Below are 63,415 nucleotides of genomic sequence, written 5' to 3'. Positions count from 1 at the left end.
TATTCAGTCCAGCACTGCCACAAGCCCCAAAGCATAAAGGTGAACAAAGCACTAACCTCTCTCAGTCTCTATTTTTTCAACTGTAAAACTGGAAATATAACCCTTTCCATCTGTGTGTTGCTGGGAATGGTAAGACACTATATTCCAAGCTCCAGTCTTAGTAGATGTTTAACAAGTAAAAACCATGATATTTCCAGGCATTGTTATCATTTATGACAAAAAGGAGAGATTATCTCAGGTTAAAGGCATCAGGCATCCTGCAGGAAGCAGAGATCTGACAAGCTGAGTGAGGTCTGCAGAGTGGAAAATACTACTGGTATGTCTTATAATTTCCTGGTTTTGATCATTGTGTTGTGGTTATGTAAGAGAATTCTTGGTTGCAGCAATAGGATGTGTATATGATGTATATGAAGGGTAACGCACAAATGGTAAATTGAAGGAGTCCGGATGGAGGTATCCAGGAATGCCTTGTAGTGTTCTGTAAGTCTAAAACGATGGGGACAGGGAAGATTGCAGGGAAGAGGCACAGATGTCACGCGTGCAGCATCCCATGCTGCCCACGACCTGCGGCCCAGGCCTGTGAGTTCACCCCTGCTGGGCAGGCAGGTGCCCACCCACCTTCAAGGCTTGCTCAGCTCACGAAGGGGCCCATTTTTAGCTGCACAGCAGAAGCCCCACGGAGCTGGATCAAAGCCAGCTGAGGGGCATGCCGGGGGCTTGCAGGGGGAACCTGGCCATGCCGTGGCCTCCCTACCCCCTTGTCCGGTCAGCCAAGGCCAGGGCTGTTTTCCCTGTAATTGTAACGTGAACCTCTGCAGCTTACCCAGGACGGGAGCCCTTTGAAAGGGACCACAGACGTGATCAGGCCTCCTAAGGACGTTCAGGGCCTGTCACTCCTAAATGTGCCAATCTGACATATCGACTGCTTTGAGTTAGTGGCACCCAACACACAGCAGAGGCAAGAAGCCCACTCTGCCCCTCCTTTTTATTCTTCAAAGCGGGATATTAAACCCCCACATGAAAGGTGCCCTCTGGGTAGCAGGAGGAAGACATTCTTCCCACCAGAGATGAATGAGGCGGAGAGAAATCTGTGCAAACAAGCCTCACCTTGCAGTGACTCCCAGCAACGTCCTCTCCCTGCCCCAACCCCTCTGTCACTTCGGTTCTTCACTAAGTGTTTGTCACCCGAGTGTTTGCTATTGATCGTTCCTGCTCTGGTCACTTCTCTGGGTCTTCATTCTCTTGTGAAGGCTCCCGTGCCCCTGTAAAGATTTTAGTAGGACATGTATGCTTCTCTCCTGTTGATGGCAGCTTAGTTCTTAGGCGCAGCTGGAGACCCAAAGAGGGCAGAGAATGTGTCCTGTTCACCAGCCTAAGGAGCACAGACTTGATGCCATCAGCCCGCCCCGGCCCCCAGGAGCACTGCTCGCTACCACAACCCTCCCAGCGGGTTCCGCAGGCCACCAGCCCGGAGGGAACAGGAGATGTAGGAGCAGGAGAGGATGGGGGTACACTTCGAGAAGGTTTGCCTGGAGGCAGGCAGTGGCCAGGAAGGGACCACAGCTGGGGAAGACCAGAGGCATGTGAGTCAGCTGGGAAATAGAGAGACAGGCCCCTCAGAACTGCCTCGCTTGTACGGGCTTCTCAGAAGCTCTATTTGTACCCTGAGACCCCTCCCCAGCTCAGGGGCTAGGGATGGGTGTGTAGCCCAGGCTGGACACACAGTCATTTAGGCTGGGGGCTTGATCTTCTGAGGAGCTGCCCTGCACAGGACCTAGGAGACAGTCTGCAGAGGAGGAAGGGGGCCAGGGGGTAGGTAGAGCCCTGCAGGAGGAGAATCTGGGCCCCACAGCAGCTGGTCTCCAGGACTCCCAGGAACAAAAAGCAGGATGGGAGTCATCACAAAGGAAAAGTGGTCAGGAAGGATCTGAAAAGCAGGGGCGTGGTGGAGAAGATGCTGAGCGCCCCCCTCCTTGGGCTCCCTAAGCTCCCCCACATGCCCCGCCAGAGGGCCCCCCGAGGCCCTCTCCCCATGCCCCCTCACTAAATCTGCCCCAGCGAAGCCCCCTTCCATTTAGCCCTCCAAAGACCCCATGTGAGTCCCTTGGTGAGAGCACAGCACTGCCTTCTGGGTTTCCCTCCAAGCCCGCCCCCTGACCCCCCAGTCCCCCTCAGTCTCACTCTGAATACCACACCTAGCCCTCCTCCCCAGCTGGGGCTTAAGTGCCCTCACCACTGAAGGCTCCCTGGCCTCCCCAGTCCCCCTGAGCACACCTCTGAGTGCCCTCAGCAATCCCCCCACGCTGAGTGCCCCCTCCCCCTAAGCCCCCCTCTGAGCGCCCCAGCCTCCCACTGCTGACCACCCCCCTCCCCGAGTCCCCCTCTGAGTGCCCCCAGCCTCCCACTGCTGACCACCCCCCTCCCTGAGTCCCCCTCCGAGCACCCCCAGCCTCCCACTGCTGAGCACCCCCCTCCTCCTGAGCCCTCCTGAGTGCCCCCAGCCTCCCCCACTGCTGACCACCCCCCCTCCCCGAGTCCCCCTCTGAGTGCCCCCAGCCTCCCACTGCTGAGCACCCCCCTCCCTGAGTCCCCCTCTGAGTGCCCCCAGCCTCCCACTGCTGAGCACCCCCCTCCTCCTGAGCCCTCCTGAGTGCCCCCAGCCTCCCCCACTGCTGACCACCCCCCTCCCCGAGTCCCCCTCTGAGTGCCCCCAGCCTCCCACTGCTGAGCACCCCCCTCCTCCTGAGCCCTCCTGAGTGCCCCCAGCCTCCCCCACTGCTGACCACCCCCCTCCCCGAGTCCCCCTCTGAGTGCCCCCAGCCTCCCACTGCTGAACACCCCCCTCCCTGAGTCCCCCTCTGAGTGCCCCCAGCCTCCCACTGCTGAGCACCCCCCTCCCCGAGTCCCCCTCTGAGTGCCCCCAGCCTCCCACTGCTGAGCACCCCCCTCCTCCTGAGCCCTCCTGAGTGCCCCCAGCCTCCCCCACTGCTGACCACCCCCCTCCCCGAGTCCCCCTCTGAGTGCCCCCAGCCTCCCACTGCTGAGCACCCCCCTCCCTGAGTCCCCCTCTGAGTGCCCCCAGCCTCCCACTGCTGAGCACCCCCCTCCTCCTGAGCCCTCCTGAGTGCCCCCAGCCTCCCCCACTGCTGAGCACCCCCCTCCGAGTCCCCCTCCGAGCACCCCCAGCCCCCCAACTGCTGAGCACCCCCCTCCTCCTGAGTGCCCCCAGCCCTCCCCCACTGCTGACCACCCGCCTCCCCCCCGAGCCCCCCTCTAGTGCCCCCAGCCTCCCCCACTGCTGACCATCCCCTCCCCCTGAGTCCCCCTCCGAGCACCCCCAGCCCCCGACTGCTGAGCACCCCCTCCTCCTGAGCCCTCCTGAGTACCCCCAGCCTCCCCCACTGCTGACCACCCCTCTCCCGAGTCCCCCTCCGAGCACCCCCAGCCCCCCAACTGCTGAGCACCCCCCTCCTGAGTGCCCCCAGCCCTCCCCCACTGCTGACCACCCACCTCCCCCCGAGCCCCCCTCTAGTGCCCCCAGCCTCCCCCACTGCTGACCACCCCCCTCCCCCTGAGTCCCCCTCCGAGCACCCCCAGCCCCCCGACTGCTGAGCACCCCCCTCCTCCTGAGCCCTCCTCTGAGTGCCCCCAGCCCTCCCCCACTGCTAGCACGTGGGCACCCAGAGATCTCAGCCAATCAACAAAAGCCCATCCCTATTGCCGCAGCAATTGGGCACGTGATCCGAGCCTCAGCCAATCAACGCACCCCTCCGGGGTAGGCCGTCCAATCAGAGCAAGGCCCAGGACTCGGTGTTTGGGCCTCCAGAGAGGCGACCGGGTTTGCGGAAAGTCCGAGAACCACGAGCGGTATCGAGGCGCACTTCCGGTTAAACGTGGAGCGTTCCGTGCGTGTGCTCGTGTGAGCGCGCCGGGCAAGCCGTCCGCTGGCAAAGAACAGCAGGAGCGCACGCGCGAGTGTGCCTCCCAGGCCGGGCGGGGGGCGAGCCGGGAGGAGGCGCGGGGAGTCCCGGAGAGCCGCGCAGCCCCCGGGGGAGGGGGCGCAGGATTTGCCCCGGGGGTGGGGGTGGGGAGTTGATTGCGCAGAGGTTCTGCCGCTTCCAGAGCCCCGGAGGGCACGTGTCTCCTGGGAGGCCACCCCAGGGCTCTGGCGGGGCCGGATCGGGTGACGTGCCAGGCCCCTGCCGCAGAAGCTGCGTGAGGGACCGCCTCCCCTGTCCGTAGCAGGAGGCTCCGCCGGGAATGGTTGGGGGACCGCCAGCAGGCCGGCCTTTGCAGCCCAATCCCTCAACCCGCCCAGCCTCAGTGACCTCGTGAGAAAGGGGTGCTCCTAATGCCGTCCCTGAGTGCTGCCCCCGGATCTCTCACCAAATGACGGCTGAATACGACAGGACTCTGTGCATCTCACGTTTTAGCCAGCCTGGGTTGTAATGATAACTACCCTTCTAATAAATACGTGGCTTTTCTTTAGGAATAAATCTAACACGAAGGGTGGAAGATCTGTGTGAGAAAAATAACTCACCCGAAGGACGTAAAGGTAGACCTGAACAAACGGAAGGGGCCACATTTCTGAGCGAGGAGACTGGACACACACAGGTCTGCTCCCTCAAATGCCTAAGTCCATGAACTGTGTGCATTCCAACAAATAACGGACAGCATTATTTTGTGAGGGAGGATGAGTAGATTCGAAGATTTATATGAAAGAGGAAAGGCTTATGGTAAAGAAAATGTAGGGGGAAAGGGGGTACTTGTCCTACTGGTTGTGGGACAGTTACAAAGTTACACCAACTGGAAGAGTGAATTGGCTGCCAGTGAGCTGGGAAAGGAAAGAAGGTTCTTTTCTCCCCAGGGAAGAATGACAGGACAGTGAAAGGAGAGGGTAGGAAAGCAGAGCAAAGTTTTATTAAAGTACGCTCCAAGGGAGGCGGGGCAGGTCGAGAGAGACAAAGGCCCGAAATGTCTAGGGTGTGGGCTTATGTCAATGTTTTCTGTTGCGTGGGTCCTAGGGTTGCAACATTTGAGTGACAGGCCTGGGTTATGTAATCGTTAGCCAACTAAGCACTGTCCTTTCTCTAGAAGTATTCAAAATGCCTGCAAGGGGTAGGAAACCACAACAGTATTTCTGTTCTGGAGACACAGGTCGGATAAGGACAAACGGCTGCTTTCTGCACAAGTGCACCAAGGCAACAGACTTAACTCTTCCTCCGCCACCGGGAGGTTGTAACCACAAACTGACTGCTAGATGGGTGGACTGGGGTGGTCCCTGGGCAGTCCTCGGTTGGGGCACTCCGGCAGGACCCCAGGACATCTGAGGTCCATCCACCTGTCACTCGGTCTAGCTTCCTGCCTAACCAGTGGACAGACAGACGTCCTGCACTCAGGCCGAGTTTGAAGAGCCACGTTTACGTTCAATTTGTTACTAACAGCAAAGAGCATCCAAAGAGGCCACTCTTCGTCCTGTGCCCCGCCAAGGACAACATCCAAACTAAAGGGGACAGTTGGCTGCCCCCCAAATCACAGCATCTCCCCTGGCTGGGAGCCCGTTCTAGATAGCAGCCACACCCCACAGGGCACGGGCAGAAAGCCTCACATCTCAGGCCCAGAGACTAGAGGAAAGGCTCGTGACCGCCTCCCGGGCAGATGGGGAAGAGAGTGGGAAGTGGTCTCTGAGCCGGTTGCTAGTCTGTCCTCAGTTCCCGGAGGAGCGCAGAGTTACGTGACAGGCTCAGCTTAGCTGCAGTTCCAGACCTGACTTCATAGCCTGGGGCTACTCCTGCAAGGTGACCAGAGCCAAGCTGTTCCCTTACAAAAGAGAAATCAGACAGTGCAGGGTGAACCCTGGGCCGCCAACATTCCACATCAGTGGGGAAACGATCACCTACCCAACAGACATTAGACAACTACCTCATGCCACACATAAAAACAAGTCCGGGAAGGACCAAAGTGCTGGACAGTAAAAAAAAAAAAAGGAAAAATATTAGAAGGAAATGTGGGAAGACATATTTCTAATTTTGGATGGGAAACATTTTTCTTAACAAGACGTGAACCTCAGAACAAGAAAGAAAGCGAAGACTGAAATGCATAAGAAGGAAATGCTCTGCGTGAGGAAGACACCAGTGATCAAGTCTGAGCTTAGGATAGACTGCCGGAGACATCACGGGGGATTCCACAAAAGATTAGTAGGTATTAGAAATGGAACATGAAAAACCTGGGGTCCTGCCGGAGAGCCCCAACCGAGGACTGCCCAGGGACCTCCCCAGTCCACCCATCTAGCACCTGTTATGCAAATTGAAACGTAAAAGACCATTCAATAACAAAATAGTTAAAAAGTATAAACAAATCATCCTTAGAGAAAAATGTAAATAACCAGTGACCCCACGAAGAGGACCCAGCGCTTTGCATTTTAAATGAGACTGCTGATCTGTTGATCAGCAAAAAATTATCAAGATTTATAATCCCAAGCGTGGAGCCAAACCCCTCATATTGGTGGAAGGATTAATAAATTGGCGGAGCCATTGAGGGAGGACTCTAAGCTCATCTACCCGAAGGTAAGATGTGCAGAGCATTTGATCTAGCAGGTCAGGCTCTAGGAATCATCCGGAAGAAACATGTGCATCTGAAGAAGGGGAGCTGTCTGGATGACCATCAGTAGGAAGTTGGCTTGAAATGTGACCGCACACCCATCTGGAGAGTCTCACTGGCCATTCCTCACTCCCTCTGCTGGACCCCGGGTTTGGTCCTGACCCCGCTTTGCTCTGTTCCCACCACACTCTCCCCTACGGCAGCCACTGGCCACTCGCGGTCCCCCAGCGTGCTAGCACTGAGACATGCTGTGAGGGCGAAGCACACCAGGCTTCAGAGGCTGAGGCCAGAAACTCCAGTTGAGATGGTCCTTGGTCTCCCACCGTTTGCTCCCGATGGCTGAGCTTCAGCACCTGGCCTCCCGCTGGGTTCCCGGGGTCCCGTCGCTGCGGGTGCGAGTGGGTGTGCAAGCATCCTGAGCTGAGGACCCAGGGACCGGGGGCCTCTGTTCTGTGCGGGCCCACGGTTCTGGCTTAGGTTGGCAGGGAGGGCAGCCCCAGAGCTTACAGGTGGCTAAGCTGCCTGCTCCGTCTCCTCTGGATTCCACACTGGCAGGGGCCTCTGCTCCTTAGGACATGAGTTTGGAAGACGCTGTGACCCTGCCCTGGGAACTGGACAGGTGGCGAAGTCCGCGGTGACAGGGCGATTGGGCCGTCACTATGGTGATGGGGATGGAGGCCTTTGCCATCAGCCTCAGTTTTCTGCATGGCAGCTCTAATGACAGGATGGTCAGCCCTGCCGAGGCCGGAGGCCGCCAGCGCAGGGGCCCTGCTCCGGGTTGCCATGGCAGCACGGGCCCTCTCGGGGAGCACAGAAGGCCCCGTGGGGGGACTCCCCACTCCACACCTGGTCAGAGCAGGAAGTGCTGGGCGGCCCGGAGCCTGGGGAAAGCAGGTTGGGGTGTGAGAGGGACACAGTCACAACCTAATTACTCAAGAGTTGTCCCCGGCCACAGGAGGGGAGCAGACCCTTTCTGCTGAGTCTGTCCAGAGGACACCACGCCGCCACAGCTTGGCACAGCCTGGAGAGAAGGCTGACTAGCGCTGGCCAGCCCCGGCCTCCAGCGCTGGCCGGACGGGCCTTGGTGGGGAAGGGTCCCAGCTGCATCTCCGAAGAGAAGGCTCGCCGGCTTGCTGGTCAACAATGAAAAGGAGGAAACTCTGTGCCTGAACCTCAAGCCAGAAGGCAGCTGTAAGGTGGACCATAGCCTCCCTTTGGATCCTTCCTCAGCGGGCAGACGTCTTGGGGTCTTTCTGCTTCGGAAGCTGTCAGGGAACGCTGAGGGGTCCCAGCTCACGCGAGCGGGCCGCCGCACAAATGCTGGATGACAGAGCCAGGATGGAGGTCACCAAGAAGGAAAAGGTAACGCACCAGCTCGTGGGCTTCCCCAGAAGTGTGGGTTGTGGTTTGTTCAGCACGGACCAGCCTTGGCTCCCCAGAATCGGACTCCGTGCATAAGCCCCTTAGGGAAGGCCTGCTGGGGAGGGAGCCCAGGGCACTGAGTGTGTCCGGCAGGAAGGCTCCTTCTTCCCAGCAGACCAGGCCTTCTTCCTGCTGCTTCGGGGTCCAGCCCTGTGACTTGGAAAGTAGGCTGCCAGAGGCCTGGCAGCCAACTGCTGGCTGGGGGCCTGGAGAATTTTGAGCCCCAGCTGGGGGGTTGGGGGCCTGGGGTCTCAGTGGGCAGAACCAGCTGCCAGGCCATGAGGCAGCCCTCAACGGGCACCGTGACAGGCCCCAGACCCCACACTTCTTCACAGGAATCCCTCCAGAAGGAGGCCCATGGCTCCTGGCAAGGAGTAGAGCACAGTTACTTTTTCCACAACAAAGAGAAATCCAGACGTCCTTGCAGCCAGCCACGTGCCCAGGCATTGAGCAAGGAGACAGAGCTGGTGCCAGGCCTGGCGGGGAGGAAGGGGGGTCGTGCTTGCAGCCCCAGGCCAGGGATCAGGGCAGACCAGGGGAGGTCAGGGAGAGGGCCAGGATCCAGTCCCTTTGGCATGGTCTCCTCCTCACATGTCTTCACTTCTCCTTCTGTGACTTGACGAGGTCAGCACAAACACTGAGCTGGTTCGGCTCCTGGCAGAGCTGATGATGTTAGAGGAAAAACAGCCAGCCCGAGCCAGGGCGCCTGCAGCTGGGGCCGGCGAGACGGGCCGAGGCCCGAACCAAGTCCTGTATCTGCTGGTGCAGTGGCTGGAGTTCGGATGAGAAATCCTGCCCGAAGGGGCCCCCCGGGAGGCTACCTGGGGAGAAGGGAGGTGGCGTCTTGGGCCTAAGCAGAGAGGTGGTTTGGTCACTGTGAGCGTTGGGGCCTGGGGCCTGCTGTTCTCTCGGGTCAGTGAGCCAGGCGCCGGTGCAGGGAGGCGGGGGGCTGGGCAGAAGACCCACGTCTTGTGTGGAGCGGTGGGGAGGCCAACTTGGTGTCAGGGTCATCGAAGGAGTGCAGCTTCAGCTGCCAGCCCGTTGGCTCCAGCCCTGCGTCATTTGCCCCGGGGCGTGAGCGGTGCCCTGTTCACGCCTTCAACAGTGTCCCTAACCGTTGAGCTGCGCTGTGTCCACCTCAGGCTCCCATGAGCAGAGTGTCCTGGTGGCTTTGGAGGGAGCCCAGGCGCCGATTCTCTGCTTGCACACAGCTCTGTTCCTGTGTTGACCTTTCACCCCTCACCGGCGGTCACCCCTCCGCTGTCACCCCTCTCCGTACCGGGCGGCTGTGTCAGTCCCTACATGGCTTCTGGAGCCGCGTGGGGGCAGGACTGTGTCTGCTGGTGCCCCCTCCCCAGCCTGCGGCCACCTGCAACCCCATCATGGCAGGTGCATTCCCTTGGCATGGAGCTCCGCCTCCGGATGGCCACCCCTCCTGCGTGGCCGGGAAGTGGGCCCTGGGAGTCCCCTCGGAAGCCTCTGTGTGTGGGTCCCTCCCTCCTCTGTGGTGCGCCAACCCTCTCCAGGAGCAGCCAGGGGACAGGAAGGGGGGCTCCACAATGCGTACAGTCAGCTTCCTGGGGTGGCTTTGGGGAGCACTTTCCAGGAAGAAAGCTGGTAGGGGGCGTCCCCCCATCTTAGCTAGGGGAGCCATAACCAAATGCCATACATTGAGGGGTTTCAGCAACAGCTGTGTGCTTCCTACAGTCCTGGAGGCTTGAGCCCCGGGTCGGGGCATCAGCGGGGTCAGGCTTCGGTGGGGGCCGCCTTCCCACTGCATCCTCACCTGGCGGACAGACAGAGGGCTCTGGTGTCCTCTGCTCATGCCCCCACCCCCTGGTGACCCCATCCAGCCCCAGTCACCTCTGAAAGGCTGACGTCCTCATACCGTCACACTGGGGGTTAGGGCTTCTGACATATGAATTCGGGGAAACAAAATTCAGTTCTGTAGTATGTAGAACGGAGCCCCCTGAAGTCGGGCCCTCCGGCTGCCAGGGCACAATGCCCCGCAGAACGAGAAGCTCAGAAAGAGGATGAGGCTGCCTGGGGGCCCCCTCAGCCAGGAGCCGCTGGCTTTGCGCACACAGCCCCAGCTGTCCCCACGAGGTGGCCTGCAGGGCGCCGTGCGGGGCTGGCTGGAAAGGCCCTGAGGGCAGAGGAGAGTGAGCACGCTGCCTGTGTCCCTGCCCTCTGGTCCAGCGTGTCCCCGGGGGGTGGAGCTGTGGCGTCTGGGGCACCTGGGGGTAGGAGCAGGCCAAGGGGACCAGCAGTGAGCCCCGGCCAGGCCCACGTCTGTTCCTATGGCAGCTGGATGGAGATAGAGAGGTACGGCGGCCTTCCCTGTGGTTCTGCAGAACTGGCCAGAAGCTGGACAGAGCGGGACAGAGCGGGACAGAGCGGGGCAGAGCGGGGCAGAGCCTGGCAGGGCGCGGCAGGGCGGGGCAGGGCGGGGAAGGGCGGGGCAGGGCGGGGCAGAGCGGGGCAGAGCGGGACAGAGCCGGGCAGAGCGGGGCAGAGCGGGGCAGAGCCGGGCAGAGCCGGGCAGAGCGGGGCAGAGCGGGGCAGAGCCGGGCAGAGCCGGGCAGAGCGGGGCAGAGCGGGGCAGAGCCGGGCAGAGCGGGACAGAGCTGGGCAGAGCACGGCAGAGCGGGGCAGAGCGGGGCAGAGCAGGGCAGAGCGGGGCAGAGCGGGACAGAGCCGGACAGAGCCGGGCAGAGCCGGGCAGAGCGGGGCAGAGCGGGGCAGAGCGGGGCAGAGCCGGGCAGAGCGGGGCAGAGCGGGGCAGAGCCGGGCAGAGCGGGACAGAGCTGGGCAGAGCACGGCAGAGCGGGACAGAGCGGGGCAGAGCGGGACAGAGCGGGGCAGAGCGGGACAGAGCCGGACAGAGCCGGGCAGAGCCGGGCAGAGCCGGGCAGAGCGGGGCAGAGCGGGGCAGAGCGGGACAGAGCCGGGCAGAGCACGGCAGAGCGGGACAGAGCGGGGCAGAGCGGGGCAGAGCTGGGCAGAGCGGGGCAGAGCTGGGCAGAGCCGGGCAGAGCGCGGCAGAGCGGGACAGAGCGGGACAGAGCCGGGCAGAGCCGGGCAGAGCGAAGCAGAGCGGGGCAGAGCGGGACAGAGCGCGGCAGAGCCGGGCAGAGCCGGGCAGAGCGCGGCAGAGCAGGACAGAGCGGGGCAGAGCGGGACAGAGCACGGCAGAGCGGGACAGAGCGGGGCAGAGCGGGGCAGAGCCGGGCAGAGCACGGCAGAGCGGGACAGAGCGGGGCAGAGCGGGGCAGAGCCGGGCAGAGCACGGCAGAGCGGGACAGAGCGGGGCAGAGCGGGGCAGAGCCGGGCAGAGCACGGCAGAGCGGGGCAGAGCGCGGCAGAGCGGGGCAGAGCGGGACAGAGCGGGACAGAGCACGGCAGAGTGGGGCAGAGCGGGGCAGAGTGGGGCAGAGCCGGGCAGAGCACGGCAGAGCGGGGCAGAGCGGGGCAGAGCGGGACAGAGCGGGGCAGAGCGGGGCAGAGCACGGCAGAGTGGGGCAGAGCGGGGCAGAGTGGGGCAGAGCCGGGCAGAGCACGGCAGAGCGGGGCAGAGCCGGGCAGAGCACGGCAGAGCGGGGCAGAGCGCGGCAGAGCGGGACAGAGCGGGGCAGAGCGCGGCAGAGCGGGACAGAGCGGGGCAGAGCCGGGCAGAGCGCGGCAGAGCGGGGCAGAGCGGGGCAGAGCGGGGCAGAGCACGGCAGAGCGGGGCAGAGCGCGGCAGAGCGGGGCAGAGCGCGGCAGAGCGGGACAGAGCGGGGCAGAGCCGGGCAGAGCCGGGCAGAGCGCGGCAGAGCGGGGCAGAGCGCGGCAGAGCGGGGCAGAGCGCGGCAGAGCGGGACAGAGCGGGGCAGAGCGGGGCAGAGCGCGGCAGAGCGGGGCAGAGCGCGGCAGAGCGGGACAGAGCGGGACAGAGCGGGGCAGAGCGGGGCAGAGCGGGGCAGAGCACGGCAGAGCGGGACAGAGCGGGGCAGAGCGGGGCAGAGCGGGGCAGAGCCGGGCAGAGCGGGACAGAGCGGGGCAGAGCGGGACAGAGCGGGGCAGAGCGCGGCAGAGCCGGGCAGAGCGGGGCAGAGCGCGGCAGAGCGGGGCAGAGCCAGGCAGAGCGGGGCAGAGCGGGACAGAGTGAGTTTTAGAGGCCTGGCTGTGAGTTCGTTCCTAAGTAGTGGGCCCAGAGGTATTCCTGGCAAGGGCTCCCGCGAGGCCAGCTGAGGTCTGAGTGGCTCTGAGTGGCCACTGGTCCTCGCCCACCCTTTGCCTGGACCCCCTGGGCACAGTAAGGTCCATGTGCCGCAGAGAGCTTTGCAATGGCCTCTGGGTCCACACAGCTGGGCGTCAGCCTCCTCCAGCAGAGAGGCTCAGACAAACTTGCTCTTTTTAGGAACGTGTAACAGGCTTCAAAATACAGCCCAGTTGTCAGGAGACAAGCCCCGGACCAGCAGTGATGGGCACCAGCGCCTTTCCACAGCTCCCAGGGTCTGCCCCCTCCGGACCCCTGCTCCAGGCCGGCCCTGCCCCCTGGAAGGTCTCCTTGAACCCTCTCAACACTTGTCCTCCACAGCGGGCATGGAGCTCAGCTCAGCCTCTGGCTCTGCCCGGGGCTCCTGGGTCTCCACAGCCTGGGGGGTGTTGTGCTCTGTGGTGTGTGCCCCCGGACTGGGACAAGAACCCATGACCTGGCCAAGTCCAGAACAAGAGCAGGTGGCCACTGGCCCATGAGTCAGGGACGCCGAGGCGGGGCCCGTAGATGGGTGACCTGGCCCTGACCTTCCCTGTTCCCTCATACCGGTTTTGCCTCCTAGGTCTCCGCTGCCTTACCCCTTGCCTTTGGCCCTGCTAGTGCCCTGGTACCTCCCAGGAGGAGCCCGCTGCCCTGTCCACCCCTCTGGCCAGCTCTGGGCATCCTGGTCCCCGGGAGGTGAGCGCGTGGCCCCAGCGTGGACAGACAAGCCGCTGTGAGTCCAGCGGCTGCCATTCGGCCTCTTTGGGCGTGCCTGCCTGCAACCAGAGAGGAAGAGCCCTTCCCATGAGTTCCAGCCACACACGTCCCTCCCCTGTGCCCCTTGGCCTTCTGGGTCTCCTGGAAAGGACCTGGGGCCGCCGGGCCCCAAGCAGTCGCTCTGCCTTCCCGTCCTCACGCCTTCACGCAGTTCTGCATCGGTACCATCCACGTTCGTCCTCCTCACTGCTCGCAGAGTGGGTCACCCACGTGTAGATCCAGACGTGCCTCCCCCCTGCACAGATGCTTCTAGAGCTCGGGCGTAGAGCCAGACCCTCAGCAGGCAGCCCACACCCCAGCCTCAGGGCCCCATGCCCACCGCCACCCTCTGGCCACCCCAGATTTGGCACCCTTCCCTGCACCCTCGGTCTGGCCATAGCCTTGGCCGTTGCTGGTGCCACGGCTGGAAATCCCTCCGTGTCATCATCACTGGGCTCTCTGTGGGAAGCAGGCTTGAGGGAGGCCAGGGAAGACAAAAGAACACAGGGGGCGCCTCCTCAGAGGCCAGTGTCGCTCATCTCTGGGGTCTCTGGCTTCCTGGAGTCCTAGCTCCGAATCCTCTGAGGCTTTTGATCAGGTAGTTGTGTCACTCAGGGTGTGCTTCTCGAAGACGACTCTAGGTGCCGAGTGCCGCAGAGGTCACACAGGCCAGGATGGAAACAGCACAGCCAGGGTTTCTGTCATGATCCATTTGTGAGAAGGTGAGGGCTCAGGACCGTGCTGTTGGGTTTGGGAGAAACAGGGCCCGCTGTAGGAATTCCCAGCAGAAAGGTTTTGCTACAGGGCACTGGGCGCTTAAAGGAGCGGAGCCAGGGGCCGTGCTGTCACTCCCGCAATCCCGTTCAGGGCTGGGGCCAGGGGCCATGCGGAAGGTCAGTACCCGTGTCTGTTTCAGGTCAGGCGCCCCGGATGTAGAGGCTGAGTGGGATTCCGGGGGGGTGGCTTACGGAGGGAGTGTTCCCTGGAGAGCCTGGGAGGCAGGCAGGAGAGGGCCCCCGCCAGCCGAGAGGTGGGTTCAGCCCGATCCCCGGGGAGCTCTGCAGGACGAAGGAGGCCAGCCTTCCGTACGCCAGAGCAGAGTCCTTGGATAACCTCCCAGGCATTTCCAGCTCTCACAGCAGCTGGGGGCTGGGTGGGCCCACCTGGTTGGGGGGTGGGGGGTGGCGCCAGGCACACGCACTGCCTTCCGCCATTGCTAGCCTGGCTCAGATCTCCTGGCCACTCGTGTCAAGCTCACTCCATCCCAGCACAGTGTCCCCAGGATTGTGGGGGAACCTACGGTCGGAGGCTTGGCGAGGTGAGCTATGGCCCCTGCCTCTGCAGGTGGTCCCCAGACTGCACATGATACTCCTCGCTGCCCTGAGCCTGGGGCACGCACGCACATTCCGTGTCTGCGCCACGCTTGCTTGTTAGGAGGGCATTGTGCAAACCCGAGCTGACATCGGGAGCCTCGGGCACCCTCCCCTCCACTTGATCATTTGTGGCCTCTTCTGTGGCACTTGGCTCCTGGCGGTGGGTAAGCCTCCAGCTTGTGTCCCTCTTCCCCACAGCACTCACGGTCCTCGCGGTCTGATGCTTGCAGCTGCTCCTCACCTCTGCCCGTGGGTCCATGTACATCTTTACTTTGGGCCACTTCTCTCTCCACACAAAGTGAATAACCGCATGCAATGTTCAAAACACTGACCCTTGAGAGGATCTGTTCTCACCACGGTCTCCCAGGGCCGCCCCGAGTGGGGCTCTTGTGCATTTCCAGCTTGCACCAACACACCGAACTGACCCGTCCATGAAGCCAGCATTGGCTGGGTTCTGCACTCCCCCTGCAGCTGGGCAAAGGGAAGCCCCTGCTGTGAGGCCACAGGTGTCTGAGCTGAGGGAGAGGCACGGGGGCCTCCCTGCCAGCGCGGCAGGCGACCGGAGGGTCTGGGGCCACCTGTTTCTGCAGCTGACCTTGATTCTGATTCTAGATGGGCCACCTCCATTTAACGAGGGATGGCCGCTGGGCCCCTGATATGATGACTCAGTCCTGTGGCACTCAGCTCGGGCCAGGTTGTTCTGGCCACAGGGGTGCTCAGTGTTCCACGGTCGGCCGCTCCATCTCTCCCAGGGTCCGGTGGCATGCCGGTGGTGGTTGGTTCTCTGCCGAGGTGCCAAGGCGGCCGGAGCTTGGTCCCGTTCTGCTCTCTGACTCTCCTCTCGGGTGCCACATTCTGCACCGTGTCCCATCTCCGCGCAAGCCTGCCGGCTCACAGGACCTCATGGGCACGGCCAGCTGTGGCACCATCTGGACCGAATGCAGAGCCCTTTCTTGCTCTGGCTCTGCTTAAACTGTCAGCCTCCGTTTCATCTGGTAGATAGGCTGGGACGGTGTTGCCAGGCGCAGAATAGGCTGCCTCCACCACCTGAGGGGGCCGTGGCACAGGATGCACGTTTTCTGGTGATAAGAGGAGGCACCATCGTTTGTCACTTTAAAGTGATTGTCCGGGCGTGTCCCAGACCGCTGGGCCCCCATGAACTTCACGGCGTGGCAGGCCCCTGATCTTCTCTAGATAGCATACGTCTCACCCATACACCGCGGCTCCTGGCCCTGCTCGCTCCAGGGCATCCGGCCCGGCGTCCTCAATACAGCGACTCTGTGTAATGCTCCGTGGGAGGCCCAGACAGCCCAGGCCTCGTGTGAGCGCAGACCGGACTGCCCTGTTCTTCCTTCCCGAGGGGTCTTGAGAAAACGGATGTGTTAGCTCAGGCTGCCATCATAAAATGCCCCAGACATGTCTGCCCGTTCTGAGGCTGGAAGTCTGAGCTCAAGACACCAGCAGAGTCGGGTTCCGGTGAGACCCTCCTCCCGGCCTGCAGACGCCGTCTAAGCCTCGGTGGCGGGGAGAGGGCGAGCGCCCGCCTCTTCGCCTCCTTCTGGGGGCGCCAACGTCAGGACCTCGTCCAACCCTCATCACCTCCAAATACCATCATGCTGGGGAAGGGCTTCCACACATGAACTTTCGGGGACACGTTCGGACCATAACAATCAACCTGCCAGGTCAGTAGCTGCCTGTCGTGAGCAGCGCCAAGAAGGACCTCCCTCCAGCACAGCAGCTGCAGCCGGGCCACCCTTGAGTTGAGTTTGGGCAGCTTGCCGTCCTCCGCCCTGGTCCCATCGGTCTGTATGTGGACCAGCCTGGAGAACTTAATGGTGACAAGATGTGACCCACCACTCTGAACCTTGAAGTCTCTAAGAACGCAACAATTTCTGTTGTGTTCTTCTCAGGACTGATGCCTTTCTTTGGGCTGGCGGGTGTGTGCGCATGTGCACGTGCGTGAGTGTGCATGCACGGGTGGGTGAGTGCGTGTGTGTGAGAGTGGGGGAGAGTGCATGTGGGGGAGTGTGTGGGTGCGTGTGTGCATGGGTGAGTACGTGTGCGTGTGTACATGTGTGAGTGTGCAAGCGTGGTGGTGGGTACACGTGCGTGTGTGAATGGGGGTGAGTGTGCATGTGTGTGCGCGTGCATGCATGAGTGTGCGTGCACAGGTGGGTGAGTACGTGCACGTGTGTGTGCATGCGTGTGTGCACAGGTGGGTTAATGCTTGTGTGTGTATGACTGGGGGTGAGTGTGCATGTGGGGGGTGTGTGCCTGCGTGTGTGCATGGGTGGAGTGAGTGTGAGTGTGCATGCTCGGGTGGGTGTGCGCGTGTGGGGTGTGTGAGTGTGCATGCATGGGTGGGTGAGTATGTGTGCACGTGTGTGAGTGTGCGTGTCCGGGTGAGCATGTACGTGTGTGTGTGTCAGTGGGGGTGAGTGTGCATGTGCACATGCAGCAGTTTCGGGGACTTGCCCTTGGCCGTTCCTATTACAAATTCTATGGGTCAGGGAACCACTGTGAGGGTTCCTCCAATAGCTACTAAGTAAATCCATTCCGATCCTGCACCCAGGATCTCCAGGTGGGTCCAGGGAACAAGTAGATCCTGTGTGAGGCAGACGGAGGCCGCCTCACCCCCATATGCCCCTGGGCTAACCGGGGGCCATGATGGCACTCGGGGACCCAGATCTCGGTGTCCGTTTTCATGAAACAGCCATCAGAATCTCTGAGTGTTACTCTTTCCCGGTATACACTCGCTTTATTACACTTCACGGATTGTTGTGGGTTTTTTACACATCAGACTTTTCTGTGATCACTATATTTGCCGTGGTGATCTGTGACCAGTGACCTTTGATGTTACTGTTGTCATTGTATTGGGGCCACGAACCGTGCGCACAGAGATGGCGAACCCGGTCCCGAAATGTGTTGTGACTGCTCCATCCCCCATCGCTCTCCCTCTCCTCGGGCCTCCCTGTTCCCTGAGACACAACAAGATTGAAATTAGGCCAATTAATTCCTCTACAGTGGCCTTTATTTGTTCAAGGAAGAGGCACACGTCTCTCACTTTATTTTTATTTTTTTTAAAGATTTTATTTATTTATTTGAGAGAGAATGAGAGATAGAGAGCACGAGAGGGAAGAGGGTCAGAGGGAGAAGCAGACTCCCTGCTGAGCAGGGAGCCCGATGTGGGACTCGATCCCAGGACTCCAGGATCATGACCTGAGCCGAAGGCAGTCGCTTAACCAACTGAGCCACCCAGGCGCCCACGTCTCTCACTTTAAATCAGAAGCTAGAGGGGCGCCTGGGTGACTCAGTTGTTAAGCGGCTGCCTTCAGCTCAGGTCATGATCCCAGGGTCCTGGGATCGAGTCCCGCATCGGGCTCCCTGCTCCGCGGGAAGGCTCCTTCTCCCTCTCCCACTCCCCTGCTTGTGTTTCCTCTCTCGCTGTGTCTCTCTCTGTCAAATAAATAAAATTAAAAAAAAAAAGTCAGAAGCTAGAAATGATTGAGGCAGTGAGGAAGACGTGTCGAAAACCAAGATAGTCCCAAAGCGAGGCCTCTTGCACCAAACACTGAGCCGAGCTGTGAAGGCAAAGGAATAGTTCCTGAAGGACATTGCAAATGCTACTCTGGTGCACACAGGACTGGTGGGAGAGCGAAACAGCCTTACTGTTGACATGGACACAGCTTTAGTCATCGGGACAGATGATTGACCCAGCCGCAACACTGCTGTCTGCCAAGGCCTCCCCCAGAGCAAGGCCCTGACTCTTCGGTTCTGTGAAGGCTGAGGGAGGTGAGGGGGCTGCAGAGGAAAAGCTGGGGGCTCGCAGAGGTGGGTTCATGAGGTTTAAGGAGAGAAGCATCTCACGGGGAGCAGCAGGTGCTGATGGAGAAGCTGCAGCAAGTCACCCAGAAGATCCGGCTGAGGGAACTCAGGAAGGTGGCTCCGCCCAACAACAGACTTTCAGTGTAGATGGAGCAGCCTTCTGTTGGAAGCAGATGCCAGCTAGGATTTTCATAGCTGGAGAGGAGAAGTCAGTGCCAGGCTTCAAAGCTTCAAGGCACAGGCTGACTCCTGTAGGGGTGAACGCAGCTGGGACTTAAAGATGAAGCCAGTGCTCATTGACCTTCCCAAAAATCCTAGCACCCTTCAAATTGTGTCAGATCTCCTGATCCTGTGCTCTAGAAATGGAAGCACAGAGCACATCGGTTCACAACACGGTGGACTGAATATTTAAGCCCACCATTGAGATCCACTTATTGCTCAGAAAAAAAGGATTCCTTTCAAAATACTACTGCTCACTGACAATGCACCTGGTCTGGTCACCCAACAACTCTGCTGGAGATGGACGATGAGATGAATGTTGGTTTCATGCCTAACACACCAGCTATTCTGCAGCCTGTGGATCAAGGAGAAATTCTGACTTTCAAGTCTTATTAGCTTGAAATACATTTTGTAAGGCCGTAGCTAACCGTGGACAGGGATTCCTCTGAGGTTTCCGGGAAAAGCAAATTGAAAGCCTTCTGGAAAGGATTCACCACTTTAGATGACATGAAAAACATTCATGATTTATGGCAAGAGGTCAAAATATCAGCATTCACAGAAATTTCGAAGAAGGTGATTCCAACACCCACGGAAGATGTGGAGGGGCTCCAGACTGGAGTGGGGGGGGTCCCTGCAGGTGTGCCAGAAACATCAGGAGACCTAGAGTGCGAAGTGGGGCCGGGGGATGGGGCTGATTTGCTGCATCTCAGGATAAACAGACGAGGAGTTGCTTCTGGTGGACGAGCAAAGAAAGCGTTGATTAAGATGGAACCCACTTCTGGTGGAGATGCCTGGAAGATTGTTGGAGTGACAACACAGGATCTGGAATATCACATGACCCGAGTTGATAAAGCCCAGCAGGGTTTGAGAGGATGGACTCCAAAGCCGATAGAAGTTTTCCTGGGGGTGACATGCTGTCAAACAGCATCACCTGCTACAGAGATGTCCATGCAAGGAAGAGTTGATCAGCGCAGCCAAGTTCACTGTTGTCTTTGTAAGACCCACAGCTACAGCCTCGCCAACCTTGAGCCGCCCCCGCCCTGGCTGAGTCAGCGGGGCAGACCCTTCACCAGCAAGAAGATTGTGAATGTCTGAAAGCTCAGATGATCGTTAGCGTGTTTTAGCAATACAGTATTTTTTTTAAAGATTTATTTATTTAGAGAGAGACGGGGGTGGGGTGGTGGGGTGGGGGAGAGGCAGTTCCCGGAGAAGCTCACACCTTGAGTCTCTGAGACACCGGCGTGGTCTTCGAGTGAGGAGGTGTCCTCCTACAGCAGAGCTATTCGGTGAGCCCGGAGGGCTCATGGCAGTCAGGAAGTTCAAAACCGACCACGTGTGCCACTGCGTCTCCTCGTTCAGCGATGCCGCGGTGACACGCTAGAAATCGGCCTTGGATGGAGTATCAGCACCACGAAAACCAGAAAATGCCCCAGACCAGGGCCTCCGCCATCCCTGAGCCCCAGTCGTGGAGCATCTGCCGGCTCTCTCCTGCGGCCCCCCGCCGGCTCTCCACCTCTGCCTGCCTTTGGCCGCAGGTGACAAATTCTGCCAGGTGACCCTCTTCCCCTGACCCTTGGCTTTAGATCCAGAGCCCTGAGCCTACCATGTTCTCTTTTCAGTGCATCGTGCCTTATCAACAGCCCCTCGGTCGCACAGTCCTTAGGGCTGCCATCTCCCCCCCACCCCCTGCCTGAGCCCTCGGTCCCAGACATCACGCTGGTGGTGCCTCCTCCCAGCAGCACCCGCACCCACCAGCGGGGATGGGTGGTGGCTGGCACCGGGGGCCGCAAGGTACCAGCACCGCCCCCTCCCTCCAGTCACCCTGCTGCAGGCAGCCGCCTCCACACCCCCACCTGATTTCTAGGACCGCCCCGGCACCCAGAAGCGAGGTCCTGGGGGGCCTGGGATGAGGCTTCTGGAGCCCACCGTTTCGTGGGAGAGCACGCTCAGGTGAGGCTGGCAGGGCGTGGGGTAGGGTAAGACTGGGCCGGAGGCAGATTCGGGTCTGACCCACAGGGGGCTCTGGAGCATGAACAGCATCGTGAGCTGTCCCTCCCGAGGCCGGGACAGGCGGTGTGCCCTGCAGCAGTCAGTCGTTGGCTGGGGGTCCTGGGAGGGAGGCTAGGGTCTCCAGCTTTGGCAAATAGAAGTTCAGAGTGCCCAGTTGCATTTGAGTTTCAGATAAACGCTAGGAAAGTGTTCACGTCTGTCTCCAATATTGCAGGACATACTGTACTTTCTCTGCCCGTCCTCGGGGGGCACAATGCCGCAGGCGTTTCTGGGTGGGGTGACTTCGTGGAAGGATGGGGATCTTGGCGGCTCCCAACGCCGTGTGCTGTTGCTCCCAACACCGCAGGGCAGGACCGGACCCGGTCGCAGGGATGGCTCCCAGGGCGCGGACAGGACACGGCCACTGTTGAGGGCTGGGGTTAACTGCTTGCTACTGCACAGAAACGCTTGGAGGGTTGTATAGTTTTCGTGACCTTTAGAGACTTAGATGGAGTTTTCAGGTGGGCATCATTTTTTTTCACTGAAAGCGAGTAGCGTAGGTTCCTGCTTTTGTAAATTATCTCCCCCACACATTTCCAAGGTGGCTGCAAAGGTCATGAGTGTAGTTCAGCCACCGCAACTAGGGCATTCGTGGGGGAGCTGCGTCCGCTCGAGTTTGGCCAGTTGAACTCTTACCCCTGGAGCGAGTCAGAGGGGAGAACAGAGCGTTGCCCTCGATCCACACAGCCCACCCCACCCTGTTTCTAGCTGGCGGGACCAGAGTGAGGGGGGCAGCGTGTGGGGCGCCCCCACCAGAACCTCTCAGATGTGGCCCAGGAGGGCGAGAGGATCAGATCCCAGGAAGCCAGGGAGGGGGGCACGGGGGCTGTTCACCTTCTCCGCTCAGGCCTTGTTCCCCGGACAGCCAGTTGCTAACCAATTTCCAGCACAGCACAGGGTTTCCCTCACTTCGAGGCCAGTCCGGTTCCTGCCTCAACCCCTGGGGGCTTTCTTGAGCCCACCGTGTTGTAAGTAACTACTGACTACACACACCCCCATACCTTGTTTCCCACGTGCAGCGGAGCGGAATGAGTTGTCAGCCCCCCATCCTTCAGACTGTACCCCATCGACCCCCCTAACACAGAGCTTATCTGCAGGGCCCATAATCTCACGTAATAAATAGTCAGGAGCATGATGGCTCCCAGCCCAATACAGCACCACCCTGACGCCAGGCCCTGGGTGGGCCCTGCTGATTTTCCCCGTCTCCCCCTCACGGCTGCAAGGTGCACCGACAGCACAGGAATATCAACAGATACTCCAGAGCAAGAAGGGCAGGACTTCCACTAGCATGTCTTCTCAAGGGGCCTCCCTCGTGGCATTTCACAGAAGACGGTGTGCAACAGTGAAGAGTGAGACCAGACGGGTCCATCCCCCAGGGCTGGGGGCACTGCCACCTGACCCCCAAAGGAAACGGAGGGTCCCCGAGCAAGCAGAAGGGTGATGCGTCTGTCCCCACCCCTACCTAGGAGCATGGGCAGCCCCACTCACAGCCCAGGAGCGTGCCCCCACTCTGGCCAGAGCCAAGGCCAATGACCTGGTTGCAGGGATGTCTCCCAGGGCGCTCTGGCCTCCGGCTGTGGCTGAGCAGTGCCAACCCACGGAGGCCAGGATGTCCTCTGGTCTAGGGGCTCGGGATAGATGGGGTCTTGCTCTCCTGGGCACCACCTCTTAAGAGCACAAGAAGGCTGCTTAGAGCAATGCTCTCCAAGTGGCATTTGGCTGTGGCCCAGAGAAAGGGAAGCTGAGTGGACAGGTGATGTGCCCAGGGACCCTGTTTCACAGGATCTCCTCCCCCTGTGGACACAGATGGCTCTGGCTTCGGCAAAGCCGGACTGAGGTCGGGACACTGGACAGGGCAGGGAGCCCTGGCTCTCCTGACCCCCTTTGGGCCCGGACTTGTGGTCCAGGTAAGAACAGACAATCTTGCAGAGTGGTGGGCTTTGTTCGTGCCGAGCTGCAGCTCAGCGGGAGGGAGCATCTCAGTCCTGCTTTATAGACGCAGAAACTGAAGGTCTGTGGGAAGGAGGGACTCGTCTGAGGTCAGGTAACTCGCCGAGAGCTGGAACCATGACGGGAGGCAGGCTGGCTGTCCCCCGGGGCGCCTGTACCTTCCAGCCTTTCCCCCAGACCCCTACAGCGCCGGCCTCATGCACTGCTCTTCCTCTTGTAACTAAGGTATGATAATAATATTCACCCCTTGAACTGTACAGTCCAATGAGTTATGTCAGATGCATATGGTTTCGTGACCGCCATCAACCATCGAGATACAGAATCTTTCCATCTCCCAAAAAGTTCCCCTGGTCCTGCCTCCTTGCTGTCAATCAGCCCTCCCACTCCCCCTGCTCCCTGGAAACCATGGGTCTGTTTTCTGTCCCTTCGGTTTTCCCTCTTCTTTGTAAATGGAATAATTAAGAACTTCCTCATCTCACCTTAGAAGAAACTGCCAAGCTGCTTTCCACAATGAGCTGAGCCATTCCGTATTCCCACCAACAGTGTTTGAGGGTTCCGGTTGCTGCGTATCCTCTGCGACTCTTGGTTTTGTCCGTCTTTTAAACTTCATTCATTCTGGCCAGTATGCGTGGGCATGACACTGTGGTTTGAATTTGCATCTCACTGACTGACTCATAACGTATATGTTTTTATATGCTTATTAAGTATTCTTCAGTGAGGCTTTTAAAATTGGGGTGTTGTCTTCTTGTTGAATTGTCAGAGATCTTTACATATTGTGGATACAAAGCATTTCATCAGACATGGTTTTGCCCCAAGGTGAGAGTAACTCTACCAGGGTCCTATTAGGAACGTGGAAGCACTCCCACTGCCTACACCCTGGCAAGAGCCCCTCGGCTGTCATGGCGGCATTCCTAAGCTGATGCCCCAGCTGGCCAGTCCTGCCCCCGCTCCTCCAGAGGCAGGGCAGCACAGTGAGTGGTAGGAGAGGCTCTGGTGATCAAACCTCGTGTTTGCAGGCTGTAGGAGGGGCAGCTGGCCTCTCTGGGGCCTAATGTCTGTGCTGCTCAGTGCATGCACAGCCGTGACTGTCATGACTCCCCCCCGCCAGCCCTGTCCCTCCTGGGTGCCTTGTAACCTCCTTGCCTCTGGTCTTTGTGCTGTCACCAGCCGCACAGCCTGGCGAATACTCAGCTGTGTCCCAGCACCGGATCCCTCGCACACAGCCCCTGCCTGACAAGTTTTGTCTACTTGTCAGCTCACTAAATAGCATCTATTAAGACTTGTCATGGGGGCGCCTGGGTGGCTCAGTCATTAAGTGTCTGCCTTCAGCTCAGGTCATGATCCCAGGGTCCTGGGATTGAGCCTCACATCGGGCTCCCTGCTCCGCAGGAAGCCTGCTTCTCCCTCTCCTTCTGCTACTGGGAGCACTCTCTCTCTCTCAAAAAAAAAAAAAAGACTTGTCATGGGCCAGACCTTGCATCAGACATTTCCATGTCCATATATTTTTTTAAAACTAGCTGGTTCTAGTGTTCCTGTTAAGGGAAGGTTTTTGACATCTGTTAAGTTTCTTCTTCTAATCCATCTGGTCAGGCTTTTCTATGTCTTCCTGAGTCAATTCTGGTAATTTATATCATTTTAAAAATCATCTCTTTTGTCCAGATTTTAAAGACGTATTGAAGCAAGTCTTATCTATAACCCATAAAACTTTTCAAGCTCCCTTTCTTATCACTAAAGTTGTTTGTTGGTGCCTTCTTTTATCCTTGATCAGATTACCACGTTTGCTATTTTACTGTGCTTTTCCAGGAAATTATGTTTGGGGTTTGTCAGTCAAGTTTGCCATTGGTTTTGTTGGTATGTATTCTGTATCACACGTTTCTGCTTTTACCATTATTGATTTTTTAAATTCTGATTTTCTTTAGGCTTACTTTGTTCTCTGAAAGTTAGGGTGTTTAGCATCCTGAGAAGCAAGCTTAGCTCGCTGATTTTGTCCTTATTTTCTCTGTATGTGCATGCAAGGGTATTAAATGTTCCTTTGAGCCCTGCTCTGGCTATTAGCCATACATTCAGTACTCGGCACACTCACTGTTACTCATTTATAAAGGGTCAGTAACCCAACCCAAACTTCCTGTTTCACCCAAAGGCCATTTACAACAACCCCACTGCTGGGCGTGTGTTAGTTCAAGCCTCTGTAAATATCTGTGCTTCTCCAATTGCCTCTGACATTGTCCTGCTGGCCATTCTGTGGGGAATGTTCCTCTACCTGCCACCTCTCCCCCATGCACGGGGCTGTAGGAATGAGCCTTGAGAAGCCCTGTCCGGGCCCCCAGAGCCCCATCAGTGTCCTGAATGGCCCCAAAAGACACCCACCTCCACCAGCGTCAGCTTGTACGGGTTACTCACTGGTCTCTCCTGCTAGATTGTAAGTCCTGGAGAACTAAACATGGGTCACCTCCATGATCTCGGACCGAGCACAAATCAGGTACTCAACAGTGTTAAAAACACAAGGGCTTCAAGTCCCTTTCCAATCTCTGTTTTTGGTCATTGACGCCATCATTCTGGGTGTTAATTAGGGCATGCTTAATTGCTGTAACCAATACACCCAAACAGGAAGTGGGTGTGCTCTGTAGATTTATAGTTCTTGCTCCCGTGATAGCCAAGTGCGGGTGTTGGCCAGCTGGTGGGGTCTCCCCTTCTCCTTGTCTCCGTGTAGCTTATAGAAATGTGAGAAAGAACCCAGAAGAGCCATTCTCTTCTGAAAAGCCTGGACCCAGCAAGGGGATGCATCATCTCTGCTCACATTTCACAGATGCATCTCACTGCAAGAACCGCGGGCCAGCCACATGGCTGGCTTTGGGACCACGGGGATCTGGGCCCACAACTGGCCGTGTTGGCCACAGTCCAGTCCTCCAGCCACTACGTGTCCGTGCCCACCTTTCTGCCTTACACACAGAATGCACACTAATTCCTCCCCAAAGGCAATGACCCAAGATGCCTCGCCGTCCCCATGCCAGGGGCAGTTGCAGGCATCTCCACTAGGTCTGTCCCTCCTCACTCATGGGTGAGGGCAGCGTGGGCAGCATCTAGAATGGTGCAGGGTGCCTGCTGGGGAGTGTTGCTGAATGAATGAACGCACGAGTGTGCTTCGGTGGTGATCCCATTTGGGGAAGTCAGAGACATGCTCTTACTGTACCAGTAGACCATTCAAATTCACCATTTTAACCACTTTTTAAGTGTGCAAGTCAGTGGCGTTAAATACATTCACACTATTGTGCAACTCTCACCACTTTTCCCAAAACCTTCTCATTGTCCCAGGCAGAAACTCAGTGACTCCCCATCCCTGGGATGGCCACTCCCCCTGGGAGCCACTGTTCTACTTACGGTCACCATGAATTTGTCTATCGTGATATTTTGTCTAAGCAGAATCCTATAACATCTGTCCTTTGCCTCTGGCTTAGGTCACTCTGCGTGATGCTATCATCCGTGTCTCCTGTGTCGGGATTTCATTGCTCTTCAGGACTGAATAATGTTTCACTGTAGGTGATACTGCGCTTTGTCTCCCCATTCACCTGTTAACAGAAAGTGAGGCTGCTTCCACCTGTGGTGGTCGTGGATGATGCGTTCTCGAATACTGGTGCACGGGCATCGTTCTGAGTCCCTGGTTTGGGTTCTGTGGGGAATGAACCTAGGAGTGCAGTCTCTGGGTAACATGGTCACGCCGCATCTAACGTTTTGATGATTTCCACAGCGGCCGAACCAGCTTGCATTCCCACCAGCAACGTGTGCGGGGTTCACTGTCCCCATGGTCTCACCAACACTTCTTTTCGTTTTTAACCTCGCCGCCCTCAAAGGGTTGAAGTGGTACCTGACTGTGGTTTGGTCTGCATTTCCTGAGTGACTAGTGCTGTTGAGCATTTTCTCATGTGCTTACTGTCCGCTTGTCTGTCTTCTTTGCAGAAATTCTGCTCAAGTCCTTTGCCCATTTTTAAATTGGGTTGTTTGTCGTTGAGTTGTGAGAGTTCTTATTAAACCCTGCACATCAGACCTTTATCTGATGCAAGATTTGCACCGGTTTTCTCCCACCGAGAAGGCCCCGCCAGGGTCTTCTCACCCATTTGATGGCGTGCTCTCTTGTACAAGATTTTAATTCTGCAGAAGTCTAGTTTACCTCTTTTTGGTTTGGGTGTCATGTTTAAGAAGAATCATTGCCAAACCCAAGGCCATGAATATTCACACTTACGTTTTCCTCTCAGATTTTTATAGTTTGAGCTTCTTGAATGTGTATATTCATGTACTTTGTCAAGTTTGGGAAGTTGTTTCCCCATTATTTTTTCAAATACTTTTTCTGCCCCTTTCCACCTCTCAGTGCCTGCTGGGACTCCCACAGTACGCACGGTGGTATGCTTGCTGGTATCCCTTTTTCCTTTCTGCCAGGCAGCCTGGATAGTGCAGTTGCCTTAACCTTCATGTTCATTGACTCTTCATTCCACCTGCTCAAATCTGCTGTTGACCCAGCCCCAGCATTTTTTTTTTTAAATTTCATTGCAGCTATTGTACTTTTTGGCTCCAGAATTTCTGTGTGGTACCTTTGTATAATTTCTACTCTTCATTGTCTTTCTCTATCTGTTCATACATCATTCTCCCAACTCCTTTTAGATCTTTATCTGTGGTTTCCTTTAGCTCATCGAACATGTTGAATTTAATGTCTTTGACTAGTAATTCCAATGTTTGGGCTTCCTCAAGGATAATTTCTATTAAATTTTTTTCTCCTGTGAATGAGCCATATCTTCCTCCTTTTTTGTATGCTTTGTAATTTTGGGTTGTTGTTGAGAACTTGACATTTTGAGGCATATAACGTGGCAACTCCAGAAGTTAGATTCTCCCCCTCCATAAGGATTGGTTTTCTTGCTTGTTGAGGGCTGCAATTGTCCATTTGTATAGTGACTTTCCCAAACAATTTTCTACAGAGTCTGTATCTCTTTTTTTAATTTTTATTTATTTTTATTTTTTATTTTAGATATTTATTTATTTGACAGAGACCCAGAGAGAGAGGGAACACAAACGGGGAGTGGGAGAGGGAGAAGCAGGCTTCCCGCTGAGCAGGGAGCCCGATGCGGGGCTCGATCCCAGGACCCTGGGACCATGACCTGAGCCGAAGGCAGACGCTTAACGACTGAGCCACCCAGGCACCCCTTTTTTTTAATTTTTAAAAATGTTCTTCAAAATGTGTATTTCTCACATGTGATCCCTGAAGAAGTTTCTGTTTTGATGTTTCTGCAGTCAGCCTGTGACCTGACAGAGATTTTCTTAAATATCTAGATTCCTCCCCCCCCAAAAAGGAACATTTAACCGGCTTTGTATAGCTCAGGCTGAAACAAAGGTAAGCTCTGCACTGAGCCCCCAGGAAGCCCAGAACAACCAAAGTGCACAACCCAAGGCCCTGGCTGCCCACGCTCCCTCCAGCCAGGTGTTTTCGGGACACGGGTGCTGTCCCCACGGCCATGATAGGGATTAGCTGTGGGAGCTGGTTTGTGCATCCTGCTCACTCACAAGCCATCAGTAACCTCTTCTTTCCTCAAGCACTCCCCTAGTTGCTGTAACTGTCTGGTCAGGCTTGCCAGTTCCAAATTAATTAATTTTGATCCTTTTTTCTAAGTGACGGCTGTTTTGCTGGAGGAACTAACCCTGGAGTGTCCTCCTTCAGCGTTTTCTGTGATGTCACTCCGAATCATTCTCTTTTCAGACAATAAGCCACACTGCTTTAGGGCAAGCCTGGCATCAAAGAGACTCTGCCACCTGCCTGTGTCCTTAGGACACTCCAAAATAATCAGCAGGCACAGGGATGGGGATTTGGCTTTACACCTGCCGTAGATCTCAAGTATTGGACGGCCCGTGTTCTAAACTCTGACCGAGGGGCTAAAGCTTCCTCTGGCAGCAAAAATAGCTACAAGTTATTGAACAACTTGGATTGCCAAGAATCTTATCTGCATTAACCTGTTGGATCCTCTCAATAGCCCCGTGAGGGAGGTACATTGTTATCTCCACTTTACTGATAGGGAAACTGAACTGCAGAAAGTTAAGGGACTTGCCCAAGAAATACAGGCAGTTAATGGCAGTCAGTCTTCAGACTTTGGGCTGGTGACCTCATGCTCCTATCCCACCCCCGCAATATCATGGTCCTGGGTGATCCGTGCACTCTGCTGCCCCCTTCCCAGCCAGCGTGCAGGATGCTCCCTGTTCCCTCACTCTTCCTCTGCCCCGACACCTGGCCCCAGGCCTCCAGCGCCACCTGCTGTCAGAGGCAAACACCGGGCAATGCAGACCTTGGTGGCCATGACCACGGCCACCCCCGCCAGCCGAAGCTGAGGTCTCCGAACATTTCTAGCCCGGAGGCAGCTCCAGAGGCTCTTTCCTGACCCCTGTGCATGCTTGGCCCTGAAGGAGCCCTCCATCTAGTCAGGAAGACTAACCTGCCAGCCTACCTAAAGTCAGGCCGACCTGGGGATGAATCCCAGCCACGTCACTTACACCTGTGGGATCTCTGAAGTCCCTTCGCTGCTGTGGGCCTCGGTTTCCCCATATGAAATGACAGCCCTGAGCTCACAGGTCAGTTGCGATCCACATAAAGCGTCAGCCACAGCAGGCCATGTGTGGAGGCTGCTGGGGGCTCGTTATCATCACCCCAGTATGTTTTGCTGTCTCTAGGTTCATTTCCTCCTTGCCTCTGTGCCTGACATCATCCTACCCCCAGGCCCCTGGCCCCCCTCACACAAGGGCACAGCCAGTCTACCCTGCAGTAAGCAAACACTTGCGACACTGTGCTGACCTCTAGGCCCTGTTGCATCAGTACAGGGACGTGCCCGCACAGGTGCCCAGCTGGTGCCAAGGGCCACCAGGCCTGGGGGGGCTGGGGCTGCATGCTGGGCTCTCTGGCTCCCAGCCCCATTTTCTATCCCACTGGAATACGGGGTCTGGAAAGTTCCAATTTAACTGTGAACCTCCATCCTTCAGAGTCTGGGCCTCAGAGCTTCTGGGCAAAAATAGCAGATGAGGCCTAACTGACACTTTTGTTTTGCTAACTTTACTTAAAACTATTTCTCGGGGAGCTTGCACTCAAGCTCAGTCGGTTGAGCATCCAATCTTGGTTTTGGCTCAAGTCATGATCTCAGGGTTGTGGGATCGAGCCCCATGTCAGGCTCCATGCTCAGTGTGAAGTCTGCTTGGGAATCTTTTCTCCCTCTCCCTCTGCCCCTCCCCCTGCTCATGTGCTCCGCCCCAACAAGTTAAATAGGTTTTAAAAAAAATATATTTCTCTATTACACATTCATTGCAGAAAAACATAGGAAATACAGATAAGCAAAAAGGAAAATAAAAGCGCTCCTATTTCCACCATCAAGATAATTACTCTGATCACTTTGTTCTATTTCTTCCCATGTGTGAATTATATGTAGCATACATCTATATGACAAAAATGGATCAGGCTATATTTTCTATCCATTTTCCCTCTGTATTAGTCATCTGTTGCTGTGTCAAATATTACCTCAGAACTTCGTGGCTTGAGACAAGACTTTATTATCTTACACAGTTTCTGTGGGTCAGGAGTCCAGGAGTGGTTCAGCTTGGGGGTTCTGGCTCAGGGTCTTGTGAGGTTGCAGCCAGGAAGCCAGCTGGGGCTCCATCATCTGAAGGCTCGACTGGGGCAGGTGGCTCTGTTCCCAAGATGGTTCGCTCACCTGCCTGGCAAGTGGTTGCTGAACCATTGGCAGGAGGCCTCCGTTCTTCTCAGTAGACCCCCCCATAGGACCTGACTGTCCTCATGCTGGCTTCCCTCCACAGGAAGAATCCAAGAGAGAGCGAGGCAGAAACCACCCTGTCTTTGATGGCCCAGCTAGAAGTCACGCTCTGTCATCTCTGCAATATCTTATTCGTCACACAGGCTAGGCCTCCTCAGCATAGGTGGGGACCACATGGGGGCAAATAACAGAAGTGGGGCTCACTGGAGGCCCCAGTGGAGGACAGCTGCCACGTTCTCTCTAACAGTATGTCAGGGACATCTTTCCATGCCAAGAGAGCCAGAGCGATCTTATTATTTTTAATGACTCATAAATGTAGCATAATTTATCGAACTCATTCCCTATAGCTGGATATGAGGCTTATGTGCCATTTTTTCATCCTGGAATCTCTACCACTTGAACTTGTCAGATTCTTCCCTAGAGGTAAATCAAGAAGAAAATGAAATCGTGCCTGTTGCCCTAGCTTCACGCGCAGCCAAGGGATGAGAAGACTGGCTGCAACGCAGAGCAAGGTCCCTGGGATCCGCTCTCTCTCCCTGTTAAATGGGGAGCTCACTATCTACTGAAACATCCTAGCCCATTGTCAAGAAGTTCTGTGTTGTCATTGTTTTTAAGAAACCCTATGCACAAACTATGTTCCTCCATCCTCTTTAGGACTGCCCTTGAGATACCGAAGACTCTTAAGTATGTCTCTCATAAGCCATTTACTTTGAGGCCCAACCTTTCCTGGGCCCTCTTATCTGGACGGGTCAGACCCTCACCTAGAGCCCAGACTCACTGATGTCACCTCCCCATCTGAAGATGAGGCAGTGAGACAGGACAAGTGATAGGCACACAGGGCTGGTATGAGGACTGAGTCTGGCTCTGCAGGACTGCCTAGCATGGGGAAGTGGGGACCCCTTCCTGCGCTACTATTGCCACAAAATGCATGGAGGGGGCCAGGGAAAGGGCTCTGGGGAAGGATGCTTGCTGGTCAAAGTGCAAGCTTTGCAAGGGGAAGTCCAACTAACGAGAAAGGGGGCCGTGTGCCCTAGCCCTTGTCCACCCCAGCCTCCCAGGGGAGAGGGCTGGAGGATTCTGAGCCTCTTCTCAGGGGCTGTGTGCTCACTCCAGGAGAAGGGCAGCTGCTTCTTAGATTGGCTGGTCCAGAAGGACCCCCACCCCCACCCCCATCCAAACCCAGGATGAGCCCCATCACCGCACACACAGAAAAAAACGGCGGCTCAGAGCCAGGGGCTGGTGGGTCAGTGACCTGTTACAAGTGGGTCTGGTGAAGGTGCTTTTGCTCTGTATTAGGAAAGGGATCAATCGTGCCAAGGGCTTTCTTCGGGGTGACCCACTGGACATTGGCGGGAGAGTCTGGCATTCTGTCCGTTCACCATCCCCCCACCCCCAACAACTCGGGAGCTCCTGCTAATTTTAGCAGGGCTTGGCAGATGCCTATACTGGGTGCGACAAGTTCACTCCCCTTGGGGGCTGGGCCGGGGGGACGCTGCATGCCGTCCAGCATCCAGAGCGAGCTCCTGCCTGGACCTCTACTGCCCAAACCCAAGAATGACCCCCAACATTTAGAGGCAGGTTTTAATGATTTACAGTTTACAAGTCCTGACAAAAACAAGCATTTTTCACCTTGGAGCGGGGGGAAGGCCCTGGGCTGGGGGCAGCCATCGGGGTGGCATCGCACCCCCAACTCGAAGACCCTCCTCTTTCCTTCCCCGCCCCCCCCAGTCCCCTGGGCTCGGCTCTCATTGGCCCAAATGAGGTCTTGAGCAACCCCCCCCCATCAATCCTGCGGCCTCATTGGCCAAAGGGACACATGCACCACAGACAGGAGGGGCGGGGCAGAGCAGGGGAGGAGGAGTTCCCTTCACATCCTGCTGGGGGGTCGGGGCAGGGTCTCTTTCAGCCTCCCCGAAAACCCACCAGGGATTCCCAGGGCCACAGTCTGGCCTGCACGGGCCAGGCCCTCTCGGGCCCTCCCTGTGCACGGGGCTCTTCACTGCACTTTCCTGCCCCCGGCAGTGTGGCGACCCCCAGCCCTGGCACCTCCAAGGACCGGAAGGCAGATAGACTAGTTCTGCCCCCTCCCCACAGCACCTCCTGGCAGCTAATCCCCACACCGGGGTGCAGAGAGCAGGAGCACTGCCCCCTGGCCTTGTCCCCGCAGTCCTGGTCAGCCCTGACCCTGCGCGGGCCGCCTTTGCCCTCCGGCCCCGCCTGACCTGGTGGCAGTGAGCAGAGTATTTCAACACCTGCCGGCCAAGCACTCTCCGTGCAGAAGCCCTGGGCGGCCTGCCGAGGGCACCATTCCCACAAGGTGGCCCTCACCTGTACAGGTGGGCCTCAGTCTCCAGCCTGCAGCCCAGCCCTGCACCTCAGCAGGCGGGGTATCTCCACCTTCCCCCAAAACCTGCCTCTTGGCCCCTCGGAGAGATGACGATGGGTGCCACCAGGAGCCAGGCCCAGACAGCCTCGAATCTGGTAAGGACCATCCAAGAGCGAGGGACAGTGCTTCGCCCCACCGGACCGTGCATACGGGGCAGTCGGTTTGGCAGTCGACGTCGATGTCGGGGTGATGCTGGCCTCCTGGAAGGAAGCATTCAGGCTGAAGGGCAGCTGTGCTGTCACTGACCCCCCCCCCCCCGACGATCCCCTCTGGACACCCACGGTCCAGACTCTCCAGGAGGGGTCTGTAGGGCCCGCGTCTTCCAGGGCAGTCACTCCTGGGGCCAACAAGGCCAGACTGTCCCCTGAGCTCAGGCCTCACATAGCCATCTGCCACTTGGTACCCATCTCCCCTTGGCTAACAGACATGCCAACATGCTGAGCCCAAGCCCCTGGTGTTCCCCACCCCCACCCCGTCTCAGTGAACGGAGCCTCTGCGGGTGCCCAGGCATCAGCGTGCAGACAGTCCTTAAGGCCCCAGCCTGGACAACGTCATCGGGTGTCGAGGTCGGAGAGGGAAAGTGGGAGGCGTCAAGCTGTCTGGGTGGGTTGGATGGGGGTGCATCTGGGGGGCTCAGGTGGCAGGACGTCTGCCCCCTTTATATGCTCTGGGACCTCATCCCCAGGACTCAGAGAAGAAAGCAAGATACCTGGGGGTGTCCCAGCCTGTCACATGAGGACCCTGAGGGGAAGGCCCAAAGGTGCAAACGCCGGGGGGGCCTGTGGGTTCCAGCGCCCGTCCCAGCACTCTGGAGGCCAGTGTGAGCCTGTCATGGGCCCAGCGGCAGCCTGGCTCCGGTGCTGTGAACACACAGTGGGTGACCCTGGGCCGGGTGCCCATAGGTTCCTGGGGTAAAGGATCCCCAGTCCAGGAGAACCAGGTGTCTGTAGGCCCCAGTGCACGTAAGGAGGGGGCTTGCACCCACCCCGGAGGTCACTCCTCACTGTGAGAGGCAAGGTGTGCTGGAGGCCAGTGTCAGCCCGTGGCCACCTAGAGGAATCGCCCAGCAGCACCCCTCCCCTACCCATACGCACAAGGAACAGGAAATGCACACAGTGTGGGGGCCTGGGGACATGGGTCCCCCATAGTCCTGTGGTGTGGACAGTGCTGGACCCTGCAGAGCCTCGCTTGGGCAGGGCCCAGCATGAGGGCAGGTGACCGGGTGTCTCCTGCACAGCCCCCCCTCACTGCCAGGGACAGGCTCCCCCACAACACACCCTGCCCGGGTGGGTGGCCTCCCCACGGCCCCAGCGAGAGTGCAGACCTGCTTTTGCAGAAATGCTGCCAAATCCAGATTTGTCTGTACAAGTGTCTCTATTTAAATGTTGGCAGCAAACTTAAGCTTTTGAGAATATTGTACAGGACAAAGTGAGACCCACAGCCAGAAGCAACTTGACTGACAGAATGGGATCATCTACTCCTACTGTGTGGTGTCCCAGCAGGGATGGGCCGTCCCGGGGCGGATGTGGGGTCTTCCTGAGTCTGCCGTCCCAGCACCGCGTGCCCTTATGTGCTTCCGGGACCCTTTCTATAGAACGGATTCTTGGAGAGAAATGGCTAGGTTGAAATTAAATGTTGCCCGTTGACCCAGTGGTTTGACTTCCTGTGATTTCCGGGGTTCCACACAAGGGTCTCTGTAGCCTGGAAGCTGGCAGAGGGGGGTTTTTACCGTCAGTGGCAGAGACCCACAGTGGGCCTGGACACAGAGGGCGAAGCGAAGCCTTTGGCCTGATGCCCCTCATGAGTCTAGGGTCACGGCCACCGAGCGGGCAGCACAGCAATGGGGCAGGGTCTGAGGCTGGACCTTTGCAGCGTCTGCTTCACTCTTGCTAAGAGTCTGTGATATCTTACATTCGGTCCCTCTGGACAATCCTGTCTCCGGGGAGATGCCCGGCCGCCTCTCAGGGACTTCGGCTCTCGCACGTGCGGCCCTGGGTGCGGGCCACGAGGCACGCTGGCTGCACGCACCTCAAAAGAGGCTTCTGCGAGCCTGCGCTCTTCTCGAAGCCGCTGCGGGCGCCTCCTCCCAGCGAATCGCGACAGCCGGTATGCTGCGCTGGGCTCGGGGCGTGGCGTGTTGGCAGAATTCTGCAAGTGTTAATGTTTCTACTCCTTGCTGGCACATTTTACATTTGAAAGCGTGTGAGAGACAGACAGAGGCGGCCAGCCTGTGGCCGTGCGCCCCTGAGAACGGCCTGGATTGCTCCGCCAAGAAGGAGGGCGTCTCTGGGGCTGTGCTGGGCCCAGAGCTGCAGAACGGCTTGGCAAACATTGGTGTTTGGTTCTGTGTGTTTTGTCACGGACTCTGTCAGCCCCGTCCCTTTGTGACCTTCCCTGGGTTCAAACTTTAAGTGTAGGGATGTGGTCCCTAAGGAAGGACCTGTATGCCTTGGGAATGCTGTTGGCAGCCGGGAGCCAAAAACCTGGCTTAACTATAGCTTCCAGTGATTCGTGTTTGCTCCCACAAGCAGCACGTGGAGGTGGAAGGATCCAGAGCTGGCCGGCACATCGGGGCTGGGCTGCTCTGCCTCTCTTCCCACCACCCCTCCTCGCCAACAGCCTTGTCTCCCCATTGTCACAGGACAGCTGTTGCAGTGCCAGCCATCACACTCTTACACCGCTGTGTTCACAGCTATGCAGGCACTGACCTTCCCGGGAAGGGAAGGTCCTGCTAACATCAGACTTCTCTTTCCCTATCATTGGCCAGAACTGGGCCACATGCCCGGCACGAAACCAGATTACCGGCAAAACGTTACAGGATAGCAGTGCTTGGCTTGGCCCGCTCATGGGCTGTACCCTGGGCTGGCGAGGGGCTGCTGTTCTAGCTTTTCAGCTGGTCTTAACAGGAAATTTGAACTGAGGGGTCATCTCGGACCCAGGGCCAGGGGGCCAGGGAGACCCCTGGTGTGTGCGGGATGCCCGTGAGTTGGGCCATCCAGGCCCCCACCCCACGCAGCTGCTCCCCACCCCCCACCCCTGCACAGGCAGAGCAGATCCTGGCCGACTTCCAGCTGCAGGAGGCTGACTTGAAGAAGGTGATGCGGCGGATGCAGAAGGAGATGGCGCGGGGCCTGCGGCTGGAGACCCACGAGGAGGCCAGCGTGAAGATGCTGCCCACCTACGTGCGCTCCACCCCAGAGGGCTCAGGTATGCTGTCCCGGGCGGGCAGGGAGGGGCCCCACACGGCAGCCAGAAGCTGCTCAGCTGGGGACAGCCAGCCCCAGGCCCCAGCAGGGAGAGACCCCCCCAGGTCCTTGCTTACAGCTCGGACTATCCCCCGAGACCCCAGACATGCCCTCCCCATGTCGGCCCCAACACAGGCTGGTTCCCACCCCAAGCTCTGCCAGCCCAGCCCTGGGGTCTTCACCCCGGCCTCAAGAAAATGAGCCATTCGCATCTCACAATAAGAAACCTGTTCTCCAGGGTGGCAGGGGAACTCCCTCCCCCCAGCCCAAACCTGAGTCTGGGCCATTTTACTAGGTCTTCACTTGGCACCTTGGGCTCGGGATGGCTCCGGTCCAAGGCAGTGAATTCCCATGGAGTTCCCCAGCTCACCTCTGACCGTTTCCCCAGTGGACCTGGGGCCCCCCAGATGCCAGCGTCAGCAGCCCCCTTGTCCAGCTTCTCTGATTTCCCCCACTCCCTCCTCTCCTTCTCTCCCCAGTCTGGGGTCCTGCCGGGCAGGGCCCCGAGGCTGATGCGCTTCTCCCTGTGTCTGCAGAAGTCGGGGACTTCCTCTCCCTGGACCTGGGCGGCACCAACTTCAGGGTGATGCTGGTGAAGGTGGGGGAGGGCGAGGAGGGGCAGTGGAGTGTGACAACCAAACACCAGATGTACTCCATCCCCGAGGATGCCATGACCGGCACTGCTGAGATGGTGAGCAGCTGGGCCGGGGGCCGGGGGCCGGGGGCTGTGGGGCCGGGATCAAGTCTGCCCAGGATCTCCGAGCTTGCTAGTCCTGGCGGGAGGGCCCACCTGTTTACCAGGGCCAGGGGCACCTGTGGGCGGGAGAGCCAGCCAGCCTCAGAGGGCCTAGGGAGGCCGGTGGGAGGCCTACCTGGATGGCCACCAGGCATGGCCCCAGCAGGTCACCTTCTGCCCAGTTTCCTAGAAGAATCACAGGTGTGACAGGGCAGCTGAGAGAACACACTGGTCCAAGCAGCACAGAGCCCATGCATTCTGTCTTCTCCCTGTGTGTCCCCCCCTCACCTGCCACCAGCAAAGACACCGAGTGAGGTCACTGTAGTCATAATGTCTGCCCAGGCGGGAATACTACCCTGCCCGTGGGGAGGGCTCAGGAGAGGGTACAGAAGTACAGGTGCCCTCAGAGGAGGCGGGTGGAGGCAGAGCCCATCCCCTGGGGGCCAGGGTTTCAAGGCAGGAGTCCTGTGGCAGCCTGGTCCTCGCCACACCCTGCATGCTGTCTGACTGGCCATGAATCAAGGCAGCAGGGATGCTCTGGATGCCTCATGCGGCCCCAGCACCCAGCAGGGAGCTTGGCTGATAAGCAGGGTATTCAGCAACAGCCAGTTCTGTGGCCAGGCCCACACGAGTAGGGTAGGGGCTAGTCCCCGGCAGGGCTGGGTGAGCAGCGGCCAGGACACCTGGAGGCAGCGAAGGACACTCTGGGTGGTAGAGGCAGAAATCCGAGTGCTGGCCATGGCTGTGCCTCTGTCCGAAGTGTGCAGCTGGACGCCACGGGGTCCAGTGGGAGGCACGGGCTGACAGCGCCCAGCTGGGCAGGGGACCAGGCCCATCCTGGTGTCGCGCTGTCCCAGCGGCAGCAGCATTCGGGACAGGGAACACAGGGGAGCCAAGGGAAGGCTCAGAGGCCATGCTCTCCTGTGGCCCACGGCGGGGCGCTGCTGCCGACGGCCAGCTTGCCGTGTTGTCTTCCAGCTCTTTGACTACATCTCCGAGTGCATCTCTGACTTCCTGGACAAGCATCAGATGAAGCACAAGAAACTGCCCTTGGGCTTCACCTTCTCCTTCCCCGTGAGGCATGAAGACATCGACAAGGTGGGGCCGGGGGGGTAGACGCATTCCCCAGAGAAAGACGCCCCGGGAACTCCCCGTGCCTTCAAACGCAGCCCCGTGTTGGGAAAGAGCCTTGGGTTCGACCCGCGGCTCTATCACTCGCTTTTTGTGAGACTTTGGGAAACAGAGATACGGCTGATTCTATTTGCCTGAAGCCCTCAGAGCCCAGCGAGGCCGGCAGGATTATTGCTCCGTCGCAGATCAGGGGACAGGCTAGCGAGCGGGAGGAGACTGCTGGCTGGCAGCCAGATGCCAGCATAGACATGTGATGCTGGGCCACCAGCAGAGGCAGGACTGTGCGGGGGCCGAGGCTGCACCTGCCACAGTCACACACACACACACGCACAGCTTAGACACATACACACGTGCATTATCCGTGCATACAGACATACAGAAGTCAGGCATACATGCACCTATATGCACACCCAGGTCAGTCATATATGTTTCTACGCATGTCAAGTCTACACGTGTGTGTACAGGATACATGCATGTGTGTGCGCATTATACACACATGTGCACACGTCAGTTTTACACACATGTACAGGATATGTGCATATACGTGTGTGCATTATACACATGTACACACATCAATTCTATGTGTGTGTACAGGATGCATGCATGCGTGTGCGCATTATACACACATGTGCACACGTCAGTTTTACACACATGTACAGGATATGTGCATATACGTGTGTGCATTATACACATATACACACATCAATTCTATGTGTGTGTACAGGATGCACGCATGCGTGTGCGCATTATACACACATGTGCACATGTCAATTTTACACATGTGTACAGCACATGTGCATGTGTGTGTGCATTGTACACATGTACACACATCTATTCTACACATATACATGTGTATAAATTACACACACATCTGTACCCATCGGTTACAAATACATACAAAACACCTACAACCTCTCAGAGAAAGAGCCAGTGCAGTGCTGCTTGGTTCTCCAAGCCCGGGCCCCCGGCACACGAAGGGCAGGGACGGGCCGGCCGCTCCGGGGCCCAGGGAGACTGTCCGGGAAGCGTAAGGCCACCGTCGCTTCCAGTTGGGTGTACTGGAGGGGAGGAAGCCCAACGTGATACAGGTTGTTTTCCTCCAGACCTCATCCTTACTCTGGGTGGTGCCGCTGGGCTTTCCTTTAGAAACACTCTCACTCGGGCTGGAGGCTGGCCCTGCAGAATTAGAAGTATTCGTAGAGTCGTCTCCAAGCCCTGGTCTGCGGAGTGGGGCGCCTTCACCCTGCCCCCAGTGTTCCTCAGCAGCCACAGGCCTGCCTTCCTCTTCCCTCAGGGCATCCTCCTCAATTGGACCAAGGGCTTCAAGGCCTCTGGAGCAGAAGGGAACAACATCGTGGGGCTCCTCCGCGACGCCATCAAACGGAGAGGGGTGAGGCACCCCCTGACCACCCTGGGAGCCCCCCCCATCTCTGGCCACGAAGCCAGGGACGGCCTCCTGGGCGTCCCTCCCCGGGGCTGCACGAAGCCCAGAGCGGCCCAAGCCGAGACCCCAGCCCCATCACTGTTGCCTCTGTGCCTCTTGGCAGGACTTTGAAATGGACGTGGTAGCAATGGTGAACGACACAGTGGCCACAATGATCTCCTGCTACTATGAAGACCGCCGGTGTGAGGTTGGCATGATTGTGGGTAAGGATTCACGCCCTGCTCTATCCAGGGGCCTCGGCAGCACAGAGCCTCCGCCTGCCTTTGTCTCTGGCCCTGAGGCATGAGGGCCAAAAGTCCTGGGCCATGGGTGATGGCCAGAGCAGGGCCCCTGTGCCAGGCGTGGGCCCCACAGGCGACAGGGTGTGGGGCGGTCTTGGGAAGATGCAGGAGCGTCCTGAATGCAGCTAGCATATCCCAACACTCACAAAGTCCCTGCATCAGACGGCGCACCGGCTACAGGTCCGCCTGGCCCATCGGGATTTAATTACATCCCCTTATCTGGTAAATTGACCAAACCAGACAGACTTGTCCCCGTGCAAGAGGAGAAGCACAGGTGGCATCACTCTCCTGCACGGTCTTCCTGTCCCTGCACGAAGGCCAGGAAGGGAGCGGCACTGGCCCCAGCGGACCTCGGGCCTTTCTAGAAGCTCCTGAGGGTCAGGAGTATGTACTGAGCATGGGTCCTGTCTGGTCAGTCACCTCCTGGGCATGCAGGCATGCAGTGTCCGGGCTCTGGCTCCCCAGAAAGCCAGTGGCAAAGTTGTTTGCTTCACGGGGCCCCTCAGAGCCAGCCCTGAAGGGTTGTCTGCGCTCACAAACCCATCTCCAACAGCACATCCACATCCTCAGCTGCCGCCTGACCTTGCTCCATCCCTCCTCTCATTGCTCACATCTCCTCCTTCCGTGTTCAACTTTCAGATGGAAAGCCGGCTCTGAGTCCCCCGCCTAAACAGGAGGGGCAGGGTCCTGCTCTCCTGGCTGTCCCCTTCAGAGCTGCCTGGGGCAGCTAAGTCAGGGCATGGCTCCCCAAGATGCCCTGTCTTGGTGTCTGAGCTCTGCAGCCCCTGCCTCGGGCACACCCCTGATGGAGCAGAGATGGCCGAGGGTGGCCTGGTCCCACACCTGTCCTGCAAACACTCTCCTCAGTGCTTAAAAACATCTTTATGATAATGACCAAGATCCAGAAATTGAGAGGATGCGTGTCAAAGTCAGGATTTCTGGGTTTTTTTTTTCCACATACACACCAAAAAAATGGGAAGGCCCCATTCCTGCTGGGCAGGTCCACCGGCCAGCATTAGAGTTGCCGTACCCAGTGGCGTTAGGAGCATGCTACCCATGCCATCACGCTCAGAAACCATTTTGAAACTTCACCATTTCTCAGCAAAGGACACCACGTTTTCACTTTGCAAGGGACTGCAAATTACAAATTCCACAGCAGTCCCAGGGACCCAGGCTGTGCCTTACTCACCTCTGGGTGCCCCCAGACCAGGGCCCAGGACAGAGACGCTCAAGCACATGTACGTAAAGCGCTAAAAGACAAGGATGGTGGATAACCAAGATAAAACCACACACATCTCTAGTTGGCAAAGCACTTCGACACGTTTCACTCCGTCCTCCCAAGTATCCGGGTAATGAGGTGTCACCAGCCCCTACTGGGGACGAGGAACAGCCCAGGGAGATGGGCTCATGGATGCGAGGTCACACAGCAAACCCCAGTCTTTCAGCCCCTGGGAAAGTCGCCTTGCCCACGTCGCCAGGCCAGGCAGTGGTGGCTGCGGCAGCAGGACGCTGGGAAGCTAGGGCCATGGGGGGCCTCCTGCAGGGAGAGGCGGGTTCCCAGGACTGCAGCCCCTGCTCCACCCCACCCCACCCCCGCCCCAGTGGGGCCTGACCCGTGGTCCCCACAGGCACAGGCTGTAATGCTTGCTACATGGAGGAGATGCAGAACGTGGAGCTCGTGGAAGGGGACGAGGGCCGCATGTGCGTCAACACTGAGTGGGGCGCCTTTGGGGACTCCGGTGAGCTGGACGAGTTCCTGCTGGAGTACGACCGCGTGGTGGACGAGAACTCCCTGAACCCCGGCCAGCAGCTGTAAGGACCTTGCCCGCTGCCGCCCCCCCGCCCCCGCCCTGCTCAGGCAGGCAGATAATGGGCTTGTTTTTAAACAACTCTGGGGAAAAGCCAACTGACAATCCTTTTGCAAGCTCCTCCCTTTTTGCGCTCACTCGCCCCCTGTGAACCCGGAACCGTGAGAGACATGAAGGTTTATGAGGGGACGGGCGCGAACCCAAGTTTGGAAGCGGGGTGTCACAGCGCCCCACCTGGCCTCCTCGTGGCCGCGCGTGGAGACCTCCATGACAGGGATGACCCGGCCGCCCTCTGTGCAGGTACGAGAAGCTCATCGGCGGCAAGTACATGGGCGAGCTGGTGCGGCTCGTGCTGCTAAAACTCGTGGACGAAAACCTGCTTTTCCGCGGGGAGGCGTCGGAACAGCTGCGCACGCGCGGCGCCTTCGAGACGCGCTTCGTGTCGCAGGTGGAGAGGTGCGCTGGGCGCGCCGGGCGAGGGGCGGTGTCTAGGGGGTCGTGCGCGGAGGGGCGGGGGGCGTGCTCAGGGGAGGGGCCGTGTACACGGGGGAGGGTCTGCGGCGTGGACGCAGGGGGCGTGGCGGGGCGTGGGCGGGGCCCCGGCCCGGGGTCCGGAGCGAGGGTCCCGGGCGGCGCGTGGCCCGCAGGGGAGCCCGCAGCCAGGCAGTTGACGCAGCTCACGCGTCCCCCTCCGTGGCTCCCCACCGCCGTGGACATCGCCTCACTTCACGCGACAGCCCCGAGGCGCGCCGGTGTCGCCCACGTTAGAGCGGAGACCCTGGGCTTAGAGGCGCAAAGACCAGCTAACTGCTGGTCCCTGGCGGAATCGAACCCGCTCCCCTCCGGAGCCCGAGCCCCAAGCGCTTTGCCTGGGTGAGGTGGGCAGGGGGAGGGGAAGAGGCCGCCGCCGTCGGGGTCGGGGTCTGGCTGGCCCGGAGGCTGAGCGACCCTCCAGCGACGCCCTCCCTCCCCCCGGCCGCCCCCGCCCCACAGCGACTCAGGCGACCGCAAGCAGATCTACAACATCCTGAGCACGCTGGGGCTGAGGCCCTCGGCCACCGACTGCGACATCGTGCGCCGCGCCTGCGAGAGCGTGTCCACGCGCGCCGCGCACATGTGCGCCGCGGGGCTGGCGGGCGTCATTAACCGCATGCGCGAGAGCCGCAGCGAGGACGTGATGCGCATCACCGTGGGCGTGGACGGCTCCGTGTACAAGCTGCACCCCAGGTGAGACCACGTGGTCGTCCGCCCTCCCCATCGGGCCCAGCGGCCCTTCGTGGGTGTGCGTTCGGAGGACGGAAGGCAAGCGAAAATAAGCTCTCCGAGGTCCCAAGGGTTAGCCCCTCGTCCCCTTTGGGCCCCCAGACAAGCAGGAGGGAGGGCCCCCTGAGCTTCTTCCTCGCGCTGCGGGGCAGGAATGAGGCGCTCGGGGAGTGCAGGGAGGAGGGACGGCAGCCCCGCTTCCCCTGTGCAGCTTCAAGGAGAGGTTCCACGCCAGCGTGCGCAGGCTGACGCCCAGCTGCGAGATCACCTTCATCGAGTCGGAGGAGGGCAGTGGCCGGGGTGCGGCCCTGATCTCGGCGGTGGCCTGCAAGAAGGCCTGCATGCTGGGCCAGTGACAGCGGAGGCCCCCAGGCAAGGAGGCAGCAGTGGCTCGCTGGACCTGGGCCCCAAGGGACTTGCTCCCCACGGGTGCCCCCAGCCTCGCCCAGGAAAGAGGTCTCTCTTTGTAAGGACCCTGGATGTGTCCCATCCCCACTGCCACCCCGAAAGATGGGGAAAGGCCCGCGGGGGATTTGGGGGCCCCTCGGCAGACCTTTTCTCTCAGAGGTTGGTGGGACAGCCCAGGGTCCTGACTGGGTTGGGGGCTGAGGTGAGCAGGCATGGAGACCCCCAGAGCCCCTCACCTGTCTCACTGCAATCAAGGACCCAGAAGGGAGTTGCTCATTCAGGACTTGGCTGCATCTCTGTACTGCCTCCTCTTGGAGCCTTCAGCTTGACTCAGCCTCTACCGGCCCTGCTCTGGGAGGGGGCTGTGCTCTGGACCCTGCTCCTGCCTGGGAACTCAACCCACTGGGGAGGCAGCCTAGCTGACCTGGCCAGACCTACACCGGGGTTCCACGGGGGGCCAGAGGCTGCCGGTCACCCAGGCCTGGCTGTTTTCTTGCCTGGGACTGGGAAATGCCACAGCGGAGGCTGCTTGTACCCTGAGGCCTGGAGTTGGTAGCCCTTCTGCTCTCCTGCCGCCATCCATGAGTGGTTTGTGGTTCTGGGATGGACCCTCCCAGGTGGTGCGAGACACAGGGCCCCCAGAGGCCCTGCCTGCCCAGAGGGACCCAGGGTGAGGAGGACTTCCCCCTCCCACCCCCAGGCAGGCCTGGGGGCACCTCCGTGGTGGAGGCCTAAGCTCCCACAGGGCTGGCCTGGAAAAAGATGTCAGCACCCAGCGCCCAAGGGACCACCCGGGCCTCTCTCTTCTCACCAGACTTCTGTGTGCCACACCAGCCTCTCATGCCCAACCTGGGACTGTGTGGTTTTTTAAGTAAACGTTTTAAAAACTTAGAACATGGCGTTGACAAGTGTTCTTTGATCTTTGTGCATAAGGACTGTGGGACAACATGGAGACGTGGTCACAGGTGCACAGATGCTCTACAACCTGGGTGCCTCGGAATTCGCCACCCCCTCCAGCCAGCCGTGCCAGGGAGTGTGAAGGGACACACGGGCTGTAGGGATAGAGGTGGCATCGGCGGGCGGGTGGTCAGACGCACCGGCTTGCCCCGGCCCCCGGCTAACCGTCTGTGGGCTGTGCGTGTGGACCTGTGGGCTGTGATTGCCCCTGGGGGTGCCTGGGAAGGAGTTGGGGGCCGGGGTGCTGCTCCGAGAAGTGCGACAGGTGCCTGGAGCCACTTGGGTTGTGGCAGTGATGGGCGGGGGAGAGGGAAACACGAAGTCACGTGATTGCTGAGGCCCTTCCAGATACTTCTGGGTGACGAGTCTAGTCTGAGTTAGCCGAGGGCCCGGCACCATCTCCCAGCTACGCCCTGTTACACGTCCACACGTTTGTAGGATTAGAATCTATGCTTGATCTTCGGTGAGAGGAACTACCCAACAAAGCCGGAATGACTGTTATTTCATTCAGAACTTAACCCAGAGCTGCGGGTCTGAGATGTTCCCTCGTTTTTCCGGGTGTCTCCTGTGGGATCGGGTCAGATCTTTTTAGTTCTCTTGAATCTAAAATACGCATTAGAACGTCGTGCGAGCCTCCGGTTACTTCATCCGCGGTACTCGTGTTTCGGCGCGCGTATCGGATCCCGTTTTGACCTAAACTAATTCCTAGTGATTCTTTTCCTTGCAGTTCAGGGGATTCTATTGATTTTTTAAGTTGTCTCTGTGGGTGGTTTATACGTTTCATGAATTTCATTTCAGGAGGGTAAAGGAGCTATTGTCCAACGCTTGTTACACAGGGGACATTGGGTGTTACTCACCATGCAAACTCCAGCTCTACCAGCTGGTCTCTGCATTTGTCCCCCCAGGGTCAAGGGGCAGCCATGCAGAGCCAGGTTCCGGGGGAGGGAGGGTGGGCAGCCAGTGGGTCCTCTCCTCTGCTCCGGGTTCCGAGAGGGCAGCCAATGGGCCCCCAACGTTAGTTCTAGAAGGTCCCCAACCCCCAGCCCTTCTCCGGGCCCTAAAGAAGCAGGCAAGCCTGCAGCCCGGGCAGAACAGAGGGTGTCTGACCCCTGGCTGCACAGCAGAGCCTCACATGAAGGGCTCATGACCACTTTCTTGGGGGTCCAGGGGGTTCCTTGGGGTCCAGGTCATGTACCGTGCTCCAGAAGCCTCACACACAGATTCTGTTTGGGGCCACGACTAGCTCAGGGCTGCCTTCTGCCCCCGTCAGACGCCAGGACCACCGTCCACCCAAACCTCTGGGAATCCCTAGGGGTCTCAGGCCAGAGACCATCCTCAGAACCACCCACCGCCCTTCCCAAGCCCAGTAGAGTCCCCAGGCCAGCCCTCCGAACGCCGTCCTCTTGGACTGGGCGGGTTCTGGGCTGGACCTGCAGGAGGGACAGTCAGATGGGGGTCACAGGGGAGACTTCTTATGCAGGGGGCTGCCTCATTCAGCACCCAGAGTGGCGAGAGCTGTGAGCCTGTGAGCTCTGCCCTTGGGAGCCTTTGCTGCTGGATGGGTGGATGCCGGGATGTTAGACATCAGGGGGCCTGAAGGTCACCAGGAATGTGGCTGGAATCTGCCTGGGGCCCTGTCCTCCCCCAGCCCAGGCAGGGCTGCCAAGTTTGGGCCTGTCCTCTCTTCCTGTCCTTATTTGGCGCTGCAGGTGATAAGGCTGAAACATAAAAGGGGCTGGGGGCCCCTTGCAGCAACCCAGCTGCCATAGAGAGAGGATGGTGAGTGCCCGGTGGGGTAGCCAGAGGCCAGCAGGCTCCCAGGGGCTGTCCCGTGGGCTGGGGGAAGAGAGCCAGGGAGTTCTGTGCTTGCACTGGGCCTGGAGAACTAGTCTCCAGAGGTAGGAAGAGGACCCTGACCTAGGCTCTCCTGGAAATGCTCAGGGGGTGTGCATGGGAAGGGGGGAGTCTTTGGGGAGCCGGGCAGAGGACCTCTCCCCACCGACAGTGTTGCAGGCCAGCAGGAAGGCAGGGACCCGGAGCAAGGCCGCGGCCACCAAGCAGGCCCAGCGAGGCTCTTCCAATGTGTTCTCCATGTTCGAGCAAGCCCAGATCCAGGAGTTCAAGGAAGTGAGTGCCCCACCCCCAATGGCCTGAGACCAGTCCTGGCCCCCCACCCTGCATACACCCCCTCTGCTCAGTAGTCAGTGGTCCTGGCCCCTGTCCTTGCTCCACCCTCCACGCTCCAGGACCCCTCCCCACCTCTGGCCTTCCCTGGGGTGGGGGCTGTTCCCACTTGGAGGCTGTGCCCCCCACCTCGCAGGCCTTCAGCTGCATCGACCAGAACCGGGATGGCATTATCTGCAAGTCAGACCTTCGGGAGACCTACTCCCAGCTCGGTGAGTGCTTCTGCCTTCCCCCTGCTCGTGGGGCCTGCTCACACCAGGGGAGCCGCTCTGGCTCAGCTAGCTCGTGGGAGAAAGCACAGCTCCCCCCCCACCTCCGCCTGGCAGCGCCCGCCTTCCCCCTTCCCGACTCACACCTCTCTCCCCATCTGTCTCCGTGCACACACACCCCTACCCCACTGGTCGCAGCTCCCCATCCCTTCACACTTCTCCACCCCCTGAAGCCCAGAAGCAGGGAAGGCCGGCCTGGCCCCCCCCAGGCCCCATGTCCATGGCGTGCCCCACCCCCAACCAGGGAAGGTGAGCGTCCCAGAAGAGGAGCTGGACGCCATGCTGCAGGAGGGAAAGGGTCCCATCAACTTCACCGTCTTCCTCACACTCTTCGGGGAGAAGCTGAATGGTCAGCCTGGGCCGGATTGGGTCCCCCCAGCTTGTTATCTGACTAAGCCCCACCCAGAACTCAACTGGACACTCCCTGGCACTGGCCCACCCAGGGCCTGTGGGGTTTTTCCCTCCCCTCCAGACCCATGGGCACCGGTCACCCTGACTCCCAATTCAGCCTCCCTCCCAAATCCCAAATCCCAAATCCCAGTCTCCTGGCCAGGCCTGCCCACAAGGACAGCGGGTCTTGGCCTCCCTGAGCCCCAAGGGACACTGTATCAGGAAACACCCTCCCACCTCTTCTGGGACGTGGCGGGCCCCCAGCACCCTGGGGTCCTCTTGGGTGGGCACGGCTGCTCACCTGGCTCCCCCGGGCTCCCAGGGACAGACCCTGAGGAAGCCATCCTGAGCGCCTTCCGCATGTTCGACCCCAGCGGCAAAGGTGTGGTGAACAAGGATGAGTAAGTGTGAGCAGGGGGAAGGGGCACCATGCAGAAACCGCGGGGAGGCCCTTGGTGAGGGCGGCCGCCTGGGCCAGGGGAGCCTTCACCGCCCCCCACATTGGGCCACCCCTCGGCTCTCCCCAGGTTCAAGCAGCTTCTCCTGACCCAGGCAGACAAGTTCTCTCTGGCCGAGGTGAGGACTCGGGCTCCTTCAACACCCTCCCCACCCCTTCACAGGGCCCTTGCCCCGCAGGGCACTGGGCAGGCCTTGGTGACCCACCACCCTCGTGGGCTCGGAGCACGGCTGTGTGGGACCACCTCCATGAGCCCCAGAGGGTGAAGGGCATGGAGTCAGAAGGGAGGAGGGTGTGCCAGGCTGGGAGAGCTGTGTGCGCAAAGGCCCAGGGATGAGAGAGTGGCACCTCCAGCGTTTGGAAGATGCTCTGTACGTGCAGGGTCAGGGCAGTGCAGAGAGGATATGGAGGCACCCCATGGCTGAGGTGGGCCCTCCGACCCACAGCCCCCTTCAGACCCCCACCCTCCACCCGTTTCCCTCGCCTGCCCAGAGTCAGACAACAGAAACATGGTAACTCTGAGTTTGGGGTTTGGAGCTGAGAGGGGACAGGGTGAGGGGTCACAGGTCTCAGGTCACGGCCACTGGCCGCCCCAGGCCTCCCTGGCCGGGCTGCCTGTTGCATGCCCTCCCCCAGGTGGAGCAGATGTTCGCCCTGACGCCCATGGACCTGGCAGGGGACATCGACTACAAGTCTCTGTGCTACATCATCACCCACGGGGACGAGAAGGAGGAGTGAGCTTTGGCGCGGCTGCGACCCGGGGCCAGCCTGTGCCGACACAGCAATAAATGTTTCCAAATCACACCTGCGGTGGTGGCCTGTCTGTGACGGACGGGGTGGGGCCGGCAGGGGGATCCGAGGGACCCCGCCCCTCACCGGCTCAGCTCAGCCCACCCCAGACTGCTGCTCGATGATCACACCTGCGGTGGTGGCCTGTCTGTGACGGATGGGGTGGGGCCGGCAGGGGGGTCCAAGGGACCCCGCCCCTCGCCGGCTCAGCTCGGCCCACCCCAGACTGCTGCTCGATGATGGGCCGGCGTGTGCCCAGTTTACAGATGAGGACACATCTCTAGGAGAGGGACTGGTGGGCTCTGTATGGTCACATGGTGGGCCCTGTGCTCCGCATCCGCTCTGCCGAGGGCCCCACTGGTGGGCCTCCCTGCACGTGTGTGTGTGTGTGTGTGTGTGTGTGTGTGTAACCCATCTGAAAACACACACTTAACTTCACTTTGGAAATGCAAACAAGGTGCCACCACACTGCCCCAGAGCGCACGCAGACTTCCAAAGGAGATAGGAACAGGCCTCCTGTGGGGGGGCAGGCAGTAAAAGGCTGGAGAGAGGGGGTGTTCTTTCTCCAGAAAAGACTGTTGGTGTCCCATCCCCCGCTTCATCTGCAGAAACCAGGGGCTGGAGGGGGCACGGCTCATCTTGGGAACGGGAAGGTAGTAGGGGGATATCCTATCCAGAGGAGGAGGGCGAGGAGAGAGAGAGAGAGGCAGCCCCTTGCACGAAGTCGGACCTCCCCTCCCACAAGCCTGGCTGCAGCCCCCCAGCTAGGAGGTTGGAAGAGATGAGGAGCTGAACAATTCCTTCCTCGAAGGCAAGCAAGACGAAAGGCATTTTCACCCGGAGAGGTGTTCGGTGTTCGTTTTTATCTGGGACTTGGCAATTTTAATTACGACGTTCAGACTTGAGATTTAAAGTCCTAGCACTTTCTCCTATTTGTTCGTGATCACGACGGTCCTGGAGCTGCCTGAGCAGGGATGGGGGGCGGGGATCACAACCAGGCTGGCTTACGATCCTTGATTCGCGCATAGGAGTTCTGCTTCTTCAACAAACTGATTTCAAGAAGTAAGGGCTGGGGCACCTGGGTGGCTCAGTCGGTTGGGTGTCTGCCTTCGGCTCGGGTCATGGTCTCGGGGTCCTGGGATCGAGCCCTGCGTTGCGCTCTCCGTTCGGCGGGGAGTCTGCTTCTCCCTCTGCCTCTGCCTCTATGCTCTCTCGCGCGCGTGCGCACTCACTCTCTCAAATAAATAAAATCTTAAAAAAAAAGTAAGGGGTAATATCGTAACTTAAGCCTCTGCAGAGAAGCATTGTAAAAGACGCAGCGGACCACAAAGATCGCGGGTGTCTTCCAAAAGGTACGCAGCAGAGCCCCTGGCTGGTTCTGCGGGGCCTCTAGGTGACCAACAGCAAGGCCACGGGCTCCCGTCCCTAGACGTGACCACCTGTGGTCCCCCCTCCTCTGCGGAGGAAGCCAGCTTTGCACCCGTTAGGAGAGCAAGTTCCTTCCAGCATTCCAGAACTGTTCCCTCAACCCCGAACACACGGGTTTGAACTATAGAGGGCCACTTACCTGCGGATTTCTTCCCAATAAATATAAGACAGCATTACATTTCCTCCTCTTTACGATGTTCCTGACGTTTTATTTTCTCGGGCTTACTTTACTGCAAGAACACTGCACGCAATGCACACAACACACAAAATATGTGTTACCTGATCATTCATGTTATCGGCAAGGCTTCCAGTCACCAGCAGGCTGTTAATACTAAGCTTTTTGGGGGGAGGGTCAAAAGTTTTAAGTGGATTTTCAACTGTGGGAGGTGGGTTGGTACCCCTCACCCCTGCGTTGTTCAAGGGTGAGCTGTCTTTGCATCTGCTCTTTGAATCCTCCTCGGAACCAGCTGTGACATGTTATTGGTCCCCTCGTGAACTAATGAGTACATAAAATCTGTTTTTGTTTTTTTTTTTTAAGATTTTAGTATTTGGAAGAGATAGCAAGAGCAGAGACAGAAGCAGACTCCCCGCCGAGCAGGCAGCCTGCTCAACCCAGCCCAAAGGAAGCCCATTTTGTTTGTGCAGGCTTGCATCTACGTGTTCTGCAGAAACGAAGGAAGGTTTTGTTTCCAGAGAGCAGAGACCACACAAACGTGCTCACAGAGGGCCAGGCCTCAAAGTGCTACCTTATTGGACACAACACCCGAGGTGTTGGACACACCCCTGAGCTGGGAGACTCAGGGTCTGTAGCCACCTGTGCTTCCCCAAGGGGAAGCCAAATCCCTGACTTCCTGTTTTCCTACGAGCCCTGGAAGCCTCGCTGCTGTGAGGACCACCCCCCACCCAGGCAGTGGGGCTCCTGGTCCTGTGGTGCTCTCACCTCACTTCACCCACAGCCTACTCAGAGGAGGTCTCCCAGCCTCTTGCCTTCACTGGGACCATGTCCAGGATCTCCCAGGGCTCTCTGGGAGAACTTCCGACAGCTCCAGCCCCTTCCTCCTCCTTTGCCAGGGGCTCACGTTCGAGGGGCTGCAAGAGAAACACCGTCCCATCTCCCCCAACACCCTGCAGGGCCTAGATGCAAAGGCTGACGTCCCCAGCAGCAGCCCAGACCTCACAGGGGGGCTGGTTGTGGAAATGCAGTCTCTTGAGAGACACCCCCCTCCCCAAACGCTTTTGTTCAGGAAGGCCCTTGAACCCCCTGGGCCTTGGGAGTCCCTCACCTGGGCTCTGAGTAGTGGCCGGCAGGGACGTCTGTACAGGAAAATGCACATTAGAAATAAGACAAGGTTAATACTCCCAGGTGCAGAAAAAGGAAACAGATTTTCTCCTCCCTTTTCTTAGCGCATTCTCTTTAGAGAACATGTAAGTTCTTTCCCTACCTCCTTTTGCGTCCATCTCTTTGACGGCTAAAGACGCCTCTGGCCAGTTGTACAACCCAGTTAGATCCCCACGCAGCCGGGAGCTGCATCTTTGAGTTTTCCCAGTTTCCTGGGAGGGTAGGAGCCTCACGCACAGGGACTCCAGCAAGCCTACTTCTGGCTCTAAAGAGGGGACAAGTGTGGTTTTCCCCCGGAAAAAGGCAATCAGCAAAGCCAGGTCCCCGTGAGTGGTTGGTGCTCTCCCTGGAGAACCGTGCGGATGGGGCGGCTGCCGGTGATGGGGTGACGAGCACCAAGCTCAGTGACTTTTGTGGAGAGGTTTTCTGCATTGGCAGATTCAGTTTTGACTGCCTCCCCAGCTGGGCCTGCAGCTCCATCCCCCAGAGCCGCAGGCTTGCTGGAGGGGTGGCCAGGGGGTTCCTGATTTTCTCCTGGGACCCCTCAGCCCCCAGCCTGGGCCCTACCCCTATGCCCCCAGAGCTGACAAGCACACAATCTTGCTCCAGCGTTCACGCCATGGATAAAGTTCAGGACAGGGCGTGAGGAATCTCGTGTGCCCTCCTCCCCCTGCCCCCCTGGAACACGGCTGGCACGTGATCCCCATGGCCATGGGGACCCCCCCCGACCCGGGACAGCTGGGGGCACCGCGCCGCACCTGGATCTCCCATTCGTCTCTAACACAAAGAGAAACTAGCTTCTGTATGACCGAAGGCCCTGTGATTGGGGGTTTCTTGTGCTTACAGCAGAGCCTGGTCCTAACCAATGCAGTCTGACCACCACCCCCCCACCTCACAGATAAACCGAGGCACCACATGGTCAAGTGACTTACCCACGGCCACACAGAGCCAGGCGGGTGTGGGTGTCCCTCTCAGGGAGCATCAACCAGCCCACCAACGCACTGGGTCCCCAGGGGTTGAAAACAAAGACATCTGAATGACTCAGCTCTTGACAGCACCCAGCACGCCCTCCCAGCCTCCTCGCAGCCCAGAGTAGGTCCCCGTGACACTAGTTCTAGTTCAGGACCACGGGGCATGGCCACGGGGCAGGGGCCACCGCGACCCTGGATTTCATGTTTCTGACCAGATGCACAGGTGGAGGGACGTGCGGATGTACCAGGGGATGGGCTGGTGGCCCAGGCTGTCTTGGGGTGCTGTCTGCTCAGCGGACCCGACCATTTCCTAGCACAAAGGGGCAGAGAGGCAAGGCCAGAGATAAAGGTGCCGGTCTCAAGAGCCTCTGGGTGGCAGGTCCCCTGGAAGCCACAGGCAGTGTCCACACACCACCCGAGAGAAGTCACACGGTAGTTACGGGGTCCGGCGAGTCAAGTTTCTGTGGATCTGCTCCGATCAGAAGGCCCAGCCTGTGTCTGCCCAGGAATCCAGGCTGGCTGGGGGCTTGTGGGCCTCGAGCAGCCTGGTGGTTCCACCCTCACATCTGGGAAGCCAGAGGCCACCACACTGAGACCAAGCCCAGGATAAAAGCTCACATGAGGGACAGGCATGGCCCTCAACCCTTCCAGCTGAGGCTGGACACTTGGGAGAGGGACCCCAGTCCTATGGCCATGTGCACGCTCGGGCAAGAAGAGATGGGGGCTGCCTGCACACCGTGAGACATGAGAAACTGTTGTAGTCAGGAAGACATGGGGCGGCTTGTTATACGCAAAAGCGACACACCAGTTTATGCTATATCCTGCTGAAGACAGACAGACATCACCCAACCTTATGAAGTAGTAACCCCAAACTGAGTTTCTTCTATTCATTTTGACCTTCCATTATAGGAACTGAGGCCAGCTCCAACCGGGTCACCACTCATGGACACCCCAGACCCGTGTGGGTTTTGATCAGAGACTTACTGGGACCAGGGCCTCTGATGGAGGGCCCAGGCTAGAGGGGGCTGAGCCAGAAGGTGCTAGAATAGTCCTGATGGCAGCCAGGGCTGAGGCGCTTGAGCCTCCATCCGGCCTCTGGCCTCCCTGGCTTCAGGCTCCAACACAGGCATCCCCTCCCCAGGAAGCCACCTCCTGAGTCAGGTCTGGGCCGCTCGGCACCCAGGGCGTGCCCGGCCCAGCCTGACGTAGGGCAGCCTGGCTTCCCAAAAGCGACATGGGGACAGGGACATGTCCACCTCTAGTACCACACCTGGCACGAGGCAGGTGCTCAGGGGGGATATGTAGTGAATGAATAGGGTGGCATTATGAATCTCTAGACTTCTGGAAGCTGAGACCAGGAGCCTTTGTAGACTCTGTGGGTCCACAGAGACTGCTGCCCGGAGCGGTCTGGGCCCTGTTTCCCTGGCCCCTGCGCCTTAGCGGGTGGCTGCAGGGAGGAGAGACACCTGCCAGTTCCTCTCCCCTCCGCCCCCATCCCACTGCACTGTTCCTGCCTGTCACCCCGCCCCAGGGGTCTGGAACAGCCCCTGACCTCCCACCTGCTGCCGGCCCTCATCATCTGGGGACCGGCCCCACAGGGCTGTGCTGCTGACGCACAGAGCCACACAGCACCAAAATAGAACTCTGTCACCCCGGGCTGCCCTGCTTTGCGTCAGCAACACCTCCACCAACCCTCTCCCCGGACCCCCTCCTCACTCCCTGCTTCCTCCTCCCCCCTTCCTGTGCCCCTCTCCCCGGTGCAGCCCAGCTGCTGCCCCGTCCCGCTGGCCCCTGCCAGGGCTGACTGGTCTGGACCACCTCGAGTTCCTCCATCCACAGCCCCCCTTGCTGGGGCCCGCTCAGAAGATGGGGACCCTGCGCTGGGCCACAGGTGACTGGATGGCGGTGGCCATTGCTCCCAGAGGGACACAGAGACCGCCTCCCAATCCTGTCTCTTAATTGGCTTGGAGAAACCACTCTCCAAATTGGGAGTGAATCTCTCTGTCCTTAGTGACACAGGACCTATACTCTCAGTGCCCAGCCCCACGGCTGCAGAGCAGCCCCTCGGAGCACCAAACCGGTTCAAGTGGTGGGGGTCTCCAACCAACCTCAACAGGTTCCCGCCTTTGAACCCATTCCCTTCGAGAGGTACTCACTGTTTTCTCCTCAATCCCTCTGCCCCTACTCCTTTACGGGGTTGAGATTCCCTAGAGAAGTATCGTGCCAGAATTTCTTTCTCCCCGAAGGGGAAGATAATTCCAGAATCTGATAGCAGCGATCAAAATAGCCAACCAGCGGAATTAAATGACCCTCTGATGTCTTTTGTTTGCTCTGTCTCTGGCGGGACCGTAGCTGAGTCTGGGGACACCGATCATGTAGTCCTGTTGGATCAGCTACCACCCTCTTTCTGGACAAAATCCTCAACTGCTATTGATAAAATGCACAGTGCACCTCCCAACAAGACTCAGATAGATCCCTTAAAACCTCTCCCTAGAATTAATCAATGCCCTATAAATAAAGAAGCCCTTCAGGGCATCCAGCCCAGGATGGAGAATTTCGAGGCTCAGGGCCTCACGATCCCCTGTACTAGTCACAGCCCTACTTTACCTGGAAAGGAAACCCAATGGCCAGGACCTCTGAGCAGTAAGTAACGTCGTTACCCCTCAGGACCCTGTTGCTCCTCGCTCCCACGTGTTACTGGCACCCGTTCCCACTGAAAGCAAGGTTTCTGCGTAATTGACCTATGGGGTGCATGGTTAGTACTCCACTCGATAAGGACCGCCAGTGTCTTTCTGCCTTCACTTGGGAAGAACAGCAGGATAGCTGGGCAGTCATGCCCCAGGGTGACACGGAGGGTCCTTCAAAGGCTGATTCGGATGACACACAGTTTCCTGCAGCCTCGACTTGGTTACAATGTGTAGATGACTTGCTCTTCTGCTCCCTGCTTGGACCTCTTCACAGGAAGGCAGCCTCCCCGTCAAAACTTTTGGCCTGAAAGGGACCTACAGTCTCCAAAGAAAAAGTGTAGTTTGCTCAAACTCAGTTTTGATGCCTAGAGCATCTGATCCTGAAACAAGGACATCTGGATCCAGATGAAACCCTTCACAGCTGCTTAATGTTGAATCCCTGTGACAACTGATAGAAAACTCCTCCCGCCAAGGCAGGTGCTTAAGGATTTGCTGATGGTTCTTCTTTAGAGGTTGAAAATGGTCAGTATGGTGCTGGGTGTGCTACTGCAGCTTCCTCCTGAAGTCACGGAGGAGGACCGCTGGCTACTCAGCCTGCCATGCCTACCTGACCTTGTGCCTTGGCCAAGGGCAAGGCTGCAGACATTTATATTGATGGCTGGCATGCCTTTGGGATGGCTCAGGACTTCGGAACATTATGGAAACACCAAGGCGTCCTTAGCTCCAATGGGATAAGATTAAAAATGGTTCCTGTGGGGCACCTGGGTGGCTCAGTCAGTTAAGGGTCTGACTCTTGATCTCAGCTCAGGTTTTGATCTCAGCGTCGTGAGTTCAAGCCCTGCGTTGCGGGGGCTGGGGGGGGAAAGGCTCCTGTGTCCAAAGCTTATTAGCTACCACACTTCTGCTGCTCTGGCTGACATTAAGGTTCCCGGGCGTTCCAGACTCGACTCCCTGGGGGCTAGAGTAAACCACCCCACTGATATTTCTGCCGAAAACACTGCTCTCAAGCCAAACCTCTGTTGCAGTCCAAAGAGACATCCTCCCAAACGATAATTTGGAAAAACTGACAAGAGAGGCCCAACAACTGGTCCCAAGAAAGGAAAAACAATATTGGAAATCTAATAATTTTTGGATCCATAAAGAGAGAACTCTGGTTTAGGCCAAATAACAATCTGGCCCTACCAGAAACTCTACAGTTCCCACTACTTACCACTGTACATGCATTAAACCATTGGTCTACTGACAAAATGGTAGCATCCATGAACCGACATCGGTGGACAAATATGAATAAGGGCACAAGTGCCTTCCTCGTTTGTCCCAGCTGCCCAAAGTATAATCCAGAGAACCCGGTTCATATGAATGAGCCTCATACAGCTTTCCCATCTCGTGGATATCAATATGTTTTAGTCACGTTTCCTTTGCTTTCTCGCTGGACCAAAGCTTCCTTTTGTAGATAGGCCAACACTTCTTCTGTGGTTAAAATTCTGTTAGAGGGACGCCTGGGTGGCTCAGTTGTTTAGCGTCTGCCTTCGGCTCAGGTCATGATCCCGGAGTGCCAGGATCGAGCCCCGCATCGGGCTCCCTGCTCAGCCAGGAGCCTGCTTTTCCCTCTCCCGCTCCCCCTGCTTGTGTTCCCTCTGTAGCTGTCTCTCTCTGTCAAATAAGTAAAATCTTTAAAAAATAATAAAATAAATAAAATTCCATTAGAAAAGATTACCCCCTACCTAGGGAGCCCCTCTCACACTTTATGGTTATCTGGGAACCCACAGGCAAGCCGGTGCAGTCTGACTGGCTCTACAGTACTTTCACTGAGCATATCAGGCTCAGTCCTCAGGGTTAATCAAATGCGCTAACAGCACTGTTAGGTCTCAAGTGGCAAAATTCATAAAGACCTTCCAAATACCTTGGCCTTATAAAGCATGGCTGTTGGCCTCTACATCTCGGATCCACCCCCTCGGGAGCTCACAGATTCTCATACTTTGAGGCAGTCACAGGGCGTCCAGTACACACTTAGACACCTCCTCTGGCCCACAGTTGATAAAAAAGGAGATATGTTTAATATGGTAAAGGCCTAACTACTCCGATTAAAATAGTCCTGCTTTGGGGGAGCACCGTTCACAGTGCGTTCCCGGGACACAGTGACCTGGAGCATCACACCTTGCAACCTGGAGATTTCGTTTGTTGGAAGAGACACTTCGACAAAGACTCTTCAACCTCCCTGGAAAGACTCTTAACAGGATCTGCTACCCAACCTTGTGTGGACACACTCCAGGGGACAGACCCCTGGATTCACAGGATGCATCGAAAGAAAGCGCCCTCCACGCCATCTGGTGCAGAAACCTTGGAGGCCAGAAGGTGGTGGGCTGATAGATTCATGCGCTAAAAGAAAAAAAAAAAACCTGCCAGTTGAGAATCTTACCTCTGGAAAACTGTCCTTCAAAAATGAGGGGAAAATGGAGACATTCCCAGATAAACAAAAGCTGAGAGTTCATCACTAGGTCTTCCCTGCAAGAGATGCTCAAGGAAGTCCTTTGGGTAGAAAATGAAAGGACACTGGACAGTAACTCAAAGCCAGAGGAAGAAATAAATTTCCAGTAAAGGTAAAAATACATGGACAATTATAAAAGCTAGCGTGAAATAACAGAGAATATATATATTGGCTTCTGCCCCTGACTGCTGACACAGAGCTCCTAAAACCCTTGTGATTTCCTGAGTAACGAGAGCACCGGGAACATATTTTGTCCCACTATTTGGCCTCTGATGCCAGTTCCTGACACAGAGTTCTGAAATCTCTTGGAATTTCCTGGGTGAAAGGAATGTCTTTTGTTCTAATAAGGGGATTCTGAGTGGGCTCCTAGATGGCTTTAGGGGGAGGGCTGGTCACCAGAAAGATCAAGCCATGATTAGGAGTGTGGAGTGTTCAGCCCTGCCCGCCCCCAACCTCTGAGAAGGGGAGAGGGGCTAGAGAGTGAGCTAATGATTGATCATGACTATGTGATAAAGTCACCATAAAAATCCCTAACCTATGGGGTTGGGAGAGCTTTGAGGTCAATGAATACATCCACATCCCAGGAGGGTGACACGGGCCAACTTCATAACTTCAAGCTCCTGAGGCTCATGATCTTTCCTGACTTCACTCTACATATCTCTTCATTTGGCTGTTCATCTGTCTCCTTTGCCATATTCTTTTAGATGATAAAATGGTAAACTTAAGTGTTTCCCTGAGTTCTATGAGCCATTCTAGCAAATTATGAAACCCAAGTTTCAGGATTGTGGGAACTCTGATGTATAGTTCTTTGGTCAGAAGTATAGGTTACAGCTGGAACTTGAGATTGGCAGCTGAGGTGGGGGTGGTCTTGTGGGTCTGAGCCCTTCCTTGTGAGATCTGACAGTAACCCCAGGTAGATGATGTCAGAATTGAAGTGCCTGATGGGACACTCAGCTGGTGTCACAGAGAATTGCTTAATGTGTGGAAAACCCACACATCTTATGTCAGAAGTATTGTGAATGTGGGATAAAGGAGAAACACAGAGGAATGTGTCCTTCCAACTCAGCTAGTCTTACTGTAACCTTGGTTTGTAATTCCACCGAATGGTTCATAAATCCATCAAGTGGGATTTATTTCTGAAATGCAAGAATAGTTGGATATATGAAAATCAATCACTGTAATACACCACATTAACAGAAAAAAAAGACCACATAATCATCTCAATTGATGCAGAAAAAGTATTTGACAAAATTCAACATCCTTTCATGTGAAGAAAAAAAAAAAAAAACCACAGTCAACAAACTAAGAGTAGAAGGAAAGTACCTCGGATACTAAAATATAGATATGGAAAACCCACAGCCAACATCAAACTCAATGGTAAAAGACTTAAAGCTTTTCTTCTAAAACCAAGAAGATGAAGATGCCCGCTTTCACCAACATAGTACTGGAAATTCTAGCCAGAGCAAGTAGGCAAGGAAAGGAAATAAAAGGCTTCCAAATTGGAAAGGAAGAAGTAAAATGCTTTTCTTGCATATTACATGATCTTATATGTAGAAAACCCTAATAATTCCACTAAACACACACACACACACACACACACACATGAGAATTAATAAATGAATTCAGCATAGTAGGTTGCAGGATACACACAAAATCAACATACAAAAATCAGGTGCATTTCTATACACTAACAATAAACAACCTGAAAATGAAAATTTAAAAATCCATTTACATAGCATCAAAAAGAATAAAATACTTAGGAATTAGCATAACCAAGGATGCAAAACACTTGTATGCTGAAAACGAAAGTACATTGCTGAAAACAATAGATAGGCTCTCTCAGCCTCAGCACCATCTTCTTGAAAACCTCCACGCCATGCCAGCCAGGTGGAGGGAGAGGCAAACGCTCAGTATGAGAAGAAAAAGAAGAAAGAGGAGGCCGAGGTTCAAGTAAACTGCTAGCTTGTGCACCCATGGAAGCCACAGGAGGGCAACAAGGAAAAGCCAGAGGCCAGGGACGCTGGTACCAATCAGTGGACTGCATGCCTACTTTCTAGAGCTTGAGTCAATGAATCTAGACTATCCATCACCATCTGACTGCAATGACCACCTTTCAGAGGGCCACCTTGTTCGTACCAAAACAGTCCCTTTTGGTCTTTGCCCTGGACCTCTGACTTTCAGGACTAAATCTGTTTTCACTTTACTTCACAATGTAACATGTGTACAATAAATCATCTCTTCTGTCTCAGCTGAAGGAAAAAAGCAACAACTAAAGATATAACTGGGAAGACATTCCACGTTCATGGATTGGAAGATTTAATGTTGTTAAGGTGTCAGTAGTACTCAAAGTGATCTACAGATTAAATGCAATCCCTATCAAAACCCTAATGACATTTTTTTTGCAGAAATGGAAAAAAATCCTTCCTAAGATTCACATGGAATCTCAAGGGACCCCGAATCCTTAAAAAGAACAAAGTGGGAAGACTGGACTCACACTTTCTGATTTCAAAATCTACAACAAAGCTGCAATAATCAAAACAGTGTGGTACTGGCATAAAGACAGACATACAGGCCAGTGTAACAGACGGCCCATAAATAAACTTTTGCATGTGTGGTCAAATGATTTTTTGACAAGGATGTCAAGACTATTCAATTAGAAAAGGACAGTCTTTCCAACACATGGCATTGGGAAAACTGGATATCTACATGCAAAAAAAAAAAAATGAGGTTAAATCCTTACCTAAAGCCATACACAAAAATTAATTCTACAGGGATTAAAGACGTACACCTAAGAGCTACAACTATAAAACTCTGAGAAGAAGAAACCACAGGGGGCAAACTTTACGACATTGGATTTGGCAGTGACTTTTTGGATATGACACTAAAGGCACAGGAGACCAAAAAAGAACAGAGTATGATTGGATTTCATCAAAATGAAAACTGTGTGCGTCACAGGACAGTGTCAACAGAGTAAAAGGCAACCCATGGAATGGAAGAAAACATCTGCAAATTACATATCTGACAAGGGATTGATACCTGGAATATATAAAGCACTCCTAGAATTAAAAAACAAAAACATAACCCAGTTAAAACATGGGCACAGAACTTGGAATGAGAATTTCTTCAAAGATACACAGATGGCCAACAAGCACATGAAAAGATGTCCAACATCACTAAGTACCAGGGAAATGCAAATAAAAACCAACTGAGGCGGCACCTCACGCCCATTAGGGTGGCTACTATCAAAAACCCAGAGAAGACCAAGTGTTGCCAAGGATGTGGAGAAACTGAAAGCCTTCCGCACTGTTGGTGGGAATGTTAAATGGTGCAGCTGCTGTGGGCAAGTGTGGCCGCTCCTCGGAAAATTAACCATGGACTTACCATTTGCCCCACAATTCCACTTCTAGGCATATACCCAAAAGATCTGAAACCGAGGGCGCCTGGGTGGCTCAGTCGGTTAAGTGTCTGCCTTTGGCTCAGGTCATGATCCCAGGGTCCTGGGATGGAGTCCCACATTGGGCTCCCTGCTCAGCGGGGAGTCTGCTTCTCCCTCTTCCTCTGCCGCTCCACTCCCCATTTGTCTTCTCTCGCTCTCTTAAAAAAAAAAAAAGATCTGAAACCCAGGCCTCGACAGATACATGCACACCCACATTCAAAGCAGCCTTATTCATGATAGCCTCAAGATGGAAACAAGCTAAACTTCCACTGATGGACTGAATATACAAATGCGGTACTATGAACAATGAGGCATTGGCCCCTAAAAAATAAGTAAGTTCTGACACATGGTACAATATGGATGTACCTTGAAGATACTAAGTGAAATAAACTAGATACAAAGAGACAAATACTGTATGATTCCACTTCTGCAAGGTACCTGGAACAGGCAAATGCATAGAGACAGAAGGAAGACTGGAATTGACAGGGGATGGGAGGGGAGTGGGGGGAGACAGTGTAACAGGTGCAGAGCTTCAGCGTGGGAAGATGAAAAAGAGACGGACGGTGGGGATGGCTGCACAACACTGTGAATGCACTTAGTGCCACCGAGCTGTACACTTCATGATGGTTCAAATGGTACGTCTTATGTCATATAGATTTTACCACGATAAAGAAAAACACATTAGGGAGCATCACGGAAGGCCCTCTCCCTGCGACTCGGGTCCACCCAGCCCTGGCTTTCCGTGGAAACGCACTTATTCTAAGGAGCCCAACCCCGTAAAGCCTGCCGGGAGCCCTGAGCCCTTTTGTCATCTACTCATTTAAGAACATCTTTGGTTTCACGTGGAGAGAACAAATCGGGGTTCGTCTCCTGCCGTGACATGCGGAGTTAGCACTTGCAGGTGGCGGGGCAGCCGCCACGCGGCAGCGGTGGGGCCGCAGGACCGGAGGGAGGGGAAGGGCTGCAGGCCGGCCCTGCATGGTCGCAACAGCACGATCCCCGGAAGGCTGCACGGACGCCCCCCAACAGCACGATCCCCGGAAGGCTGCACGGACGCCCCCCACACGCCTGTCCTCCGTCCAGGGCGCAGCGGCAGGGACGGCGGATGGCGAGCGAGGGACCCCGACACACACACACACACACACACACACACACACACACACACACACACGCCCGGCACCGCAAGCGGCGCGCGGGGAATGACGCGCCGCGCGTGCAACAGACCCCGCGGCTGCGAGGGCGAGCGAGCTCCACGGCTAGGGCGCCCGGGCTCGCCTCGGGGCTCGGGGCCTCACTGCCCGTGCGGGAGAGGACCTCGCAGCGGGGGCGGCGCGGGATGGAGATGAGGGAAGCCCCGGTGGAGGCTGGGCCACACCCCGTCCGCTTCCCTAACACTAACCCTACTCCTAAGCGCTGCTCCGCCGTCCGGGATTCCAATCCCGGGCCCTGCCCTCCGCGGGCGGACCTCAGGCACGCGCCTCGATACATGCAAGCGCGCGAGTCCCACGGCCCCCGCGGGCCCCGCGTAGTCCGGGAAACCCGGGGCGCGTCCAGAGGCGGGGCGCTCGCGGATTGGCTGGAGGCGGAGGTGGGCGGGGTGTGCCGCGTGGGAGGCAGGGCGCGGAGGTGGGCGGGGCGGCGCGCGCAGATTCGCGGGATTCAGTGCGAGGAGGTGGGCGGGGTGACGCGCGCGAATTGGCGGGAGGAGGGGCGCGTCGGCGGGCGGGCCCCGCGGTGATGGACGGAACGGGCAACTCGTCGATTGGTAGAAGGCGGTGATGGGCGGGCACGGGCGAGAGGCGGAGCGCGGAGGTGGGCGGGGCGGCGCGCGCTGATTGGCGGGAGGCGGAGGGAGACCGGCGGCGCGCAGCTCCGGGACGGAGGTCCTGCGTCCCGGGACCCGCGTGGCGGCGGCGGCGGCAGGGCTGGGGCTCCGGTATCCGGGCGTGGCGGCGGGCTGGGCGGCGCTTTGCAGGGTCCCCGCTGCACGCGCCGAGCCGAAGCCAGAGCGCGGGCCGGGGCCGGCGGGGCACCTTCCGGGGCCGCGGCCCGGCTCCGCACGTTCGGGCCGGAAGTTAGTTCAGGTTCCGCCGCGGCCCAGAGCCGCGCGGCCGAACCAGGGTACGAGCGCCTGGCAGCCGTGCTGAAAAGGTACACGGAAGAGGAGAGACTGAGCCGTGCACTGTGGACCGTTTGGTGGCGGCCCGGGCCGCTGCAGTCCGGGAGCTCGTGTCCCAGTCACCGGGGGCGGACCGTAAACTCACAATAGGTTCTTAGTCAATGCCACGAAAATCAGAATGGGAGACGTAGAAGCGCCAGGGGAGGGTTGACAGTGAGGTGTGAGCAAAGACAGAGCGGGGAATGGGGAGCCAGCGAGTCTGCAGTGTGCGGGCAGGAGCCCGGGAGAAGAGCTGGGGCAGATCTCAGGCCGTTGTAGGGACTTGGGGTTTCAGTCACGGAAAGGGGGAGCCTTTTCTGCAGAGGAATGACTGGTGTAGATTTTGTTTCATTTTTATTTAAAATAGGCGTATTATTTTCTGGTAGCTTATGTAAGGTTGGCCTCGTACTTGAGATGGGGCAGGTGCTGGGGGCAGATGCCATGTGGGATTTGAGAGCCAGGTAGTTGTCCAGGTAGAGGTGTGAGGCAGGCAGTGGATGCATGGTTTGGAGAGGGTTTAGGAGAGCCTCAGGTGGGAGAAGCGTTTCCCACCTTTCCTTGTCTCCGTGTTTGGAGGAGCATGACAAGGTGACATGTTGGGATCCAGCAGCGGTGATCTGCTGTTCTGAACCACGTCTGGGGTGGGCTGCAGCTGTGCCGTCCTCTTCCCACGCCTGTAGGTTCAGGGGAGACACGGCGGGAAAGCCGTGGGCTGGGCAGGGGCTGCAGGGCTACCTCCGTGTTTTCACAGTGACCACCTCCTCCGGGGCCCAAGCACGGGTCTGCACACGTCTAGCACAGCCATGTTTTCGGAGCAAGCTGCCCAGAGGGCCCACACTCTCCTCTCCCCACCATCAGCCAGCAATGCCACCTTTGCCCGTGTGCCCGTGTCCACGTACACCAACTCCTCCCAGCCCTTCAGGCTCGGGGAGC

General features: G+C 57.5%; 3 protein-coding genes and 1 long non-coding RNA gene across 6 annotated transcripts in view; 3 read left to right on the top strand and 1 right to left on the bottom strand.

Moving 5' to 3' along the window:
• The first annotated feature begins 7,764 nt into the window (after positions 1-7,764).
• GCK (glucokinase) lies at positions 7,765-44,120 on the top strand. 2 transcript variants are annotated; one of them, XM_027574135.1, is made up of 10 exons: positions 7,765-7,962; positions 35,658-35,820; positions 36,395-36,549; positions 37,573-37,692; positions 39,020-39,115; positions 39,273-39,372; positions 41,079-41,262; positions 41,559-41,714; positions 42,252-42,485; positions 42,733-42,877. In XM_027574135.1, exons 1-10 carry the CDS (start codon positions 7,918-7,920, stop codon positions 42,875-42,877), a joined length of 1,398 nt encoding a protein of 465 aa, XP_027429936.1. In that variant the 5' UTR covers positions 7,765-7,917. The 2 variants fall into 2 exon arrangements, with proteins under 2 accessions (XP_027429936.1, XP_027429935.1); XM_027574134.1 differs by lacking the exon at positions 7,765-7,962 and adding an exon at positions 32,661-32,708 and having other exon boundaries at positions 42,733-44,120.
• Positions 44,121-45,592: 1,472 nt separating this feature from the next.
• Positions 45,593-47,994, top strand: MYL7 (myosin light chain 7). 2 transcript variants are annotated; one of them, XM_027573927.1, is made up of 7 exons: positions 45,604-45,665; positions 45,900-46,013; positions 46,207-46,282; positions 46,584-46,688; positions 47,052-47,130; positions 47,257-47,305; positions 47,823-47,994. In XM_027573927.1, the coding sequence occupies exons 1-7, from the start codon at positions 45,663-45,665 to the stop codon at positions 47,922-47,924; spliced, it is 528 nt and encodes a 175-aa protein (XP_027429728.1). In that variant the 5' UTR covers positions 45,604-45,662; the 3' UTR covers positions 47,925-47,994. The 2 variants fall into 2 exon arrangements, with proteins under 2 accessions (XP_027429729.1, XP_027429728.1); XM_027573928.1 differs by lacking the exon at positions 46,584-46,688 and having other exon boundaries at positions 45,593-45,665; positions 47,823-47,984.
• A 768-nt stretch (positions 47,995-48,762) lies between these two features.
• Positions 48,763-51,163, bottom strand: LOC113911664. The gene is made up of 3 exons (XR_003516566.2): positions 50,344-51,163; positions 49,543-49,644; positions 48,763-49,226 (listed from the first exon to the last, which is right to left on the bottom strand). It is a non-coding gene; the product is annotated as an uncharacterized LOC113911664 (long non-coding RNA).
• An 11,013-nt stretch (positions 51,164-62,176) lies between these two features.
• Positions 62,177-63,415, top strand: part of POLD2 (DNA polymerase delta 2, accessory subunit) — a 7,388-nt gene continuing 6,149 nt past the window's right edge. Inside the window, exons 1-2 of the mRNA XM_027575050.1 lie at positions 62,177-62,475; positions 63,234-63,415. The exon at positions 63,234-63,415 is cut by the window's right edge and continues 90 nt beyond it. Of these exons, the coding sequence (XP_027430851.1) occupies positions 63,286-63,415 (130 nt within the window). The 5' untranslated portion in view covers positions 62,177-62,475; positions 63,234-63,285. The remainder of the gene's footprint in view (positions 62,476-63,233) is intronic.

This window comes from Zalophus californianus, chromosome 12, assembly GCF_009762305.2.
Source record: "Zalophus californianus isolate mZalCal1 chromosome 12, mZalCal1.pri.v2, whole genome shotgun sequence".
NCBI lineage: Eukaryota > Metazoa > Chordata > Mammalia > Carnivora > Otariidae > Zalophus > Zalophus californianus.
The sequence above is the reverse complement of the archived record's forward strand: the minus strand, read 5'-3'. Positions and strand labels throughout refer to the sequence as shown.

Excerpts from the sequence above, each read along its gene's own strand:
- GCK (XM_027574134.1), top strand. The coding sequence starts at position 32,661 with ATGACGATGGGTGCCACCAGGAGCCAGGCCCAGACAGCCTCGAATCTG. Across the intron at positions 39,116-39,272 it reads ACGCCATCAAACGGAGAGGG|GACTTTGAAATGGACGTGGT; the intron begins GTGAGGCACCCC and ends GCCTCTTGGCAG. Across the intron at positions 39,373-41,078 it reads TGAGGTTGGCATGATTGTGG|GCACAGGCTGTAATGCTTGC; the intron begins GTAAGGATTCAC and ends TGGTCCCCACAG.
- MYL7 (XM_027573927.1), top strand. Across the intron at positions 46,283-46,583 it reads GGAGACCTACTCCCAGCTCG|GGAAGGTGAGCGTCCCAGAA; the intron begins GTGAGTGCTTCT and ends ACCCCCAACCAG. Across the intron at positions 47,306-47,822 it reads ACAAGTTCTCTCTGGCCGAG|GTGGAGCAGATGTTCGCCCT; the intron begins GTGAGGACTCGG and ends GCCCTCCCCCAG.